This window comes from Pseudophryne corroboree, chromosome 1, assembly GCF_028390025.1.
Source record: "Pseudophryne corroboree isolate aPseCor3 chromosome 1, aPseCor3.hap2, whole genome shotgun sequence".
Taxonomy (NCBI): Eukaryota; Metazoa; Chordata; class Amphibia; order Anura; family Myobatrachidae; genus Pseudophryne; species Pseudophryne corroboree.
Genome location: NC_086444.1, coordinates 265,031,054 through 265,103,142, shown reverse-complemented (window position 1 = coordinate 265,103,142; position 72,089 = coordinate 265,031,054). Strand labels below are relative to the sequence as shown.

At 45.1% G+C, this 72,089-nt stretch overlaps 1 long non-coding RNA gene across 1 annotated transcript; it reads right to left on the bottom strand.

The window, feature by feature from the left end:
* Nucleotides 1-21,501: 21,501 nt before the first annotated feature.
* LOC135056500 (uncharacterized) lies at nucleotides 21,502-47,969 on the bottom strand. Its single transcript, XR_010244000.1, has 3 exons — nucleotides 47,870-47,969; nucleotides 39,799-39,816; nucleotides 21,502-21,607 (listed from the first exon to the last, which is right to left on the bottom strand). It is a non-coding gene; the product is annotated as an uncharacterized LOC135056500 (long non-coding RNA).
* Nucleotides 47,970-72,089: the final 24,120 nt, after the last annotated feature.

The following is a 72,089-nucleotide window of genomic DNA, read 5'->3' as shown; positions in this document are numbered from 1 at the left end:
GCATGTGGGACTTGTGGATGGAGCCCTTAATTCGCTTAACAAGGATTCACGGGTGGTCAATCTGTTGAAATCAGAGCACTACATTTTGGCCACCGTGCTCGATCCTAGATTTAAAACCTACCTTGGATCTCTCTTTCCGGCAGACACAAGTCTGCTGGGGTTCAAAGACCTGCTGGTGACAAAATTGTCAAGTCAAGCGGAACGCGACCTGTCAACATCTCCTCCTTCACATTCTCCCGCAACTGGGGGTGCGAGGAAAAGGCTCAGAATTCCGAGCCCACCCGCTGGCGGTGATGCAGGGCAGTCTGGAGCGACTGCTGATGCTGACATCTGGTCCGGACTGAAGGACCTGACAACGATTACGGACATGTCGTCTACTGTCACTGCATATGATTCTCTCACCATTGAAAGAATGGTGGAGGATTATATGAGTGACCGCATCCAAGTAGGCACGTCAGACAGTCCGTACTTATACTGGCAGGAAAAAGAGGCAATTTGGAGGCCCTTGCACAAACTGGCTTTATTCTACCTAAGTTGCCCTCCCACAAGTGTGTACTCCGAAAGAGTGTTTAGTGCCGCTGCTCACCTTGTCAGCAATCTGCGTACGAGGTTACTTCCAGAAAATGTGGAGAAGATGATGTTCATTAAAATGAATTATAATCAATTCCTCCGTGGAGACATTGACCAGCAGCAATTGCCTCCACAAAGTACACAGGGAGCTGAGATGGTGGATTCCAGTGGGGACGAATTGATAATCTGTGAGTAGCGGGATGTACACGGTGATATATCGGAGGATGATGATGAGGTGGACATCTTGCCTCTGTAGAGCCAGTTTGTGCAAGGAGAGATTAATTGCTTCTTTTTCGGTGGGGGTCCAAACCAACCCGTCATTTCAGTCACAGTCGTGTGGCAGACCCTGTCACTGAAATGATTTTGGATAAAGGACAGAAGTGGTGGAGATCTGGGAACCAGTGACCAGGAAGCTGACACGCCTGCTGCGGTGGTGCTGGGCATTTCAGCCTAGGACCATAGCTATCTCTTCAAAAAGCTAGCCCACCGCGGCTATGCAATATGGTGAGAGATTTCTTCTATAATTAAGAAGGACTTTAAGCACGGAAAGCACTTTATGAAAGCACTGGGTTCCTTCCCATCTACCACATTTGTGTGTATATGTTCAATATTTGTTTGGTTTTGTTCATTCCCAGCTGGGGATTGTATTTTAATAAATATCGTCAGTGTTGTGTTATAACCAACATACTCATTCCATTATTCGACAATAGAAATAGCATCTAGTAATATAGTGCGCCAGGGGTTCAACACTACTCTTTTTCTTGAGTCACAGTCGTGTGGCAGACCCTGTCACTGAAATGATGGGTTGGTTAAAGTGTGCATGTCCTGTTTATACAACATAAGGGTGGGTGGGAGGGCCCAAGGACAATTCCATCTTGCACCTCTTTTTTCTTTCATTTTTATTTGCGTCATGTGCTGTTTGGGGAGTGTTTTTTGGAAGGGCCATCCTGCGTGACACTGCAGTGCCACTCCTAGATGGGCCAGGTGTTTGTGTCAGCCACTAGGGTCGCTTAGCTTACTCACACAGCTACCTCATTGCGCCTCTTTTTTTCTTCTTTGCGTCATGTGCTGTTTGGGGAGTGTTTTTTGGAAGGGCCATCCTGCGTGACACTGCAGTGCCACTCCTAGATGGGCCAGGTGTTTGTGTCGGCCACTAGGGTCGCTTAGCTTAGTCATCCAGCGACCTCGGTGCAAATTTTAGGACTAAAAATAATATTGTGAGGTGTGAGGTATTCAGAATAGACTGAAAATGAGTGGAAATTATGGTTTTTGAGGTTAATAATACTTTGGGATCAAAATGACCCCCAAATTCTATGATTTAAGCTGTTTTTTAGGGTTTTTTGAAAAAAACACCCGAATCCAAAACACACCCGAATCCGACAAAAAAAATTCGGTGAGGTTTTGCCAAAACGCGGTCGAACCCAAAACACGGCCGCGGAACCGAACCCAAAACCAAAACACAAAACCCGAAAAATTTCAAGTGCACATCCCTACTATTTACAAGGTACAGTGGTCTATTTACCACAAAGATGACTGAACAGGGCTTATACCCCTTTTCCACTCGCTCTTTTAAACACGGGTAAATGCGCGGGGGCGCGCATTTACCCGTGTTTTTCCCTAGTGGAAACGGGTCCCCCGGCAAATTCCCGGATCAAGTGATCCGGTAATCCTACCCTGGTAGCTAGCCGTGTTGAACACATGTTCAACCCGGCTAGCTGTCTAGTGTGTACGGGAGCCGTGTTGAGGCGACACGGCTCCCATTCACAGTGCATAGGGAGGGCGCCCCTGCCGCGTCACCAACCCGGCAATTGCCGGGTTGGTGAGCGCTGTCTGCAGGGGGCTGTAGCACGGGTCGCAGCCGTGTTAGACGACACGGCTGCGACCCGTGCTACGCTAGTGGAAAAGGGGTATTAGTGACCCTTTATAAATTTTTTATGTAGCACCGTGGCAATATAGCCTTGAAAAGAGACAACAACAGATAATGGTCATTGTACTTGTATCCTTCAAATGCAGATGATCCTTCCCTCTACAATCAGCCACAAGGTCAGAAACTGTAAATCCAGCTAACAACAAACAGATACAGAAAACACAAAAATAGTATTTTAAAAACTATACTACTGTATATGTAAAATACTTCTATCTTTTTTCTGGTCACATATGAAAAAAAGCCACACTTCAAGTGAGAATGAACTCTAAAAACCTATTTCCTAACTAATTACTATCCCTTATCACTAAAGCACACCTACTGTCTTGAAGCAGTCAACCAGATAATCTGTAACAGCGTGAGACATACTTGCAGTAGATCTGAGAACATGGTCAAGTTTTTTACTTTTATGTTTAAGCAATTTGCAATATAATATAAGCAACTCACGACGAAAAAGCAATAAAGAGGTTATTACAGTACAATCGCCCCAACATCCAGTAGCATAATCGATACCCATTAGCAGAGATAACAGTTAAGTAAACAGATATAAAGCCAACAAGAGTATTGCAGTGTCATGAATAAGTGCCAGCAGAACAGCACCCAAACAGAACCATATACAAGCAAAGATCAAGTTTGTAGGTATAATTAGGTAGCTGCATATTTTATGCAAAATGCAGAGTGGAGTGACATGACATGAAACAAAGCAATAACCTTTGGCCAACTGATAGCTTAATAAGCTAAAAATAAGTTCAACTGACTGGTCAAACTAGAATTTTGAAGAGTGCAAGGTGCAAATTGATAATCCTAGTATACAAGTAGTGTTAAATTAAGAAATAAGTGTACCAGACTTTGTCTCTTTTCATGATAAGCAAGTAGGCCCACTATCATTTCAAATACTAGGATACTGAAGTTTTCTCACGCCATAAAATCGCTCTTGTTCCCTTTTAGGTGCTAAGTAAGGAAAACTGTTATAGAACCTGACAGGGTTTAAACATGGGATTAAATAAAAAAACATGAATTTATGTATTTCACTATGTGCAATGAGTTAAAGTATCTATACAAGCATATCACCAGCCCATTTTCCCTGTACAGTGTGCACACTGCTTTGTCCCCTCATAAAATTTTTTAATACTTATTTATATTCCTATAAGAAATGTATACTGTACATCAAAGAAGGATTGTATATAATTTGGAATGACATAGATCTCTACAGATATTATCAGTGGCATTAGGCCCATGACAAACCTAAATACCTAGGGAGACTATAGAAATCAGGAAACTTCCTAAATTATTAGCCTAATATACTCTTTTTCATATGTACATGTTCGGGAAGTTACGACTGACCATAAAAGTATTTTTCTATGATGTACTGGTATAAAAAAAAAAAAAAAAAAATATATATATATATATATATATATATATATATATATATTGGATAAAGCAAATAAGATCAGAGCGACCATAGGTGGTAAAATACTTTAAGAGACTAAAAATTTTTTAAAAAAACAATGAGGGGTTTATTTACAACGAACGTTTGAGACAATTGAACATATGAAGTATAAAAACATAGAAAGAGAGGGCAACATGCATAAAATGCTGTTTTTAAAAAAACGGTTGCAAAAAATGTAAAAAAAAAAACTTTCCATAGGACATATAAAAGACAGTAATAAAAAATAATGCTAAAAATACATGTATTTAAAAATTAGAGATACAAATAGATAAAAAGTTCCGTATAAAGAAAAAGCAGCTTAACTGAGGATTTCAATAGTAGCAGGAATCACCAAACGCGTTTCGTCTGGTCTGACTTCATCAAGGGGTTCAATTGTCTCAAACGTTCGTTGTAAATAAACCCCTCATTCTTTTATAAAAAAATTTTTAGTCTCAAAGTATTTTACCACCTATGGTCGCTCTGATCTTATTTGCTTTTTCCAATTTTTACCCATCCTGCACACGTACAAGTGCAGGTTTTTCTTAAGATCTAGCAGACGCCCCATAAAGAAAGGGGAGTGGCATATAGGGACTAGGTATTCCACTGGGGTATATTATACGTACTGTGAAAAATTACTGTCTACTGCATTTTTGGCGCTGTTAGCTGTTAGCTCACCCTATACACATATATATATATATATATATATATAATCCTGTACATAAATACTTGCACACCCTTTTCTTTGTATATAAGGTGCTCCTTAAGTTCTGTACCATTACAGTCCAGATAAATATAAAGGTTTGTAGAGAAGGGCACTCAATCCAGATTTGAAAAAAATTGTCTTTTAATATCACCCAACCAGGGCACTTAAAAAGGTGAACTACAGATACCACTTGTATCCCTATGATTATGATACGCTTGCTATGGATATGATTACTTAGGCATGGATACGCCAATGTTTTGTGGATAAATATCTCAAATTATCTCATGCTGAGCCACCGCAATCTGTAGTTCACCTTTTTAAGTGCCCTGGTTGGGTGATATTAAAAGACAATTTTTTTCAAATCTGGATTGAGTGCCCTTCTCTACAAACCTTTATATATATATATATATATTATACAGACAGACTACATGGACCAACTGATTCTTATCTGCATCAAGTTCTATGTTTTTATTTCACTAAGAAATGGTTTGGCCATAAAAGAGTCATAAGCATTCAGGCAGATCTTCTTTCAGTGACCTAAGAGGGAGGAGGAAAAGTAGTGTGAGTAAAATAAAATGCTTAAAATTTAATTATTTAGGAAAAGTATCAATCTTTTTGGGGTGCAATTTGACTTAGAAGCAGGCTATACCTTTGATTTCCCTGGTCCAACAGATTACCTGAATATACATGTATTAGTTTCTTTTGTTATTCCTTTTTATTTTAAGAATTTTTTTTTTATAATGATAATTTGCTATGTGTCATTGTATTATATAGTTTACACCCTAGGTATTGTGACATTTTCATCACAATAATCTCCATTCAATCATGTTCTGTCTTTGTGTTCTTAACAAATGCACATGCTTGTTAATATTGGATATTAAAGATATAACAAATTTAATACAGTTATGGCTTCATTTGTATTTTATTGTAGTTGGATACAATTATACCGAAATCAAAGAACCTAATTAAGGTGTTAGCTTCTAAATCAAATCCTCGTGGTAACAGTATTTAACAATTAATAGCAAGTATGAGGTGTATAGAGAGGGATTTTAATAATTTTTAGAAAGACCAGGTGGTTTTGTTGTGATTAACCCTTTGTCACAAACATGCCAGGCAAGCTCTGTGAGTGTATGTGGCAATTTAAATAATTTCCAGGGGGTATATTTACTAAGATGGGATGTTGCCAATAGCAACCAATCAGATTCCAGGTATTATCTTCTAGAAGGTGCTAGATAAATGAGAAGTAGAATCTGATTGATTGCTATGGGAAACATCCTATCTTAAATAGAACTCTTATCTTAGTCAATTTACCCTAGGTGTTCTGTTAATTTGAGTTCATTAAATGCCTATATACTGGGTAATACACATTGGGGGTCAGTCTGAGTTAATCATAGCTGTGCTAAATTTAGCACAGCTACGATCATCTTCCCTGACATGCAGGGGGATGCCCAGCACAAGGCTAGTCCGCCCCACATGCGCAGTTCCGACCTGATCGCTGCGCTGCGACAAACTGCAGCGATCGGGTCGGAATTACCCCCATTGTTAGTTAAATGCATATAAATAATCAAATATTTTGTATATGTCAATAATTGTGATTGGGAAGCAACCATTGCTCACTTATGCAGAATATTTTCTGCCTATATTGTGTGCTTTATGTTGTTCCAACCCGTTTCATCATAAATAAATTTTTTACAGTATTTCAAATCCCAAACACAGCGGAGACATATCACTTACTGATACAGGAGAAACCATGGGATAACTTACTAATGTTCCATTTTTTTTTTGCGTGTGTGTATTTGTATATGCATTCGATTTTAATGCAGCTTAGGAGGACACATGCACACAACGGGTCCCACCATCAGAGATGTACGCAAAACAGAATTAGAGGAACTACAGCAGCTTCATGTATGTGATATCCATGTTTTATCCAATAGGAATCCATATGGAAGTTTTTGATTTTATTCTATTTTGTATTTGATTTTATAGGTGATTGCTTGATTTTGAAATGGACACCCAAAACGGAACAAGAAACCACTAGTCAAACACATCGAATTTCAGTTTGAAATCTATTCTAAATCAAGTGTTAGTAAGTTAATATTTTGGACAGTGAAAAAAATATGTCGATTTAAACTGAGCTTAAAATTTAATACAAAATCGAACATTAGCAAATATAACCCCAAATGTAATTTTAAGAAAAAATCTGAAATGTATAGCAATCCTATGAAAACCTTCCTGGAAATTTAGGGCTCAGCTATGATGAGTCGCATTCAACTCCTTATGCAGGCACATTCGGAATATTAAAACTATTTGCACATCTTCAATTCTTCATGCATATGCACCAGACCTCTCCACTGTTTTCCTTTTGCAGATGTCATCACTGGTATTGGGACTTACACACCTACCCTGTGGTGGGTGCAAGTGATCCATCTGAAGTAGGGCCTTATTCAGAATTGGGTGCAAATGATGCACATTCAGATTTCTTGCCATGCAATTAACAGAAGCAGATACACCAGGAATATGGCATAAGGTGTGGCTAGACTGTTCGTACAAAAATGCTAAAAAAAAGCTGTATATAATGCATTGGCATGGCAGGAAATAACCAGAGAGTAAAGATAATAAGGGGTATATTACTAAAGTGCAGGTTTATAGAAGTGGAGATGTTGCCCATATCAACTAATCAGATTCTAGCTATTATATTCTAGAATGTGCTGGATAAATGATAAGTAGAATTTGATTTGTTGCGTTGGTCAATTTTCCCCTGAGTGTCCACGTCGGTTGGAGCATGTGAAATACTGATCAAATGAGATGCAAGTATATATATATATATATATATATATATATATATATAGTCTTTTGAAAAAAGAGGGCACTCACCAAGATTTCATAAAAGAAGGTCAGAAGGTCATTTATTCATACATCCACAAGTCGACGTTTCGATCACTTCCAAGTGATCTTTGTCAAGACAGCAAAACAGTGTTGTTTGGTGACAGAGCACCAGAAGTAGTATGTCCAACATGTTCACATACACAAGTATTTATACCATCATCAATCTGAGTCAGCCAGCCCCACCCACATGTGTCACTTCCTGTCAAATTATAAGCTGTAATGGGACATTAAATAGCCAGTAAATATATATTTTGTAGTCACAAGAGGAGTATGTATTGATCCTGAGTGTTGCACCCCAAACCGAAAACACCATACACTTTAGATTGTGTTATTGTAGCTCATAGAGCCGGGCACATCGAGACAGGAAGTGTATGTGCGTTCCAACGGCTCATGGAACGCACGCGCGTACCGGAAGTGACTTGCGTATACCGGAAGTGACGCTTAAACCACAAAAACATAGCTCATAGAGCCAGACCCATTTCAAACTTGGCAGGAAACTTAGACTTAGGGAATTCTTTTCTAACCAGCCATGTGATACTCTTCAGGATCGCAATTTTTCAAAACCCAGTAGTTTTGACCCTATTTCCCACAATCCTAGCATCAAATCTTTTCTCAGACTTACTGAACATGAAATGAAACATCATAGAGGCGATCATATATACGATAACCTCAATAAACAACAGAGGTTAGCACTACAATCACTTAAGAAAAATGACCAAATTGTGATCCGCCCAGCAGATAAAGGCGGGGCGATAGTGGTGCAGGATTGGTCTAAGTATGATAGAGAAATACGTCAACAACTGTCAGACACCCAGGCCTACTGCAAGATCACCTCTAACCCCATGCCAGGGATAAAAAAAACTTGTGGACTCTACCATTTTAATGGGTCTCCAGAGTGATTGGATTGACACCCAGATTGCCATGTATCTTACTGTTGACCATCCGGTGTGTCCAATCCTCTATACACTGCCGAAAATTCATAAATCCCTTGATACCCCCCCCGGACGCCCCATCATTTCGGCCAATGACTCTCTTTTACAACCGATTGCGCGATTCGTTGATAGCTTTCTACAACCCCTTGTGAGGAATATGTGGAGTTACATCAGGGACACTGGTGACTTTTTGGATAAAATCTGTAAAATTGGTGACATTCCGGATTATGTGTTATTGGCATCTATGGATGTCAATTCACTGTACACAGTGATCCCTCATCTTGCTGGCCTTGAATCACTTAGGATGGCGCTGAGTGGTGGTGCCCATGACGGTCCCCCTGTTGAATTTTTGATAACACTGGCTGAACTTGTCCTCAGCAAAAATCATTTTTGCTATGGCACTGATTTCTATCTTCAGTGCACGGGGACCGCCATGGGTTCCAACCTGGCGCCATCGTACGCTAACTTATATATGCATCAATACGAGAATACATATATTGTCCCAAAATTTGGAGATAAGTTAGTATATTTTGTTCGTTACATTGACGATATTTTTATCTTGTGGAGGGGCACGGAATCTGAGTTTCATGGAATGGTACAGTATTTGAATTCTATTGATAGTCCCATTCGGTTCACTTATGAAATACACCATGACTATATGAATTTTCTTGATGTAACGATTTTCCGAGAAGGCACTCACCTAGGATCCACCCTGTTCCGGAAACAGACGGATAGGAACACATTACTGTTTGCCACGAGCCATCATCCAGAAAGCCTGAAAGAAAGTATGCCTATCTCCCAATTTTTACGTGTGTTGCGTAACAACTCCTCAATGTCTACTGCAGATCAACAGCTCTCCGAAATGTCTGAGAGATTTCTTGCAAGAGGGTACTCACCGAAGGTCGTCTCCAAATGCCTTGAGAAGGCTAAGGTCAAATATAAAAATAAAAACAAGGGTCAGAAACCTGCACCAAGTTTTGATCCTGGTCGACTCATCTTTACATCTACGTTTGACACAAAGGCCAAGACTGCCGAGAAAGCAATCAGGAAGCACTGGCCCATAGTTGCAACAGATGCCAAATTGGAGGGTCTGAGCCAAAGACCTCCTATGCATTCCTATCGTAGAGGGCCTAATTTACGACAGTTGCTGATGCGTCCAACCATGCAACCACAAATCGTAACTCAAACATGGCTGACGAGGAAGAAAACAGGTTGTTTCCGGTGCCCTGATTGCACAACATGCAGATCTATGACGAGTGGTTCTTCGTTTGCCCACCCACATAGTGGAAAACGGATCCCAATCAAATATAAGCTCTCGTGTACGTCTGAGTTTGTGATCTACATTATTATCTGTCCCTGTGGGCTTTACTATGTTGGACTTACCACACGGTGTTTTCGTGAACGTATGGCGAACCACCGCTATTCAATCAGACAGGCTCTGGAGACCAATAAAACGGACAAACCAGTAGCCAAACACTGGTTACAACATAAACATTCAGTTTCAAGTCTCAAATGTATGTTAATTGACCATATTCCACCTTCAATTCGAGGCGGTGATAGGGAACTAAAATTGAAACAGCGTGAATCACGGTGGATCTTTGAGTTAGAGACACTTACTCCGCAAGGTTTAAATGAAGCTAACCCATATGGGATCTTTTTATAATGATCTATAGTCATGGTGTATTTCTATGGTTTTTTGCTTTATAAACATGTATTTATATATGTGTGGCCACACGTTTTGAGTACATGGTGGCTTTTTTGACGCCGGCCATGGCTATGGCGGCCTCACTAAAGCCCTATGTCTCCGGGGCCTGAGATATATAATTTTATTTTGTGTTATATTTTAATGGTATTATTAAAAGTTATGTTTTAATATGGGAGGATATTGTGCACCATCACCAATTTGATATTCCAGCTGACCCAATGTTATGTGTTCTCCCCATGACAACGACGAAGCAATTATGCTTTTTTGATGTTTTTCTGTGTTGTCATGACTACGCGTGTCATTTCCGGTGTACGCGAGCCACTTCCGTCACCTTATGCTTTGAACTTATAACATCCCCATGACAACTGTTTACTAGTTTTGTCTCCGCAATTACACGTTTATATCTGTCTGGTTCGCATGGTTAAAGCATCACTTCCGGTATACGCGAGTCACTTCCGGTATGTGTGTGCGTTCCATCGCCGTTGGAACGCACAGACATCTCCTGTTCCTATGTGTCTGGCTCTATGAGCTATGTTTTTGTGGTTTAAGCGTCACTTCCGGCATACGCAAGTCACTTCCGGTACGCGCGTGCGTTCCATGAGCCGTTGGAACGCACATACACTTCCTGTCTCGATGTGCCCGGCTCTATGAGCTACAATAACACATTCTAAAGTGTATGGTGTTTTCGGTTTGGGGTGCAACACTCAGGATCAATACATACTCCTCTTGTGACTACAAAATATATATTTACTGGCTATTTAATGTCCCATTACAGCTTATAATTTGACAGGAAGTGACACATGTGGGTGGGGCTGGCTGACTCAGATTGATGATGGTATAAATACTTGTGTATGTGAACATGTTGGACATACTACTTCTGGTGCTCTGTCACCAAACAACACTGTTTTGCTGTCTTGACAAAGATCACTTGGAAGTGATCGAAACGTCGACTTGTGGATGTATGAATAAATGACCTCCTGACCTTCTTTTATGAAATCTTGGTGAGTGCCCTCTTTTTTCAAAAAACTATTATCAGGAACCCGAAATTCCTTGGAGTTGAGCACCACTGTGTTGTCTCCTACTGATACAGCTTTGTGCGGATGTCCACATACTCTATATATATATATATATATATATATATATATATATATATATATAGTGTAAGATTGTTCCTGACGACGGGCGAGAGCCCGAAACGTGACGTAGGAATAAAGGACACATTTTTTTATTTATAAGTCTGTAGAGTGCTGCCCTTGTATCCTTGTGCTATATATATTTATATATACACTGCTCAAAAAAATAAAGGGAACACTAAAATAACACATCTTAGATCTGAATGAATGAAATATTCTTATTAAATACTTTGTTCTTTACATAGTTGAATGTGCTGACAACAAAATCACACAAAAATTATTAATGGAAATCAAATTTATTAACCCATGGAGGTCTGGATTTGGAGTCACACTCAAAATTAAAGTGGAAAAACACACTACAGGCTGATCCAACTTCGATGTAATGTCCTTAAAACAAGTCAAAATGAGGCTCAGTAGTGTGTGTGCCTGTATGACCTCCCTACAACGCCTGGGCATGCTCCTGATAAGGTGGCGGATGGTCTCCTGAGGGATCTGGACTAAAGCATCCGCCAACTCCTGGACAGTCTGTGGTGCAACGTGGCGTTGGTGGATGGAGCGAGACATGATGTCCCAGATGTGCTCAATTTGATTCAGGTCTGGGGAACGGGGGGGCCAGTCCATAGCATCAATGCCTTCGTCTTGCAGGAACTGCTGACACACTCCAGCCACATGAGGTCTAGCATTGTCTTGCATTAGGAGGAACCCAGGGCCAACCGCACCAGCATATGGTCTCACAAGGGGTCTGAGGATCTCATATCGGTACCTAGTGGCAGTCAGGCTACCTCTGGCGAGCCCATGGAGGGCTGTGTGGCCCCCCAAAGAAATGCCACCCCACACCATTACTGACCCACTGCCAAACCATTCATGCTGGAGGATGTTGCAGGCAGCAGAACGTTCTCCTTGGCGTCTCCAGACTCTGTCACGTCTGTCACATGTGCTCAGTGAGAACCTGCTTTCATCTGTGAAGAGCACAGGGCGCCAGTGGCGAATTTGCTAATCTTGGTGTTCTCTGGCAAATGCCAAACGTCCTGCACAGTGTTGGGCTGTAAGCACAACCCCCACCTGTGGACGTCAGGCCCTCATACCATCCTCATGGAGTCTGTTTCTGATCGTTTGAGTAGACACATGCACATTTGTGGCTTGCTGGTGGTCATTTTGCAGGGCTCTGGCAGTGCTCCTCCTGTTCCTCCTTGCACAAAGGCGGAGGTAGTGGTCCTGCTGCTGGGTTGTTGCCCTCCTGCGGCCTCCTCCATGTCTCCTGATGTACTGGCCTGTCTCCTGGTAGCGCCTCCATGCTCTGGACACTACACTGACAGACACAGCAAACCTTCTTGCCACAGCTCGCATTGATGTGCCATCCTGGATGAGCTGCACTACCTGAGCCACTTGTGTGGGTTGTAGACTCCGTCTCATGCTACCACTAGAGTGAAAGCACCGCCAGCTTTCAAAAGTGACCAAAACATCAGCCAGAAAGCATAGGAGCTGAGAAGTGGTCTGTGGTCACCATCTGCAGAACAACTCCTTTATTGGGGGTGTCTTGCTAATTGCCTATAATTCCCACCTGTTGTCTATTCCATTTGCACAACAGCATGTGAAATTGATTGTCAATCAGTGTTGCTTCCTAAGTGGACAGTTTGATTTCACAGAAGTGTGATTGACTTGGAGTTACATTGCGTTGTTTAAGTGTTCCCTTTTATTTTTTGAGCAGTGTATATATATATATATATATATATATATCTATCTATCTGCTTTAACAGGAGTGACTTATGCTGGGTACACACTGAACGACAGATCGTACAATCAGTTGAACTGATGATAGATCGTTTAATGATTGGTGGGTGTGTACAAACGATATGTCTGTGAACGACGTTGCTCACAAGCATATTGTGTCGGCTCTGCAGCACATCTAATGGCTGTTTGTGCTGTTTGTATGGCCGATACACCAAATGCAGGAGGTTCACTGCAAAGATTGGGAGGCCCAGGGGGTAGATTCACTGCTTCAAGACTCTACCCCTCGGTCAGAGGATGCCGCTATCAGTGAGTTTTGGGGGTGAAGGGCAGTTAGGTGCCGGGGCTGTGACCTGTGTTGTAGGCAGACGGGTGTGGGAGCTGCAATTTGTAGGGTAGATAGGCGGTTGCGTTAGCTATGACCTGTGGAGGTGGGTGATGTGACCAGGAGCCCGACCAGCGATGGCAGTGGTGGCTGTTCAGTGTGTATGAAGAACCACCATCTGTAGATATATCTGAGAATCGGCCGATCTGCAGATATATCTTTCAAGTGTGTTCTCATGTAATGAATCAAACATCTCCTTAGTCCATCATCATCATCATCATCATCACCTCATCAGTTATCAATTTGCATCAGGATGGGAATCATGTCCCTCCCAAACAGGGAGTAATAATATGTGTCAACACATCACAGCTAGAGATGAGCGGGTTCGGTTTCTCTGAATCCGAACCCGCACGAACTTCATGTTTTTTTCACGGGTCCGAGCAGACTCGGATCCTCCCGCCTTGCTCGGTTAACCCGAGCGCGCCCGAACGTCATCATGACGCTGTCGGATTCTCGCGAGACTCGGATTCTATATAAGGAGCCGCGCGTCGCCGCCATTTTCACACGTGCATTGAGATTGATAGGGAGAGGACGTGGCTGGCGTCCTCTCCATTTAGATTAGGGTTGAGAGAGAGAGAGAGAGATTGACCTGAGGCTGTGATACTGTAGAAGAGAGTGCAGAGTTTAGTGACTGACGACCACAGTGACCACCAGACAGTGCAGTTGTTTGTTTTATTTAATATATCCGTTCTCTGCCTGAAAAAAACGATACACACAGTGACTCAGTCACATACCATATCTGTGTGCACTGCTCAGCCCAGTGTGCTGCATCAATGTATATATATATCTGACTGTGCTCAGCTCACACAGCTTATAATTGTGGGGGAGACTGGGGAGCACTGCAGTGCCAGTTATAGGTTATAGCAGGAGCCAGGAGTACATAATATTATATTAAAATTAAACAGTGCACACTTTTGCTGCAGGAGTGCCACTGCCAGTGTGACTAGTGACCAGTGACCTGACCACCAGTATATATAATATTAGTAGTATACTATCTCTTTATCAACCAGTCTATATTAGCAGCAGACACAGTACAGTGCGGTAGTTCACGGCTGTGGCTACCTCTGTGTCGGCACTCGGCAGCCCGTCCATAATTGTATATACCACCTAACCGTGTTTTTTTTTCTTTCTTTATAGTCATACTAGTTACGAGTATACTATCTCTTTATCAACCAGTCTATATTAGCAGCAGACACAGTACAGTGCGGTAGTTCACGGCTGTGGCTACCTCTGTGTCGGCACTCGGCAGCCCGTCCATAATTGTATATACCACCTAACCGTGGTTTTTTTTTCTTTCTTTATACATACATACTAGTTACGAGTATACTATCTCTTTATCAACCAGTCTATATTAGCAGCAGACACAGTACAGTGCGGTAGTTCACGGCTGTGGCTACCTCTGTGTCGGCACTCGGCAGCCCGTCCATAATTGTATATACCAACTAACCGTGGTTTTTTTTTCTTTCTTTATACATACATACTAGTTACGAGTATACTATCTCTTTATCAACCAGTCTATATATTAGCAGCAGACACAGTACAGTGCGGTAGTTCACGGCTGTGGCTACCTCTGTGTCGGCACTCGGCAGCCCGTCCATAATTGTATATACCACCTAACCGTGGTTTTTTTTTCTTTCTTTATACATACATACTAGTTACGAGTATACTATCTCTTTATCAACCAGTCTATATATTAGCAGCAGACACAGTACAGTGCGGTAGTTCACGGCTGTGGCTACCTCTGTGTCGGCACTCGGCAGCCCGTCCATAATTGTATATACCACCTAACCGTGGTTTTTTTTTCTTTCTTTATACATACATACTAGTTACGAGTATACTATCTCTTTATCAACCAGTCTATATTAGCAGCAGACACAGTACAGTGCGGTAGTTCACGGCTGTGGCTACCTCTGTGTCGGCACTCGGCAGCCCGTCCATAATTGTATATACCACCTAACAGTGGTTTTTTTTTCTTTCTTTATACATACATACTAGTTACGAGTATACTATCTCTTTATCAACCAGTCTATATATTAGCAGCAGACACAGTACAGTGCGGTAGTTCACGGCTGTGGCTACCTCTGTGTCGGCACTCGGCAGCCCGTCCATAATTGTATATACCACCTAACCGTGGTTTTTTTTTCTTTCTTTATACATACATACTAGTTACGAGTATACTATCTCTTTATCAACCAGTCTATATATTAGCAGCAGACACAGTACAGTGCGGTAGTTCACGGCTGTGGCTACCTCTGTGTCGGCACTCGGCAGCCCGTCCATAATTGTATATACCACCTAACCGTGGTTTTTTTTTCTTTCTTTATACATACATACTAGTTACGAGTATACTATCTCTTTATCAACCAGTCTATATTAGCAGCAGACACAGTACAGTGCGGTAGTTCACGGCTGTGGCTACCTCTGTGTCGGCACTCGGCAGCCCGTCCATAATTGTATATACCACCTAACCGTGGTTTTTTTTTCTTTCTTTATACATACATACTAGTTACGAGTATACTATCTCTTTATCAACCAGTCTATATATTAGCAGCAGACACAGTACAGTGCGGTAGTTCACGGCTGTGGCTACCTCTGTGTCGGCACTCGGCAGCCCGTCCATAATTGTATATACCACCTAACCGTGGTTTTTTTTTCTTTCTTTATACATACATACTAGTTACGAGTATACTATCTCTTTATCAACCAGTCTATATATTAGCAGCAGACACAGTACAGTGCGGTAGTTCACGGCTGTGGCTACCTCTGTGTCGGCACTCGGCAGCCTGTCCATAATTGTATATACCACCTAACCGTGGTTTTTTTTTCTTCTTTATACATACATACTACTACGACATCTCTTTATCAACCAGTCTATATTAGCAGCAGACACAGTACAGTACGGTAGTTCACGGCTGTGGCTACCTCTGTGTCTGCACTCGGCAGGCAGTCCGTCCATAATTGTATACCACCTAACCGTGGTTTTTTTTTCTTTCTTCTTTATACATACATAGTTACATAGACATCTCTTTATCAACCAGTCTATATTAGCAGCAGACACAGTACAGTACGGTAGTTCACGGCTGTGGCTACCTCTGTGTCTGCACTCGGCAGGCAGTCCGTCCATAATTGTATACCACCTAACCGTGATTTTTTTTTCTTTCTTCTTTATACATACATAGTTACATAGACATATCTTTATCAACCAGTCTATATTAGCAGCAGACACAGTACAGTACGGTAGTTCACGGCTGTGGCTACCTCTGTGTCTGCACTCGGCAGGCAGTCCGTCCATAATTGTATACCACCTAACCGTGGTTTTTTTTTCTTTCTTCTTTATACATACATAGTTACATAGACATATCTTTATCAACCAGTCTATATTAGCAGCAGACACAGTACAGTACGGTAGTTCACGGCTGTGGCTACCTCTGTGTCTGCACTCGGCAGGCAGTCCATAATTGTATACTAGTATCCATCTCCATTGTTTACCTGAGGTGCCTTTTAGTTGTGCCTATTAAAATATGGAGAACAAAAATGTTGAGGTTCCAAAATTAGGGAAAGATCAAGATCCACTTCCACCTCGTGCTGAAGCTGCTGCCACTAGTCATGGCCGAGACGATGAAATGCCAGCAACGTCGTCTGCCAAGGCCGATGCCCAATGTCATAGTACAGAGCATGTCAAATCCAAAACACCAAATATCAGGAAAAAAAGGACTCCAAAACCTAAAATAAAATTGTCGGAGGAGAAGCGTAAACTTGCCAATATGCCATTTACGACACGGAGTGGCAAGGAACGGCTGAGGCCCTGGCCTATGTTCATGGCTAGTGGTTCAGCTTCACATGAGGATGGAAGCACTCAGCCTCTTGCTAGAAAAATGAAAAGACTCAAGCTGGCAAAAGCAGCACAGCAAAGAACTGTGCATTCTTCGAAATCCCAAATCCACAAGGAGAGTCCAATTGTGTCGGTTGCGATGCCTGACCTTCCCAACACTGGACGTGAAGAGCATGCGCCTTCCACCATTTGCACGCCCCCTGCAAGTGCTGGAAGGAGCACCCGCAGTCCAGTTCCTGATAGTCAGATTGAAGATGTCAGTGTTGAAGTACACCAGGATGAGGAGGATATGGGTGTTGCTGGCGCTGGGGAGGAAATTGACCAGGAGGATTCTGATGGTGAGGTGGTTTGTTTAAGTCAGGCACCCGGGGAGACACCTGTTGTCCGTGGGAGGAATATGGCCGTTGACATGCCAGGTGAAAATACCAAAAAAATCAGCTCTTCGGTGTGGAGGTATTTCACCAGAAATGCGGACAACAGGTGTCAAGCCGTGTGTTCCCTTTGTCAAGCTGTAATAAGTAGGGGTAAGGACGTTAACCACCTCGGAACATCCTCCCTTATACGTCACCTGCAGCGCATTCATAATAAGTCAGTGACAAGTTCAAAAACTTTGGGTGACAGCGGAAGCAGTCCACTGACCAGTAAATCCCTTCCTCTTGTAACCAAGCTCACGCAAACCACCCCACCAACTCCCTCAGTGTCAATTTCCTCCTTCCCCAGGAATGCCAATAGTCCTGCAGGCCATGTCACTGGCAATTCTGACGATTCCTCTCCTGCCTGGGATTCCTCCGATGCATCCTTGCGTGTAACGCCTACTGCTGCTGGCGCTGCTGTTGTTGCTGCTGGGAGTCGATGGTCATCCCAGAGGGGAAGTCGTAAGCCCACTTGTACTACTTCCAGTAAGCAATTGACTGTTCAACAGTCCTTTGCGAGGAAGATGAAATATCACAGCAGTCATCCTGCTGCAAAGCGGATAACTGAGGCCTTGACAACTATGTTGGTGTTAGACGTGCGTCCGGTATCCGCCGTTAGTTCACAGGGAACTAGACAATTTATTGAGGCAGTGTGCCCCCGTTACCAAATACCATCTAGGTTCCACTTCTCTAGGCAGGCGATACCGAGAATGTACACGGACGTCAGAAAAAGACTCACCAGTGTCCTAAAAAATGCAGTTGTACCCAATGTCCACTTAACCACGGACATGTGGACAAGTGGAGCAGGGCAGGGTCAGGACTATATGACTGTGACAGCCCACTGGGTAGATGTATGGACTCCCGCCGCAAGAACAGCAGCGGCGGCACCAGTAGCAGCATCTCGCAAACGCCAACTCTTTCCTAGGCAGGCTACGCTTTGTATCACCGCTTTCCAGAATACGCACACAGCTGAAAACCTCTTACGGCAACTGAGGAAGATCATCGCGGAATGGCTTACCCCAATTGGACTCTCCTGTGGATTTGTGGCATCGGACAACGCCAGCAATATTGTGTGTGCATTAAATATGGGCAAATTCCAGCACGTCCCATGTTTTGCACATACCTTGAATTTGGTGGTGCAGAATTTTTTTAAAAAACGACAGGGGCGTGCAAGAGATGCTGTCGGTGGCCAGAAGAATTGCGGGACACTTTCGGCGTACAGGCACCACGTACAGAAGACTGGAGCACCACCAAAAACTACTGAACCTGCCCTGCCATCATCTGAAGCAAGAAGTGGTAACGAGGTGGAATTCAACCCTCTATATGCTTCAGAGGTTGGAGGAGCAGCAAAAGGCCATTCAAGCCTATACAATTGAGCACGATATAGTAGGTGGAATGCACCTGTCTCAGGCGCAGTGGAGAATGATTTCAACGTTGTGCAAGGTTCTGATGCCCTTTGAACTTGCCACACGTGAAGTCAGTTCAGACACTGCCAGCCTGAGTCAGGTCATTCCCCTCATTAGGCTTTTGCAGAAGAAGCTGGAGACATTGAAGGAGGAGCTAACACGGAGCGATTCCGCTAGGCATGTGGGACTTGTGGATGGAGCCCTTAATTCGCTTAACAAGGATTCACGGGTGGTCAATCTGTTGAAATCAGAGCACTACATTTTGGCCACCGTGCTCGATCCTAGATTTAAAGCCTACCTTGGATCTCTCTTTCCGGCAGACACAAGTCTGCTGGGGTTGAAAGACCTGCTGGTGACAAAATTGTCAAGTCAAGCGGAACGCGACCTGTCAACATCTCCTCCTTCACATTCTCCCGCAACTGGGGGTGCGAGGAAAAGGCTCAGAATTCCGAGCCCACCCGCTGGCGGTGATGCAGGGCAGTCTGGAGCGACTGCTGATGCTGACATCTGGTCCGGACTGAAGGACCTGACAACGATTACGGACATGTCGTCTACTGTCACTGCATATGATTCTCTCAACATTGATAGAATGGTGGAGGATTATATGAGTGACCGCATCCAAGTAGGCACGTCACACAGTCCGTACTTATACTGGCAGGAAAAAGAGGCAATTTGGAGGCCCTTGCACAAACTGGCTTTATTCTACCTAAGTTGCCCTCCCACAAGTGTGTACTCCGAAAGAGTGTTTAGTGCCGCCGCTCACCTTGTCAGCAATCGGCGTACGAGGTTACATCCAGAAAATGTGGAGAAGATGATGTTCATTAAAATGAATTATAATCAATTCCTCCGCGGAGACATTGACCAGCAGCAATTGCCTCCACAAAGTACACAGGGAGCTGAGATGGTGGATTCCAGTGGGGACGAATTGATAATCTGTGAGGAGGGGGATGTACACGGTGATATATCGGAGGGTGATGATGAGGTGGACATCTTGCCTCTGTAGAGCCAGTTTGTGCAAGGAGAGATTAATTGCTTCTTTTTTGGGGGGGGTCCAAACCAACCCGTCATATCAGTCACAGTCGTGTGGCAGACCCTGTCACTGAAATGATGGGTTGGTTAAAGTGTGCATGTCCTGTTTTGTTTATACAACATAAGGGTGGGTGGGAGGGCCCAAGGACAATTCCATCTTGCACCTCTTTTTTCTTTTCTTTTTCTTTGCATCATGTGCTGATTGGGGAGGGTTTTTTGGAAGGGACATCCTGCGTGACACTGCAGTGCCACTCCTAAATGGGCCCGGTGTTTGTGTCGGCCACTAGGGTCGCTAATCTTACTCACACAGTCAGCTACCTCATTGCGCCTCTTTTTTTCTTTGCGTCATGTGCTGTTTGGGGAGGGTTTTTTGGAAGGGACATCCTGCGTGACACTGCAGTGCCACTCCTAGATGGGCCCGGTGTTTGTGTCGGCCACTAGGGTCGCTAATCTTACTCACACAGCTACCTCATTGCGCCTCTTTTTTTCTTTGCGTCATGTGCTGTTTGGGGAGGGTTTTTTGGAAGGGACATCCTGCGTGACACTGCAGTGCCACTCCTAGATGGGCCCGGTGTTTGTGTCGGCCACTAGGGTCGCTAATCTTACTCACACAGCTACCTCATTGCGCCTCTTTTTTTCTTTGCGTCATGTGCTGTTTGGGGAGGGTTTTTTGGAAGGGCCATCCTGCGTGACACTGCAGTGCCACTCCTAGATGGGCCCGGTGTTTGTGTCGGCCACTAGGGTCGCTAATCTTACTCACACAGCTACCTCATTGCGCCTCTTTTTTTCTTTGCGTCATGTGCTGTTTGGGGAGGGTTTTTTGGAAGGGACATCCTGCGTGACACTGCAGTGCCACTCCTAGATGGGCCCGGTGTTTGTGTCGGCCACTAGGGTCGCTTATCTTACTCACACAGCGACCTCGGTGCAAATTTTAGGACTAAAAATAATATTGTGAGGTGTGAGGTATTCAGAATAGACTGAAAATGAGTGTAAATTATGGTTTTTGAGGTTAATAATACTTTGGGATCAAAATGACCCCCAAATTCTATGATTTAAGCTGTTTTTTAGTGTTTTTTGAAAAAAACACCCGAATCCAAAACACACCCGAATCCGACAAAAAAAATTCGGTGAGGTTTTGCCAAAACGCGTTCGAACCCAAAACACGGCCGCGGAACCGAACCCAAAACCAAAACACAAAACCCGAAAAATTTCAGGCGCTCATCTCTAATCACAGCACATTGTTACTATACTTTATCCATGTCTACAAATTCCCTCTAACCTCCGACCGTGCCCCCTTGTCCAACTTGCCTGGAAAATATGCACTAAAAAAACAAACAAAAAAACAAAATGCATTTATATTGAATAATAATCCATAATCATTATTCTGCACCAAAAATAAATGTTACACGTTAGCAAGCTTACCTATATTGTACAGCCACACAGCTATTTCCATATCTCAGAGGGACATTTATGATTATGATGCCAATTAGTGAGTTATTGTTGCTGGAACATAATTACGAAGCATTCATGGCCTGGAAGAGAAAATGGTTTGTGAACACAGGACTGCACCCTATAGAGCCATTGCAGTTGCTGAAGTGTGCATCAAACAACCAATCACAGATGGGACTTCTTCTTACTCATAAACAGAGATGCTTATGTTTACTATAGTTGCTTTAGCAATGCCATATTGATGATTGTCTATACAATTAAAAGTAGTTTTCAAATCATAAAATAATTTTATATACAGATTAATACAGGTTGAGTATCCCATATCCAAATATTCAGAAATACGGAATATTCCGAAATACAGACTTTTTTGAGTGAGAGTGAGATAGTGAAAACTTTGTTTTCTGATGGCTCAATGTACACAAACTTTGTTTAATACACAAAGCTATTAAAAATATTGTATTAAATGACCTTCAGGCTGTGTGTATAAGGTGTATATGAAACATAAATGAATTGTGTGAATGTACACACACTTTGTTTAATACACAAAGTTATTAAAAATATTGGCTAAAATGACCTTCAGGCTGTGTGTATAAGGTGTATATGTAACATAAATGCATTCTGTGCTTAGATTTAGGTCCAATCACCATGATATCTCATTATGGTATGCAATTATTCCAAAATACGGAAAAATCCCATATCCAAAATACCTCTGGTCCCAAGCATTTTGGATAAGGGAGACTCAACCTGTAGCATAATATTAATGTTATTTTACGTGGAAGTTGCTTGTGTCTACACTCTGTTATTCAATTTCAAAGACAGATAGCAGCAAGTAATAGTTAATGGACTACTTCAGATTTCATTAAACACATGGAACATCATTAAAGTACTGTAGGAATAACTTACAATTGTCATTAAAAGAGCAATTTGATAGGTCTACTATTGTCTGTTGTACACCATGTGTTATACAGACTGAACCACTGAAATGATCAACGCTTTCCTCTTCAGTGAAGTTCTGTAATATTATAAAGATTCTAAAATCAAATTCTGTTATGCCGGAATCAGGGTAGGCAGGAGGTGCAGGGCCTCCCTGTTATACACCCTGTCAAAATCCTGAGATTTTATATAAAAATGATTAGTATAACACAAAGCAGAGATTTATAACATAAACATCTTATTTGTTTATTGTAATCCTTTTTATAGCTAACATGCACCAGCTTTGTGGAGATCCCTGGAGCTGCAAGGAGACGAGAGATGAGGCAGCAACAGCTCTGCCTCATTTCTACAGTCAGACACTGCTTTGCAGAGCTGGGGGCGGGGAGACACCACGGGCAGTAACGCTGCACAGAAAGGGAGCTAATAGAGGCATGCCTCTGAGTGTGGAGGTGGACCTTGTGCACTGATGTACACTTGGATGTGTCATGTGACCAGGAAGTGCACTGTAGTCAGAGCTCAGTCAGCAGCAGCAAGAGAAAACACAGTGATGCAGGTAGGACACTCAATGGACACTGCAGTTTAATGTAATGAGAGTTAAAGTGAGTAGGGAGTGAGACAGGCTCCCAGCATCCAGACCCACCCCCATGTGTGCCTCCCCAGTCATTCACCTGAACGCATGTCACTGACCAGAATGTCTTACACAAATCTTTAACTTGTACTTTGCAGTGTATATTGCCTTTTTAGGAAGTATTGCTGTATAATATGTACCGCTGCAATCCTCTTATCGCTATCACTATTTCAGGATAGCAATAGCAGGGACGGGACATGAAAGTGGAACTAGAATTGCAAACTAGGCATTCAGTCCACTGTGCACATGGATCTATACTGACCAGAGAAGTGTACTGCCACTATCCACACTGCACAGGAAAAAGGTTCTTGATTATTTCCAATGGTGTAAGCAGGGGAGTCTTAGGAGAGGAGGGAGCCCGTGTGCAGACTCTGGGTGGGCCCCCTCCTCTCCACGCTGCCATAGGATCTGGCACTGTGCCAAACTCTACTGCGCATTCGCAGGTCTCCGGAAACATGGCACCTGCCATGGTCCGAAGACTAATTACCTACTGTACATGCACAGCGCCCATTTTATGAGTGATTTTTTTTGTGGCAGCTGCAGCCCTGGTGCGGGACTCCATAAAGGTAAGTATTAAAACAATATGGGTGCAGTGTGTGTGCTGTGAGTTCCCCTGGAACCAGGGGCTCGTGTGCACTGCACACATTGCACCCATGATAGAAACGTCTATGGGCGTAAGATCATACCAAGCACCCATAGGCAAAATAGACTGTGGTATCCCCCCTCCTCCCCAGTGGCTCCTGCTTGCACATATACTGACATTGGTTAGTACATGTGCAGTAGCACAGCTGAGGGGGGCAAAGGAGGAAGTAGTGTGCTTGCAATGCTTTACTTTTCAGTGGTCGCCAGGAAGGGCTTCTATTAGAGCCCATGTTGGCGACTCACCAATGACACATATGGGAGAATAAAGATTCCTTGTCGCTGCTGCTGCATGTATGTAACCCATCATTGTGCTGTACACTCTTTGTAAATGCCAGAATACATACAAAATGCCATTGGTTGGGGTGCCGGGTGTCACATGACCGACAGAGGCATCCCGACACTGAAGATCTCGACAGTAGATTGGGGTAAGTATTTTTATCCTTCAATGTCCCCTACTCTAACCCTCAGGGGATGGCGGCTATGACTAACCCTCCGGGGGTAGTGGCTACGGCTAACCAACAGGGGTGGCAGCTATTGCTAACCACTCCCCCTAGTGCCTAACCCTACCACCCTCCCCCACCCAGGGCCCTAACCTTGAGCCAGTCTTCTGAGTGGTAATGGGATTCTAGCTTCAGTCACTTGACTGTCGACATCCTGACCGCCGAGATGCTTAAGGCATTCTATAAATGCCATATTTATTTTATAGATAATTTGCTTTCAAATACTTTGTACAGTATGTTATTACTAGTCTGCATATGTACACACATGGGGAATTATACTGTATTTGGCTACAGTTGTAGTCTCTTCAGAGATACATTAGATGATAGACATTAAGAATTACTGTAAATGCTAAAGAAAGGTTAGAGAATCATGTCAATGACATACGTGTGCTGTCTTGTCTTACATAGTTTAAACTAATAAGGTTGTAATCTAATTTGCCTGGCAGTGAGAGGAGCACATCTTAATCTATGATTCACCGAAGAAATTCAGTGGATTCACATCTGATTAGTATTACTTGTACTGTCACTTTTCCATACTACTTTATTAGACATTCAGTGATAATCTGGAAACCACATCACAATTGCCATAACAGCAATGCAACTAAAAGAATTGGAACAATTGTGTCCTAAACCAAAAATGTATTATATTTTACAAAGATTATTATTATTATTATTATTATTATTATTATTATTATTATTATCTTGCAGTACTAACATGTGAATTGTTTCATGGGATTAAACAGAATTCTCCATGTGAGTGTCATTTTATTACCATGTTCTGAACTTTGAACTCAATAATTCCAATGAAACGGATGACAAATCTGTAGAACTTGCCTTCCTGATCCATACAGGTTCAACAATTGGAGAAACACAGACTGGATACAAAGTGGTTTATGGAGAAATGACAACATTGGTAAGGAAAAGGGGGCATGTCTGAGGCACTTTGCTGATATAAGGAATCTCATCCTTACCACACATACAAGTGCCTCAAGGATGTTCTTGCCTGGAACAAATCTGGGGATCTATTTACTAAGCCTTGGATGGAGATAAAGTACCAGCCAATCTGCTCCTAACTGCCATTTTTCAAATATAACCTGTAACATGGTAGTTAGGAGCTGATTGGCTGGTACTTTATCTCCATCCACTTTATCTCTATCCAAGGTTTAGGAAATTGACTCCCAGGGAACTAGAAGAATCTGACACAGGTTATACTCCTGCATGCTTACTCTGATCACTAGAGGTGTAGGAACAACCAAAGAGGAGCATAATATGGAACAAGGATACTCTGATTGTACTACCAAACAAGTGCATTGACTATAATAACAAACAATGTACTCAGCTGTACCGCAAAACTACCGGTCATCCTTAATGGTCATCACAATATAATAACTATTACCACTAGAAGGTGGGAACATACACATATGGCAGATGCTCCGTACACAAGCAGTGGGTCTTTCAAGGAGATAAATCACAGTGAAATGTGCAACAAACAGTTAAGCAATTGCATACGGCAGGCAATGATTCATGATTGGAAAATATTACAATAAACACAATGGGAGACATTGAGGAAAACTGCTTTGCAGGAAACTGTAAAAGGTGGATTCCCCAAACTTATTGTATAGAATAGTTTCTTTCAAGAACTTATTATTTAGAATGTATGGATGCTTTTGGGCTTCCTTTGTGATTTGTGTGTTTAGACCATAGTCACCTTATCATGATGCAACACGTGTATATTCATTGGCATTAAGAGTTGTGTGCATATTTGTGATGCGCACACCCCTATCTGTACTCTTACTTTCTACTTAGCATTGGCAGTGCTAACATGCAAATGATACACAGTCCCTGAACTCTGCCTATGTGAGAATGCCCTATTATAGTCCCGATGCACTTCTTCAGCCACAAGTGTAGATGGGCTTGAAATATATTCAACTCTGTATCGCCCATATTTTTATATAGTATGCTTTGTTTCAGAGCTTACACAGTGAAAAAAACATATACTATTCTAGAGATGTGCGGCGGGCACTTTTCGTGTTTTAGTTTTGGATCTGGATCCTCGCTCGTGTTTTGGATCTGGATTCATTTTGCCAAAACCACCCTTTCGGGTTTTGGTTTTGGATCTGGACAATTTTTGAAAAAAAACACAAAAACAGCTAAAATCACAGAATTTCAGGGTAATTTTGATCCTACGGTATTATTAACCTCAATAACATTAATGTCCACTCATTTCCAGTCTATTCTGAACACCTCACACCTCACAATATTGTTTTTAGGCCAAAAGGTTGCACCGAGATAGCTGTATGACTAAGCTAAGCGACACAAGTGTGTGGCACAAACACCTGGCCCATCTAGAAGTGGCACTGCAGTGGCAGACAGGATGGCAGATTTAAAATATAGGCCCAAAACAGCACATCATGCAAAGAAAAAACAGCGGTGCAATGAGGTAGCTGTATGGTTAAGCTAAGCGACACAAGTGTGCGGCACAAACACCTGGCCTATCTAGGAGTGGCACTGCAGTGGCAGACAGGATGGCACTTTTCAAAAACTATGCCCCAAACAACACATCATGCATAGAAGAAAAAGAGGTGCAATAAGGTAACTGTATGACTAAGCTAAGCGACACAAGTGTGTGGCACAAACACCTGTCCCATCTAGGAGTGGCACTGCAGTATCAGACAGGATGGCACTTAAAAAACTAGTCCCCAAACAGCACATCATGCAAAGAAAAAAAGAGGTCACCAAGGTCGCTGGATGGCTAAGCTAAGCGACACAGTGTGCGGCACAAACACCTGGCCCATCTAGGAGTGGCGCACGCAGTGGCTGAATGTCGAAAGTGGCCCGCAATTTTGCGGGCCACCCCCAGCACCTTCTGCACGCCCCTGTCATTTCTCAAAAATTCTGCACCACCAAATTAATTGTATGTGCAAAACATGGGATGCGCTGGAATTTGCCTAGATGTTATACATGCACAATATTGGTGGCACAGGAGAGTGTACCCCTATACCACACATACGGCAAAGCCTGTAAAAATAATTTGGATAATAATAACCCTTTTAGAGTTATATAACAATATGCGGCACAGAAGAGCAGACCCCTAAACCACACAGGGCAAACCCTGTAAAAATGATTTCGATTAAATATTAATAACCCCTTTATTTGGAGCAAATAACAGCACAGGACAGAACCACTTATACGGCAGTACCCCTGAACTTATACGGCTGCACCACTGGACGGGACTTATACGGCAGTACCACTGGACTTATACGGCAGTATCACTGGATTTATACGGCAGTAATACCACTGGACTTGTACGGCAGTATCACTGGACTTATACGGCAGTACCACTGGACTTATACGGCAGTATCACTGGACTTATACGCCATTACCACTGGACTTAAATGGCAGTATCACTGGACTTATACGGCAGTACCACTGGACTTATACGGCAGTATCACTGGACTTATATGGCAGTATTTCTGGACTTATGGCAGCACAGGGTCACCACCACTGGACTGATGCAGGACAACACAGCACCACTACACTGGACTGGACTTATACAGTAGCACTGGACATATGGCAGCAGAGGACACCACCACTGTGACTGGACTGATGCAGTACAAGACACCACCACTGGACTGATGCAGCACAACACAGCACCACTACACTGGACTGGACTTATACAGTAGCACTGGACATATGGCAGCAGAGGACACCACCACTGTGACTGGACTGATGCAGCACAAGACACCACCACTGGACTGATGCAGCACAAGACAGCACTGGAATGACACATAAGACAGAGAAGGTCACCACACCACTTTCCCGCACAGACAGACACTGAGGGGAGAGACACGTCCTTTCGCTACACTCCCCAGGACTGGAGTAAAAATGGCGGCAATGTGCGGCTCCTTATATGGAATCCAAAACCCGCAAGAATCTGACAGCGGGATGACATTTTGCCTTGTTCTGGTTTCTGAGTCTGACGGGAAGTCCCGAGCCAGGCTCGGATCTGGGCTCGGAATGTGATGTTCGGGGGGGGGGGGGGGGGGGGGGTTCGGTTCTCAGGGAACCGAACCCGTTTATCTCTATAGTATACGCTCCGCGAGCAGGATTACATTGAACTCTGCACCACAGCCTTGATGTTCTGCATGTTGTGATTCAGAGATGGACGTGACGTCGGAATTGTGCGCTGTAGATCGATTCCTTGCCACTGATCATGTGTACAAGTTGCACTGCGCTTATACCGCCATGGTCTTGCAGCACAGGCAGCAGTAAGGACTTTTTTGCAAAGTGAGTGACTTGCAGGGGGCGCTTGTCAGAGCAGGGGAGTGGGGACTCAAATGTAGGCATGTTGCAACCATGTCAGTGGCGTGTCACAGCTTGCAATTGTTCACAGTTATAATGGCTCTGGCGCCTTACTCCTGACCACCAGGATGCACAACCATAGGGTCTCTCAGAAAGTCTATTATGGCCGATGTGCAGCCGATATCTGTGATTTCGTACACATGCGGCAGATCTGAGACGCCTCCAGTGGGCATCTCCATACAAATCCCAGCGGCTGCTTTACTTGCATAGTTTGGCACAGCCGCTACGTACAAGATTGCAGCGGCTGCAGCATTTGCATACAACTCTGTATCTGGCCCTCTGTGGCTCTATTTATCCTTACAGTACTTTAGTTTCTGGTATCATCGTCATTTGTAACTTTAACTTAGTACAGGCAAACACTTTCTTTTAGAAAACAAAAAAGGTATTAAATCATGGAAGGTAAAAAATAAGAATTTACTTACCGATAATTCTATTTCTCGTAGTCCGTAGTGGATGCTGGGGACTCCGTCAGGACCATGGGGAATAGCGGGCTCCGCAGGAGACAGGGCACATCTAAAAAGCTTTTTAGGTCACATGGTGTGTACTGGCTCCTCCCCCTATGACCCTCCTCCAAGCCTCAGTTAGGTACTGTGCCCGGACGAGCGTACACAATAAGGAAGGATCTTGAATCCCGGGTAAGACTCATACCAGCCACACCAATCACACCGTACAACTTGTGATCTGAACCCAGTTAACAGTATGATAACAAAACGAAGTAGCCTCTGAAAGATGGCTCACAACAATAGTAATAACCCGATTTTTGTAACAATAACTATGTACAAGCATTGCAGACAATCCGCACTTGGGATGGGCGCCCAGCATCCACTACGGACTACGAGAAATAGAATTATCGGTAAGTAAATTCTTATTTTCTCTAACGTCCTAGTGGATGCTGGGGACTCCGTCAGGACCATGGGGATTATACCAAAGCTCCCAAACGGGCGGGAGAGTGCGGATGACTCTGCAGCACCGAATGAGAGAACTCCAGGTCCTCCTTAGCCAGAGTATCAAATTTGTAAACTTTTACAAACGTGTTCTCCCCTGACCACGTAGTTGCTCGGCAAAGTTGTAATGCCGAGACCCCTCGGGCAGCCGCCCAAGATGCGCCCACTTTCCTAGTGGAGTGGGCCTTTACAGATTTAGGCTGTGGCAGGCCTGCCACAGAATGTGCAAGTTGGATTGTGCTACAGATCCAACGTGCAATCGTCTGTTTAGACGCAGGAGCACCCATCTTGTTGGATGCATACAATATAAACAGCAAGTCAGACTTTCTGACTCCAGCCGTCCTAAACTATATAAATATAAATATATTTTTAGGGTCCTGACAACGTCTAGTAACTTGGAGTCCTCCAAGTCCCTAGTAGCCGCAGGCACCATAATAGGTTGTTTCAGGTGAAAACCTGACACCCCCTTAGGAAGAAAACTGGAGACGAGTCCCAGTTCTGCCCTGTCCGAATGGAAAATTAAATATGGCTTTTATAAGACAAAGCCGCCCATTCTGACAATCGCCTGGCCGAGGCCAGGACCAACAGCATGGTCACTGTCCATGTGAGATATTGGTCAACAGCATGTTCACTTTCCATGTGAGATATTTCAAATCCACAGATTTGAGCGGTTCAAACCAATATGATTTTAAGGAATCCCAACACTATGTTGAGATCACACGGTGCCACTAAAGGCACAAAAAAGGGGTGTATATGCAATACTCCCTTGACAATCTGGACTTCAGGAACTGAAGTCAATTCTTTCCGGAAGAAATTCTACAGGGCCGAAACTTACAACCTTAAAGAACCCCAATTTTAGGCTCAAAACACTCCTGTTTTCAGGAAGTGTAGAAATCGACCTAGTTGAATTTTCTTCGTGGGGCCTTCCTGGCCTCACCCACGCAACATATTTTCACCACATGTGGTGATGACGTTGTGCGGTCACCTCCTTCCTGGCTTTGACCAGGGTAGGTATGACCTCTTATGGAATGCCTTTTTCCTTCAGGATCCGGCATTCAACCGCCATGCCGTCAAACGCAGCCGCGGTAAGTCTTGGAATAGACATGGTACCTGCTGAAGCAAGTCCCTTCTTAGCTCCCCAGGCCCTTAGTCCTCTGTGAGCATCTCTTGAAGTTCCGGGTACCAAGTCCCTCTTGGCCAATCCGGAGTCACGAGTATAGTTCATACTCCTCTATGTCTTATAATTCTCAATACCTTGGTTATGAGAAGCAGAGGAGGGAACACATACACCGACTGTTACACCCACGGTGTTACCAGGACATCCACAGCTATCGCCTGAAGGTCTCATGACCTGGCGCAATACCTGTCCCGTTTTTTGTTCGGGCGGGACGCCATCATTTCCACCTTTGGTCTTTGCCAATGGTTCACAATCATGCGGAAAAACTTCCCTATGAAGTTCCCACTCTCCCGGGTGGAGGTCATGCCTGCTGAGGAAGTCTGCTTCCCAGTCGTCCACTCCCGGAGAGAACACTGCTGACAGTGCTATCACATGATTTTCCGCCTAGCGAAAAATCCTTGCAGTCTTTTCACTGCCCTCCAGCTTCTTGTGCCGCCCTTTCTGTTTACGTGGGCGACTGCCGTGATGTTATCCCACTGGATCAATACCGGCTGACCTTGAAGCAGAGGTCTTGCTAAGTTTAGAGCATTATAATTTTGCTCTTAACTCCATCTATGTGGAGAGAATTCTCCAGACTTGATCACACTTTCCTGGAAATTTTTTCCCTGTGTGACTGCTCCCCAGCCTCTCAGGCTGGCCTCCGTGGTCACCAGCATCCAATCCTGAATGCTGAATCTGTGGCCCTCTAGAAGATGAGCACTCTGTAATCACCACAGGAGAGACACCCTTGTCCTTAGATATAGGGTTATCCGCTGATGCATCTGAAGATGCGATCCGGACCATTTGTCCAGCAGATCCCACTGAAGAGTTCTTGCGTGAAATCTGCCGAATGGAATTGCTTCGTAATAAGCCACCATTTTTACCAGGACTCTTGTGCACTGATGCACTGACACTTTTCCTGGTTTTAGGAGGATCCCGATTAGCTCGGATAACTCCCTGGCTTTCTCCTCTGGGAGAAACACCTTTTTCTGGACTGTGTCCAGAATCATCCCTAGGAACAGTAGACGTGTCCTCGGAAAAGCTGCGATTTTGGAATATTTAGAATCCACTCGTGCTGTCGTAGAACTATTAAAGATAGTGCTACTCCGACCTCCAACTGTTCTCTGGACCTTGCCCTTATCAGGGAAGCGTACCAGTTTCTTTTAAGAAGAATCATCATTTCGGCCAATACCTTGGTAAAGACCCGTGGCGCCGTGGACAATCCAAACGGCAGCGTCTGAACTGATAGTGACAGTTCTGTACCACGAACCTGAGGTACCCTTGGTGAGAAGGGCAATTTTGGACATGTAGGTAAGTGTCCCTGATATCCAGTGACACCATATCGTCCCCTTCCTGGTTCGCTATCACTGCTCTGAGTGACTCCATCTTGATTTGAACGCTTGTATGGAAGTGTTCAAATATTTCAGATCTCACCGAGCCGTTTGGCTTCAGTACCACAATATAGTGTGGAATAATACCCCCTCCCTTGTTGTAGGAGGGGTACTTTGATTATCCCCTGCTGGGAATACAGCCTGTGAATTGTTTCCAATACTACCTCCCTGTCGGAGGTAGACGTTGGTAAAACAGACTTCCGGAACTTGTGAGGAGGAGACATCTCGAATTTCCAATGTACACCTGGGATACTACATGTAGGATCCAGGAGTCCCCTTGCAAGTGAGCCCACTGCGTGCTGAAACTCTTGAGATGACCCCCTACCGCACCTGAGTCCGCTTGTACTGCCCCAGCGTCATGCTGCGGACTTGGCAGAAGCTGTGAAGGGCTTCTGTTCCTGGGAATGGGCTGCTTGCTGCAGTCTTCTTCCCTTTCCTCTACCCCTGAGCAGATATGACTGGCCTTTGCCCGCCTGCCCGTATGGAGACGAAAGGACTGAGACTGAAAAGACTGTGTCCTTTTCTGTTGAGATGTGACTCGGGGTAACAAAAGGTGGATTTTTCAGCTGTTGCCATGGCCACCAGGTCCGATGGACCGCCCCTTTATACGGCAATACTTCCATGTGCCGTCTGGAATCTGCCTCACCTGACCACTGTCGTGTCTTCGTCTGGCAGATATGGACATCACATTTACTCTTGATGCCAGAATGCAAATATCCCTCTGCGCATCACGCATATATAGAAATGCATCCTTAAAATGCTCTATAGACAATAAAATCTTGTCCCTGTCAAGGGTATCAAAATTTTCAGTCAGGAAATCCGACCAAGCCCCCTCAGCGCTGCACATCCAGTCTGAGGCGATTGCTGGTCGTAGTATAACACCAGTATGTGTGTATATACTTCTTAGGCTATTTTTCAGCTTCTTATCAGCTGGCTCCTTGAGGGCGGCCGTATCTGGAGACGGTAACGCCACTTGTTTTTATAAGCGTGTGAGCGCCTTATCCACCCTAAGGTGTGTTTCCCAACTCGCCCTTACTTCTGGCGGGAAAGGGTATACCGCCCATAACTTTCTATCGGAGGAACCCCACGTATCACCACACACTTCATTTAATTTATCTGATTCAGGCAAAACTACAAGTAGTTTATTCACACCCTACAAAATACCCTTATTTGTGGTACTTGTAGTATCAGAAATATGTAACACCTCCTTCATGCCCTTAACATGTAACGTGTGGCCCTAAAGGAAAATACGTTTGTTTCTTCACCGTCGACACTGGAGTCAGTGTCCGTGAGGTAAATGGGCGTTTTTACAAGCCCCTGACGGTGTCTGAGACGCCTGGACAGGTACTAATTTGTTTGCCGGTCGTCTCATGTCGTCAACCGGCTTGCAGCGTGTTGACATGATCACGTACTTCCACAAGTAAGCCATCCATTCTGGTGTCGACTCCCTAGAGAGTGACATCACCATTACAGGCAATTTGCTCCGCCTCCTCACCAACATTTTCCTCATACATGTCGACACACACGTACCGACTTACAGCACACACACAGGGAATGCTCTGATAGAGGACAGGACCCACTAGCCCTTTGGGGAGACAGAGGGAGAGTTTGCCAGCACACACCAAAATGCTATAATTATACAGGGACAACCTTTATATAAGTGTTCCTCCCTTATAGCATTTAATATATATTTATATCGCCAAATCAGTGCCCCCCCTCTCTGTTTTAACCCTGTTTCTGCAGTGCAGTGCAGGGGAGAGCATGGGAGCCTTCCCCTCAGCCTTTCTGTGAGGGAAAATGGCGCTGTGTGCTGAGGAGAATAAGCTCCGCCCCTTTATCGGCGGGCTTTTCCTCCCGGTTTTTTAAGAACTGGCCTGGGTTAAAATACATACATATAGCCTTAATGGCTATATGTGATGTATTTATTTTGCCAAATAGGTATTTATATTGCTGCCCAGGGCGCCCCCAGCAGCGCCCTGCACCCTCCGTGACCATGTCAGTGAGCCGTGTGACAACAATGGCGCACAGCTGCAGTGCTGTGCGCTACCTCTCTGAAGACTGTGAAGTCTTCTGCCGCCTGTTTCCGGACCTCCGTCTCTGCCGTCTTCAGCGTCTGTAAGGGGGATCGGCGGCGCGGCTCCGGGACGAACCCCAGGCTGACCTGTGTTCCGACTCCCTCTGGAGCTCAGTGTCCAGTAGCCTAAGATCCCAATCCATCCTGCACGCAGGTGAGTTGGAGATCTCACCCCTAAGTCCCTCGTTGCAGTGATCCTGTTGCCAGCAGGAATCACTGAGTGAAAACCTAAAAAAAACTTTTCCAAACAGCTCTTTAAGAGAGCCATCCAGATTGCACCCTTCTCGGACGGGCACAAAAACCTAACTGAGGCTTGGAGGAGGGTCATAGGGGGAGGAGCCAGTACACACCATGTGACCTAAAAAGCTTTTTAGATGTGCCCTGTCTCCTGCGGAGCCCGCTATTCCCCATGGTCCTGACGGAGTCCCCAGCATCCACTAGGACGTTAGAGAAACAAAGAGTACACTAACATACTGGGCAGTGATGTCAGGTTGTTCTGAGTAAACAGAACAGAGCACCTACTATATGCAAACTTCCCAAAGGCTCACACTTTCTCTGGCATCCAGACTGCTCCTCTGTTTAGATTACTCTCGCTGTGAAGCTTAGAATTCAGTAATTATAAGCAAGTTTTAACACAAGATCTTAACCCTTTGCACACCTCTCTTTCTTGGAACCCAATATATTACGCTTTTTTCCCCGTAAAAACAGGACTGTCCCGTGAAAAATCGGGACAGTTGGGAGGTATTCTGGGGACTGTCCCGCTGTCCCACCCACGGGCCGCAGTGTGTGTGTGTGTGTGTGTGGGGGGGGGGGGGGGGGGCAGTTGGGAGGCTCTGTCACTCACTGCCCTGCTTAGCAGAGCAGCGGTCAATAGATCTAGTCAGTGCAGACAGAGGGAGAGAGGGCATGCCAGCAGCTCACAGAGCGCTGGGCATGCCCCCTCAGTGATGAAAACTGGGGGGCGTGGCTCGTGATCGCAGAACTCCCGTGAAGCCAGGCCCCTTTTTCAGAGGCCACGCCCCTTTCCTGGCAGGGTCCCTCTTTCCTCTGCTAAACCATGCAAAAAACTACCCTTTCCACCTAATTTTCCTGACTTTTAGTATCGGCTCTATTTATGAAGGCTTTATTTCAGACATTTCAGATATCTCCTGTGTTATGTAAGTATTGGCATTCCCATGTCCTCTTTTTTTATCTTTTTTGGTAGCTTTGAAGTCTATAGCTAACACCATCTTCATACGTTCCTGTGCAGCTCTATATTATGCAGTGACAGGAGTTGAGGTAACTGGCTGGGGAGGCACTGGCTGGTACCAGAGCCAGATTTACAGACAATGGGGGTCATTCCGAGTTGATCGCTCTCTAGCAGTTTATAGCAGCTGTGCAAACGCATAGTCGCCGTCCGCGGGGGAGTGTATTTTCGCTTTGCAGGAGTGCGAACGCCTGTGCAGCAGAGCGCCTGCAAACGCATTTTGTGCAAAACAAGACCAGACCTGTAGTTACTTATCCTGTGTGATGATTGCTGCGACGAGTGACACGGTAATGACGTCAGATACCCGCCCAGCAAACGACCGGCAACGCCTGCGTTTTTCCAAACACTCCCAGAAAACGGTCAGTTGACAACCAAAAACTCCCACTTCCTGTCAATCTCCTTGCGTTCGGCTGTGCGATTGGACTCGTCGCTAGAGCCAGTGCAAAACCACAAAGGACTTCGTACCCGTACGACGCGTGTGCGCATTGCAGTGCGTACGAATGCGCAGATTAGCCATTTTTTTACTGATCGCTACGCAGCAAACAACGCAGCTAACGATCAACTCGGCTTGACCCCCAATATATGAGCCCAAGGGTGCATGTGGGCATTATACACAGGCGCACATGAGTATTGATCAGAGATGTGCTGAAAAGGTAGGCAAAGATTTCAGGTGCCATTTCACACAGGAGAGTGTTGTCAAAATTGACTGGAAATAACTAGAAATTAATTTTATTGATGTTACTAATACTGTAGGAACAAAAATAGGTCCATATTACATGATTTTAGCTGTTTTTATCAATTTTCAAGAAACACAAAACTAAATCCGAATCCGAACCAAAATACCTAAGGGTGGCTTTGGAAAAAACAAAACACAAGTGTCCGTGCACAGCTCTATCCATTATATTACTAGCCCAGTCATTTGTTCAGGTGCAGGCACAGAGGACTGTGGTAAGCCAGCTGCACAAGATATACTGACTAGGCATGTATTCGCTGGGTCTTGATCAATCCATCCAGCACATAAACATTTTGCCTGATGGCTCGCCACGCCATCCTGCCCCAGCCATCTCATTCTCACTACCTTCCTCCTTCCCCAGCCATCGCTATCTACCTCCCTGCTCTTAAGTCCCCATTGACTTGCTCATGCCTCATGTCTTGTGTCTGTCGCCCCTCCCCTGAGATTGTAAGCTCCAAGGGTCAGGGTCCTCCTCCCTCCTGTTCTCTCTGCCCTCTTCTCTTGCACTTCAATTACAGCCTTCACCAACACACTGACCGTTTTCCAGAATTCCGCCCACTTGCAGCTGCTCATCGCTGCCTCTTAAATTACTAGTGTCGCCATTGCTATTGATGATAGCTAAGGGCAGTGCACATGCGCAGACCCGATGTACGCAGCCTCTACATGCGAATCCAGAAGCTGCATGCAACCCTGAATAAGGCCACTAATTAACTAAGGATTACAATTACAAAGCTGTTTGTAGCAGCTTTGCAATTGCAATCCTTAGCAATGCAAACGCTGGAGAAGGTGCATACCACCTCCTCCCTTCATTTCCAATGCGATTGATCTGAGATGACCATTGTGACCATCAGTGTAATAATAATAATAATAATAATTCTGCTGAGAAACTCTAGTGATCTGCATAAATAAGAATTATTAGTTATGAGAGTAAATCAGCTCTTTGCACCATCAACCTACACATGACATTATGGGCCTGATCCTGAGTTGGGAGCAAATAAAAATAAGGATAAAAAAAAAGTACCAATTTGCTAGTACTGTAACTCTGAATCAGCTGTGAATGCGGTCAGTGCCATAATATAATACCGTAATCTGCATTCAATAGGGGTGTGCTATTCAACGCATCAGTATTCATGTAGCATGCAACAGTTTCTGAACAAAATGATAATTGTAGTAAAAGAACTGATCTGCGCTGTAAACTGATCTGTGCTTGCCTTTCCACCTGAGCGCTCCTAACACGGGGGTCAGCGCTCACAGCAGCGCCACAGACACCTTGCGGGCTCACCAGCCCTGAAGTACGCCCAGCAGCCGTGATCGTCTATTGCCTCCGCTGGCACACAGGAGGTACATCACTGGGGCACCCACTGTCAGTCATATCGAGAGACCGCCGTACCAGCACTGTACATCCCGGTCCCGTTGGCTGTGAGACACGGGTCACCAGACACCGGGCGCTACACCATTGGTCAGCTCCTATTGCCAGGTGCTCTACACTCTGTGCTGCACCATCATTTGGGAACTAAAGATCCTACATACTTATGTGAGTGAATTTAATATTTGGTATGTACATTAAGGTTACCTAGTTCTATCATTATATATATTTTTATTGAAGTGCATATTGTATGTTACATGATTATTGACTCCCGGGAGTTTTGTGATATCATTGTATATTTTATACAAAAAATAAAATATAATTTTTTAAATATATATATCTTTTATGTATTATTAAGCGCCACTTGGAATATATATTTATTTGTGTTATCTGCACTGTAAGCTACCTTATATGCACCAACTATCTCTCAGTATCCTCAATTTATTTATTTTATTTCATCTGAATCTGGAGGCCAAGCAATTTCTATCAAAGCCACCTCAGCGTGAAACAGGATCTACACAGCTATCTGCCTATAAATCTCATTATGCGGCTGTATTTCAGCATACTGTATGTCAAATGACACAAAAAGGTAGAAGGCCAATTGAATTTAAAAGCATGATTGTTCAAGCATATGCCGCTGGATACCTTGGTAAAAGCATGATTCATGTACAGTAATTGCTAAACACTGAAACATAATTTGTCATTATTTCTGAAGGACAATTAAACCTGCAAATGAATCTCCTGTGAAACAATATATAATTTAAATAGTATTTACTTTGGCAACAAGATAGTCTGCTATTTTCAAATTCAACAGGTACATGGTTTTATTTGCACTAATCCCATCCTAATGCTGGTGTTTCACTGGTTCCTAATAAGTAATTGTATTAGACAGCTCCACTTTCTGGCATCTGTCTCTCACAAGTTAGGGAGCCGTTGGGAATCTGACTGATACACCTTTTCCACTAGCTCTAAAATCACGGCCAAAGGTGCGGGGGCGTGCATTTACCCGTGTTTTTTCCTAGTGGAAACGGCCCCCCCTGCAAATTCCCAGATCAAGCGTTTCACTGTGGAATCCGGGAATCCCACCCAGGAAGTTTGCCGGGTTGAACACGTGTTCAACCCGGTAAGCTTTGTAGTGTAAACGGAAGCCGTGTCGATGCGACATGGCTCCCGTTCACAGTGTATGGAAGGGCGGCGCTGGGAGACCATGTGATCTCCCAGCGCCGCCCCTGTCGCATCAGCAGCAGCGTCACCAACCCGGCAATATGCCGGGTTGAGTGAGCTAGTGTAGAAGGGGTCTCTAGCACGGGTCGCAGCAGTGTCAGGCTCCCGGATGCGACCCGTGCTACAAGTGGAAAAAGGGGTATGATAGGGTCCCCTGAAAGTACCTGAAACTCTCATAGAGTCCAGCAGCAGTGCAGAATATAAACAGGAACCACAGCTTGGCTTGGAGGAACGTTGGGCCATTCCTTCTAACAGAACTGCTCCAACTCATGGATGTTGATGGGCTTTTTGCATGGACACACTGCGTCAGCTGGCTATAGGCATAGGCAAACTAGGCAATTGCCTAGGGCATTTGATATGCCTAGGGGCATCAGCAGCTTCTGCTGATTAAAATGATATGCAGCATGCCTATATTCTGTATGTAGCATTTCATATGCAGATACAGCCACAGTCTCACACAGTATATAGGCATGCTGCATATCATTTTAATCAGCAGAAGCAGCTTGTGCATCCTAGCCACATATCAATGCAAATAAGATGCATTTTCATTAAAAAAAGGTGCCCGACGTTAGCATTGAGGCAAGATTTATGAGGACACATCTGTATCCAAGCAGAGGCACAGTGTTAGCGGCAGTGTGAGTGCTGTGCGCATGTGAGTGGGTTGGTTGTGCAGTAGTGTTCAGAATATGTGTAAGGAGCATTATGTGTGTCATGTAAAAATGCATTAATAACGTGCAACATATGTGTAAGGGGCACTGTGTGTGTCATTATGTGTATAGGGGCACTAAAAATGTGCAGCAAATGTGTAGTGGGCACAATGTGTGTCATTATGTGTATAAGGGCATTAATAATGTGCGGCATATGTGTAAGGGACAATATGTGTAAAAGGGCATTAATAAAGGTTGTCATAATGTGTAAGGTGCATTATGTTTATAAGGACATTAATAATGTGAACTAGATCAGAAGGAAGGAAGGATTGATTTGTAGGTCAATTTAATTAAATTATTTTCTCTGAAAATATTAATCAAGGAAAGAATTGGAGACGGTAATAATTTAAACAATCTTCTTTCATCACCTTTTCTCTTCTGAATTGCTGTAAAAGAAAGAAAGAAAGAAAGAAGGATTAGCTTAGAATTTTACAGCAGTTAAGAACCACTTGGCCCATCTAATGCACGTATTATAAACTTGTTTTTTTATTTGTTGTGAGCAGTCAACTTTCCAGTACATTTTTGGATTGCAGGATGAAATCAAACCGGAGCACCCAGAGGAAACTCACACATGCAGGTTGAGAATATACAAACTCCACATAGTTAGGGACATGGTGCGAATCAAACTCATAACCTCAGAGCTGTGAGGCAGTAATGCTAACCATTACACTATCCATACTGCCCTAGCTGCTGAGAAAGAAAGAAAGAAAGAAAGAAAGAAAGAAAGAAAGAAAGAAAGAAAGAAAGAAAGAAAGAAAGAAAGAAAGAAAGAAAGAAAGAAAGAAAGAAAGAAAGAAAGAAAGAAAGATTAGTTAGCATACCCATGTCAATCTGTTAGAAAAGTTCAGGGATGTCATACCAAGATGGCTTAACCCGCTAGTCTCTCCTCCGGATCTGTAATTTCCGATAATGCATTTTACATCATGAGAACATTACAACTTGGTGAATTGAACACATCCCATGTTTTGCCCACATAATAAACTTGGTGGTTCAGATTTTTTTTTTTTAAATGACAGGGTCGTGCAGGAGATGCTGTCTGTGGCCCGGAAAATTTCGGGACATTTTCACCATTCTGCAAGTGCATGTAGAAGATTGCAGCACTTGCAATAACTGATGAATTTTCCAATTTGCCATCAGATGAAGCAAGATGTAGTTACAAGGTAGAATTTACCCCTCTATATGCTTCAGCTGAAGGAGGAACAGTAAAAGGCCACCCAAGGTTACACAATGACCTATGACAAAGGAAAAGAAAGGTGAATGCATCTTAGTCAAATGCATGAAGAATACTTAGGATCTCAAACCTTTGAAGTTGCCACATGTGAAGTTCGTTCAGAGTCAGACACTGCTAGCTTAAGTCAGATAATCCCCCTGATTAGTCTCTTGGAAAAGCAGTTAGCTGGAGAAATTGAAGGAGGAGTTGAAACAAAGTGATTCTGCTAAGTATGTCGGACTTGTAGATCAAGCCCTTCATTTGCTTTGCCAGGATCCAAGGGTCATCAATCTCTTGAAATCAGATCACTATATTTTGGTGACCATGCTTGATCCCATGTTTAAGTCATATGTTGTGTCTTTCTTGCCAATAGACACAAATCTGCAGAGAGCTGTTGGTGAGAAAATTGTCAGCTCAGGCGGAAATGTGACACAGCAACATCTCTTCCTTCAGTTCTCCAGCAATGTGGCTGCCAGGAAAAACTACATTTTCCTAAGAGATCCAGTGGCAGATCAGTCAGTAAAAACTTTTGACATCTGGTTCAAACTTAAGGAACTGCCTACAATTACTGACATGTCTACTGTGACTGCAAATTATACGGTCACCATTCAAAAAATGGTTATTATTTTAGTGATCCAACTAGGCATGTCAAACAGTCTGTTCCAATACTGACAGGAAAAAAAAGCAATATGGAGACCGTTGCGCAAACTGGCTTTGCTTTACTTAAATTGCCCACCCTCCAGTGTGTACTCAGAAAGAGTTTTCAGCGCAGCCGGGAACCTTGTCAGTGATCGGCGTAGGAGGTCCTGCTCGCCTCTCAAATGTTTGTCCTCCATATCTATCAACAAACATGAAGTGGAGTACAGCACACACCCCAATTTGTACATAAAATGTACCACCTGCAGTGTCACACAAGTAGTCAGAAATAGTAATTGAACACTGTGGTTTAATTTCACAACAGTGTTTCATAATACGTGTATGAGATCATATACTGCGGGCTTACCGTCAGTGTCACATTTTTTTTAAATAATATATTTAGCTATAACCCTTATATTGGCAGGGGACCCCTTTATGTGCAACAATGCATAGATTACATACAGTGTCACAAAACGTGCATGACTGACTACACTGCGGTCAGACCGGAAGTGTCATAGAAAAATAATAATATAGTACACTGGGATTTAGCACCAAAAAAAAAAAAATAATATATATATATATATATATATATATATATATATATTATACTAATACATACATATATATATATATATATATATATTTATTTTTTTAAATGGTATATAGATTGGCAGGCAGAGGACCCCTTCATGTACAACAAAGCAGGGACAAACTGCAGTGTGTTGTAGTGCACAGCAGCCCCAGCCCCTTGATGAAACACAGCACCCCTGGAGGACACGGGTACCACTTTAGCAGCCCCAGCCCCTTGATGGACAAAACAGAGTACCCCTGGAAGGACACCGCAGCCTCCACAGCCTGAGTGAAATGGCGTGATCACTGGGGGCCTTGTATAGAATCCGATAGTGGGAGGATGATGTTTTGCATTGATTTGGGATCCAAGTCAGATCACGAAGTTCGAGTGGGTCCAGTTCCCGGAGAACCGGACCTGCTCGTTTCTACTAGGAAAAAGATAGAAACACGCAAAAATGTGTAAATTGGAATCTGGGTATGTGCTGTATGCTAAGACTCATCATTTGCATTCATGCACAGAGATCCATCTGAATCTCCCCCAATGTCATTACATGTCCACACGTGATAGAACTATGCCATCTTCTGAAAGTGTAAAGGGATTCTGAGGCTTACCCACACTGCAAGTTCAGTGAGTCTATCCTAGAATGTGATGTTTGCTTTGTGGCAACACCACAGAATTGTTATGCTGCTGTTGGGAGATTAACAGTGTGGGAGCACCAGTGCCGTAACTAGACATTTTAGCGCTGTGTGCAAGAAACAGCATCGGCGCCCCCCTTCCCATATACAAAACAGGGTTAGTGCGTGCCCTCAAAAATATGGGATTGTGGCTTTATGGGGTAGGGGCGTGGCCACAGAGATCTATTTAATATCCCTATATGTAAAATAGGGACAGTGCAAGCCATAGTCACATTACACCGCACAGTAGTGCCCGATAGTCACATTACACCGCACAGTAGTGCCCGATAGTCACACTACACAGCACAGTAGCGCCCGATAGTCATCACATTACACCACACAGTAGCACCCGATAGTCACATTACACAGCACAGTAGCGCCCGATAGTCACATTACACCGCACAGTAGCGCCCATAGTCACATTAAACCACACAGTAGCGCCCGATGGTCACATTACACTGCACAGTAGTGTCCGTTAGTCACATTACACCACACAGTAGTGCCCGAGTCACATTACACAGCACAGTAGCGCCCGATAGTCACATTACACAGCACAGTAGCGCCCGATAGTCATCACATTACACCACACAGTAGCACCAGATAGTCACATTACACAGCACAGTAGCGCCCGATAGTCACATTACACAGCACAGTAGCACCCGATAGTCACATTACACAGCACAGTAGCGCCCGATAGTCACATTACACCGCAGAGTAGCGCCCGATAGTCACATTACACCGCAGAGTAGCGCCCGATAGTCACATTACACTGCACGGTAGTGTCCGTTAGTCACATTACACCACACAGTAGTGCCCGAGTCACATTACACAGCACAGTAGCGCCCGATAGTCACATTACACAGCACAGTAGCGCCCGATAGTCACATTACACAGCACAGTAGCACCCGATAGTCACATTACACAGCACAGTAGCGCCCGATAGTCACATTACACCGCAGAGTAGCGCCCGATAGTCACATTACACTGCACGGTAGTGTCCGTTAGTCACATTACACCACACAGTAGTGCCCGAGTCACATTACACCGCACAGTAGCGCCCGATAGTCACATTACACAGCACAGTAGCGCCCGATAGTCATCACATTACACCACACAGTAGCACCCGATGGTCACATTACACTGCACAGTAGTGTCCGTTAGTCACATTACACCACACAGTAGTGCCCGAGTCACATTACACAGCACAGTAGTGCCCGAGTCACATTACACAGCACAGTAGCGCCCGATAGTCACATTACACAGCACAGTAGCGCCCGATAGTCACATTACACAGCACAGTAGCGCCCGATAGTCACATTACACAGCACAGTAGCGCCCGATAGTCATCACATTACACAGCACAGTAGCGCCCGATAGTCACATTACACAGCACAGTAGCGCCCGATAGTCACCACATTACACCACACAGTAGCGCCCGATAGTCACATTACACCGCACAGTAGCGCCCGATAGTCACATTACACAGCACAGTAGCGCCCGATAGTCACATTACACAGCACAGTAGCGCCCGATAGTCACATTACACAGCACAGTAGCGCCCGATAGTCATCACATTACACAGCACAGTAGCGCCCGATAGTCACATTACACAGCACAGTAGCGCCCGATAGTCACCACATTACACCACACAGTAGCGCCCGATAGTCACATTACACCGCACAGTAGCGCCCGATAGTCACATTACACAGCACAGTAGTGCCCGATAGTCACATTACACCGCACAGTAGCGCCCGATAGTCACATTACACTGCACGGTAGTGTCCGTTAGTCACATTACACCACACAGTAGTGCCTGAGTCACATTACACAGCACAGTAGCGCCCGATAGTCATCACATTACACCACACAGTAGCACCCGATAGTCACATTACACAGCACAGTAGCGCCCGATAGTCACATTACACCGCAGAGTAGCGCCCGATAGTCACATTACACTGCACGGTAGTGTCCGTTAGTCACATTACACAGCACAGTAGCGCCCGATAGTCACATTACACAGCACAGTAGCGCCCGATAGTCACATTACACAGCACAGGAGCGCCCGATAGTCACATTACACCGCACAGTAGCACCCGATAGTCACATTACACAGCACAGTAACACCCGATAGTCACATTACACAGCACAGTAGCGCCCATAGTCACATTAAACCACACAGTAGCGCCCGATGGTCACATTACACTGCACAGTAGTGTCCGTTAGTCACATTACACCACACAGTAGTGCCCGAGTCACATTACACAGCACAGTAGTGCCCGAGTCACATTACACAGCACAGTAGCGCCCGATAGTCACATTACACAGCACAGTAGCGCCCGATAGTCATCACATTACACAGCACAGTAGCGCCCGATAGTCACATTACACAGCACAGTAGCGCCCGATAGTCATCACATTACACAGCACAGTAGCGCCCGATAGTCACATTACACAGCACAGTAGCGCCCGATAGTCACCACATTACACCACACAGTAGCGCCCGATAGTCACATTACACAGCACAGTAGTGCCCGATAGTCACATTACACAGCACAGTAGTGCCCGATAGTCACATTACACCGCACAGTAGCGCCCGATAGTCATCACATTACACAGCACAGTAGCGCCCGATAGTCACATTACACAGCACAGTAGCGCCCGATAGTCACATTACACCGCAGAGTAGCGCCCGATAGTCACATTACACCGCAGAGTAGCGCCCGATAGTCACATTACACTGCACGGTAGCGCCCGATAGTCATCACATTACACAGCACAGTAGCGCCCGATAGTCACATTACACAGCACAGTAGCGCCCGATAGTCACCACATTACACCACACAGTAGCGCCCGATAGTCACATTACACCGCACAGTAGCGCCCGATAGTCACATTACACAGCACAGTAGTGCCCGATAGTCACATTACACCGCACAGTAGTGCCTGAGTCACATTACAGAGCACAGTAGCGCCCGATAGTCACATTACACAGCACAGTAGCGCCCGATAGTCACATTACACAGCACAGTAGCGCCCGATAGTCATCACATTACACCACACAGTAGCACCCGATAGTCACATTACACAGCACAGTAGCACCCGATAGTCACATTACACAGCACAGTAGCGCCCATAGTCACATTAAACCACACAGTAGCGCCCGATGGTCACATTACACTGCACAGTAGTGTCCGTTAGTCACATTACACCACACAGTAGTGCCCAAGTCACATTACACAGCACAGTAGCGCCTGATAGTCACATTACACCACACAGTAGTGCCCGAGTCACATTACAGAGCACAGTAGCGCCCGATAGTCACATTACACAGCACAGTAGCGCCCGATAGTCATCACATTACACAGCACAGTAGCGCCCGATAGTCACATTACACAGCACAGTAGCGCCCGATAGTCATCACATTACACAGCACAGTAGCACCCGATAGTCACATTACACAGCACAGTAGCGCCCATAGTCACATTAAACCACACAGTAGCGCCCGATGGTCACATTACACTGCACAGTAGTGTCCGTTAGTCACATTACACCACACAGTAGTGCCCAAGTCACATTATACAGCACAGTAGCGCCTGAAAGTCACATTACACAGCACAGTAGCGCCCGATAGTCATCACATTACACAGCACAGTAGCGCCCGATAGTCACATTACACAGCACAGTAGCGCCCGATAGTCATCACATTACACAGCACAGTAGCGCCCGATAGTCACATTACACAGCACAGTAGCGCCCGATAGTCATCACATTACACCACACAGTAGCGCCCGATAGTCACATTACACCGCACAGTAGCGCCCGATAGTCACATTACACAGCACAGTAGTGCCCGATAGTCACATTACACTGCACAGTAGCGCCCGATAGTCACATTACACCGCACAGTAGCGCCCGATAGTCACATTACACCGCACAGTAGCGCCCATAGTCACATTACACTGCACAGTAGCGCCCGATAGTCACATTACACTGCACAGTGGTAATATACATACATATATATATATATATATATATATATATATACATGGAGATGGACAGCACACCTGTGTAAGTAAAGGGTCAAATGTCCTGGTGCCAGCGGTAGGTGAACAGGCAGAACACCAATATATCCATAGAAATTGTCCACGCCACTCAGTAAATATATATAGAGGAGGCAGAAGTATAGCAACGTTTCAAAGGTTAATTCCTTCATCATCAGGCCTGACAATGAAGAAATAAACCTTCGAAACGTTGCTATACTTCTGCCTCATCTATATATATATATATATATATATATATATATATATACACACCCACAAGTAGAATATTTACAACAAAGGGGGTAATTCTGAGTTGATCGCAGCAGAAAGTTTGTTAGCAATTGGGCAAAACCATGTGCACTGCAGGGGGGGGCAGATATAACATTTGCAGAGGAGAGTTAGATTTGGGTGGGTTATTTTGTTTCTGTGCAGGGTAAATACTGGCTGCTTTATTTTTACACTGCAATTTAGATTTCAGTTTGAACACACCCCACCCAAATCTAACTCTCTGCACATGTTATATCTGTCCCCCCTGCAGTGCACATGGGGGGTCATTCCGAGTTGTTCGCTCGCAAGCTGCTTTTAGCAGCATTGCACACGCTAAGCCGCCGCCTACTGGGAGTGAATCTTAGCTTCTTAAAATTGCGAACGAAAGATTTGCATTATTGCGAAAATACATCTCTGTGCAGTTTCTGAGTAGCTCGAGACTTACTCGGCATCTGCGATCAGTTCAGTGCTTGTCGTTCCTGATTTGACGTCACAAACACACCCAGCGTTCGCCCAGACACTCCTCCGTTTCTCCAGCCACTCCCGCGTTTTTCCCAGAAACGGTAGCGTTTTTACCCACACACCCATAAAACGGCCTGTTTCCGCCCAGAAACACCCACTTCCTGTCAATCACATTACGATCACCAGAACGAAGAAAAAAACGTGAGTAAAATTCCTAACTGCATAGCAAATTTACTTGGCGCAGTTGCAGTGCGGACATTGCGCATGCGCACTAAGCGGAAAATCGCTGCGATGCGAAAAAATTTACAGAGCGAACAACTCGGAATGACCACCATGTTTTGCCCAACTGCTAACAAAATTGCTGCTGCGATCAACTCAGAATTAGGCCCAATAAGTATTACGTTTTCAGTCTCAGTGGATATTGGGTTAAGGTACAGATTGTGCAGGTTGTTGTTGTTTTTTTTTTTTTTTACCAAAATCTCTACACACAGTAAGTTATCTAAAATGTTACTGAGAGAGACAGTTTAAAATGACCAACCACAAGGCTAGTCAAATTATTCACAGCCTGGTACTACATACCCACATAAGCAGCCATTTCATGTTAGTCTGGACGAGGGAGGGGAGGGAGAGACTTCACTCGTGCTGAGAGCAGCAGCCATCTCCTCTCCAGGACCCGGAAGGTACAGTGCAGGGAGAGGAGGGGGGCGGAGAAGAGCACAGGGGGAAGAGAGAGAGACTTGTCTCACAGTCACAGACTGTCCAGCCGCAGCGCTGCCTGCTGTGCATGTAATGTATATTAGGAGCGCTGCCTCTGGGAGGGAAGGAACTTAGGCGGCCAATCAGTGTGGATGCGGATGGTACGCCCACAGAGACAATGCGCTGTGTGCAATGCCCCATCCGCCCACACCTAGTTACGGCTCTGGGGAGCACTCCTGTAGAGAATGGTGCTGTACTGGAAAAAATTAGGGACATGAGCAGTAGCACTGATTTCAACAAACTTACTTCTAGCTGAATTTTATATAGAGATGGGAGATCTGTCAGCTTACCCACAGCATATAAATCGCGATTTTGACTAATAGCGCCCATACAATCCTATGGATCATGGATGCATACGCAGTGCACTCACACGGCTGCGGGCATACTAATTGCAAAAACAAACCACAATTGCCGCGAATAGCAGGTAAGAAGAGCAAGTACTCACCTGTATATTAAATATACATACTTACATATAATTGTGTGTGTGTATATATGTGTATATACAGTACAATCAAAGGGTTGTAAAGTTTTGAAAAAAATTGTTCCAATGAAGTTTAAAAAAATTAAATAAAAATGAACAATGACAAGCAAACTAGATTACATCTATGAGCACAATTGCAGAGCCTCTGTTCAGTAAATGATGCAATTTAATAAACAACAGATCTTCTGTTACACCTTGTGCATCGCATGATGTTCACAGATTTCTATCAGTAGCTTACTCAGTGCCCCTGACTGGTGAACATCAGGATTTGGTTGTTTTACATACGTCACAACTTTTGCTGTGTTGATAACATCACAGATGGAAATTCTTATTAATATTTGATGAAACATAATTTTCTAAAGAGACATTTCATTATTCTTGAGTCTTGACCTTGCAAGGATATACGAAATGAGGAAACATTCCAGACATACCGTATAAGTCACAAATCTGTGCTTGGTTAAGTATTCAATAAATGAGCGCAGGCCATGATTCACACTATCAAGCCTTCAGGGTTTCATACTGTAACTAGTAGTCAATAATTATTTAATGGTGAACAACAGAAGACATATCCCATGGTTCCCCTCAAATTTGATCTGAATTAACACATAAGGTGGGCCATATGTAGCAGGCCCCCTCCTCTGAGCGAGACTCCCTCCCCAATCTACCCAGTGCCAGCTTTGCTTTCACTGCGCGATACTATTTTTACGAAGATGTCACTGTGTCATTAATGGTCTGGCTGTGACTGGTGATTCCAAACTCGGTTGCGGTTGGGAGGCGGACTCCCTGGAATGGAAGTGGCCTGAAGGATTAAAATTCCCTGCCCCTGAGGTGACAACTGTAACTGAGACCTCTGAACTGAGTTCCAATTGGGAGGCGGTCTCTCCGGGATGGAAGCGGGCTGGTTGAATAAAGTTCCTTCGCATAAAGTGCTTGAAACTTGAAGACGGGGATAATGAAGAAAATAAAAATGACACGGTTACTGATGATTCGAAGACAAGATCCCTGATCTGGAGCCCGATCACCCCCTCGCAGGCTGGAGCAGTGACGGAGATGACTGTAGCAGAGGCTAAGTCGGCAGTTGGACTTACACGGTGCCGGTACAGGTCAGTGAGTGCGAGAGTTTAAACAGATGGAGACTATGAAAACAAAGCTGTAATTTAACAACAGGAACCAGGAGCGAAAGCACACTCTGGAAACTGGGAGCACAGAGCACTAGCATGCAGACTAGGCTACGTTAGACATTGCACTGGCATCAGACTGCCCCAGAATGCTCCCAGAAACACCCTGTGCCTTCCTGGGATTGGTGCAGCCGAAATGACCTGAATCAGGCCTCTGATTGGTCCCCGCATCATGTGTCGGAACCAAGATGGTGGCACCCTGCACCCGGCGCCGTCGGGACTCCAGCTGCATAGAGCTCACTTTTGCTGACTGCTCGCTCACTGCTGCTGCCCGGACCTTCAGCCGCACCGCAGCCGCCCACTCTCGCCGGCAGTATGATATAGACCACGGGTGGGGAACCTTTGGCCCCCCAGCTGTTGTTGAACTACACATACCAGCATGCCTTTCTACAATTTTGCTATTTGGCAATGCTAAAACTGTTGCAGGGTATGCTTGGATGTGTAGTTCAACAACAGCTGGAGTGCCGCAGGTTCCCCACCCCTGATATAGACACACAACAATGTTGACCAGAGGTGAGGAGGATGTCAAATTGAAAAAAAAGAAAATACTGTATGTATGTATGCACTGTGCAGTGGAGCTATAATTGGATAGGAAAGTTTATGAAGGTTATTTGGGTCGGTCCGGAATTTGATAAACTTGCCTGAAGTAATAAGCTATCCTAAAAAGGTGAGTTTTCTGGAAATGCTTGAAGGTTTGGAGACTAGAGAGGCTTATTGTGAATGGGAGGGCAATCCACAGAGTGGGTGCAGTTCAAAGAAAGTCCTGCAATCATGAATAGGAGAGAGTATGTTGATGAGAGACGCAGATCTTGCGCAGAGTGCAGAGGTTGATTTGGGATATATTTTAAGATAAAAGAGATGCATGTTGGTTTAGTTTGGTTAATCAATGTTGGGATGATGAGTGCATGGATTATAGTTTTTGCAGTGTCTTGTGTAACATAAGGACATGTTTTTAGATTTGATTTTTAGCTGTGGAAAGCAAAGGACAGTTCAGAGTCAAGAATGACACCTAGGCAGTGAGCTTGTGGGGTACAGTTGATTGTCAGGTTATCAACCGTTATGATATCAGTCAGTCAGGCTTTCGTGCCCAACACTCCACAGAGACGGCACTGACCAAAGTAGTGAATGATCTAGTCACTGCTAGATCAAAAGGCCATTACACACTACTTATTCTTCTAGATCTCTCTGCTGCTTTTGACACTGTTGACCACTCTCTTCTCATACAAACACTACAATCCCTAGGTCTTCAGGACACTGCCCTTTCTTGGTTCTCATCCTACCTATCTAATCGCTCTTTCAGTGTTCACTTCTCTGATTCTACCTCCTCTTCTCTACCTCTATCAGTTGGAGTACCGCAAGGCTCAGTCTTAGGTCCTCTGCTTTTCTCAATCTATACCTCCTCTCTTGGTAAACTAATCAGCTCCTTTGGATTTCAGTATCATTTGTATGCTGATGATACTCAAATCTACCTATCCTCCCCAGATTTGTCACCACCAGTATTGGCTCGTGTCACTGGATGCCTGTCTGCCATTTCATCTTGGATGTCATCTCGCCACCTCAAACTCAACATTTCCAAAACCGAATTAATTATTTTCCCACCAGCTAAGAGTAGTTACCAACCTGATATCTCTATAACTGTTGACAATGCAACTATCCACCCCACCCCACAAGCTCGTTGCCTAGGTGTCACCCTTGACTCTGAACTGTCCTTTGTTCCACACATTCAATCTGTCTCTAAATCATGTTACATGCACCTTAAAAACATATCCAAAATACGCCCTTATCTTACACAAGACACTGCAAAAACTCTAATCCATGCACTCATCATCTCCCGCATTGATTATTGTAATAGTCTCCTTACTGGTCTTCCCAAACATAGGCTATCACCACTTCAATCCATTTTAAATGCAGCTGCGAGGCTAATCTTCCTCGCCAGACGTTCTTCATCTGCTGATCCGCTCTGTCAGTCCCTCCATTGGTTACCGGTATTCTACCGTGTCAAATATAAAATACTTTTACTTACATACAAGGCTATTAACCAAACTGCACCATCATACATCTCCTCACTCATCTCAAAATATCTCCCTACCAGACCTCTCCGCTCTGCACAAGATCTGCGTCTCTCATCCACATGCATTACCTGTTCCCTCTCAAAATTACAGGACTTTACCCGGGCTTCACCCACTCTGTGGAATGCACTCCCACGCACAATAAGACTCTCCTCTAGTCTCCAAACCTTTAAACGTTCTCTGAAAACTCATCTCTTCAGACAAGCCTACCAAATTTCAGACCCACACACATAACCTTCACAGCTTCCCTATCAAGTTACATCCCCTCTGTACAGTCCACATAAACTCACATTTTGTCTTCCAACATTGCTGGGTGATCATATCATATAAGAACCTAGCAACCTGGGGAACCATTATGTGACAGGTAGCATCTATCCTTGTGTATCAATGCCTATTTCCCTATAGATTGTAAGCTTGCGAGCAGGGCCTTCCTACCTCTGTCTGTCTGTCTGTCTGTCTTTGCCCAGTTTTGTTCTATAATTGTTGTTCTAATTGTAAAGCGCAACGGAATATGCTGCGCTATATAAGAAACTGCTAATAAATAAATAAATAAAATAATATCAGGTTGGTAAATACTTTTGGCTGGTGGAAATATAATTTGTTTTGGAAATGTTGAGTTTGAGGGTTCATATGCTTTTAATGGGACCCTTTTCCACTGATCCGCAACCCTGGTTAACCTGGCAATAACCTAGGTAAAAAAGAGGTATAAGTGGCTACTTATAGGGGTTTTGCACACTTCATGACTAGATACATTTTTATATGCATTTGAATCTAGTCACAGTGCTGGGAACAACTTTCCCTGGCATCCTGATTCCAGCAGCAACAGATAGTGCAAAGCACAGTGTTCTGGACTTCTGCTAAACGCTGTCTTGCTAGAAAGTCAATAGGTCGACACCATATGGTCGACAGGCATTAGGCTGACAGGGTCAAAAGGTCAACAGGCAAAAGATAGACAGATTAAAAGGTTGATGTGTTCAAAAAATTGACAGGTTCAAAAGGTCGACATACATATGGTCAATTCAAGTTTTTTTTTTTTTTTTAATTAACTTTTGCTTGGTTTACCACATGGTCTACGATTGAGAATAGTAACCTGGGTCTTCGTTACCACTAATTGGGGGCATAGGTGATAAAACATACAAAGTGACATCATAAAAAAACTTGTGTCAACTTTTTTTGTGTTGACCACTTCCATGTCAACATGTTGACCTAATGCATGTCGACCATATGGTGACGACGCATTGACTGTCTGATATCTGTAGATATTTTATACCATACCCAAAGCACAAACTGTCACCTCTACCCAGCTGATGCTCAAACTCTATTTTTCAACTGGGTCCCTAATATAATTTCCAGACATGCGACCTGGGAATTTCCCTACTCAGACCCAGGTTTTTGCTGGTTGCCCCCCTTAATACCACTTTCAGATTACAAAAGCCAGGTCGCACCCAGGATTTTATACACACGTCCAACCCGGGTACGACCCAGCAGAGACGTCTTTCAGACTTGCAGTAGGTGATGAGATCATCTCCAAGCGCAGACTCTTCATACATCGCATCGACCCAGATTACCCGTTCACTATACACCACAACCCAGGTCTGAAGTACCTATAGCCAATGCGGTTCCCTGTCTCTGTCACTGGCCAGCGGAGGGAGTGAGCTACAGAAGGCTGCCTGAACACACACACACACACATACATACATATATACGTACATACATACTTAACATTCTGCATACATACTGTATATATCATACAAAACAAACGGGATCCGGTCTGAAGATCGACAGTGTCTAGGTCGACCACTATAGGTCGACAGTCACTAGAGATGAGCGCCGGAAATTTTTCGGGTTTTGTGTTTTGGTTTTGGGTTCGGTTCCGCGGCCGTGTTTTGGGTTCGACCGCGTTTTGGCAAAACCTCACCGAATTTTTTTTGTCGGATTCGGGTGTGTTTTGGATTCGGGTGTTTTTTTCAAAAAACCCTAAAAAACAGCTTAAATCATAGAATTTGGGGGTCATTTTGATCCCAAAGTATTATTAACCTCAAAAACCATAATTTCCACTCATTTTCAGTCTATTCTGAATACCTCACACCTCACAATATTATTTTTAGTCCTAAAATTTGCACCGAGGTCGCTGTGTGAGTAAGATAAGCGACCCTAGTGGCCGACACAAACAGCGGGCCCATCTAGGAGTGGCACTGCAGTGTCACGCAGGATGTCCCTTCCAAAAAACCCTCCCCAAACAGCACATGACGCAAAGAAAAAAAGAGGCGCAATGAGGTAGCTGACTGTGTGAGTAAGATAAGCGACCCTAGTGGCCGACACAAACACCGGGCCCATCTAGGAGTGGCACTGCAGTGTCACGCAGGATGTCCCTTCCAAAAAACCCTCCCCAAACAGCACATGACACAAAGAAAAAAAGAGGCGCAATGAGGTAGCTGACTGTGTGAGTAAGATAAGCGACCCTAGTGGCCGACACAAACACCGGGCCCATCTAGGAGTGGCACTGCAGTGTCACGCAGTATGTCCCTTCCAGAAAACCCTCCCCAAACAGCACATGACGCAAAGAAAAAAAGAGGCGCAATGAGGTAGCTGACTGTGTGAGTAAGATAAGCGACCCTAGTGGCCGACACAAACACCGGGCCCATCTAGGAGTGGCACTGCAGTGTCACGCAGGATGTCCCTTCCAAAAAACCCTCCCCAAACAGCACATGACGCAAAGAAAAAAAGAGGCGCAATGAGGTAGCTGACTGTGTGAGTAAGATAAGCGACCCTAGTGGCCGACACAAACACCGGGCCCATCTAGGAGTGGCACTGCAGTGTCACGCAGGATGTCCCTTCCAAAAAACCCTCCCCAAACAGCACATGACGCAAAGAAAAATAAAAGAAAAAAGAGGTGCAAGATGGAATTGTCCTTGGGCCCTCCCACCCACCCTTATGTTGTATAAACAAAACAGGACATGCACACTTTAACCAACCCATCATTTCAGTGACAGGGTCTGCCACACGACTGTGACTGATATGACGGGTTGGTTTGGACCCCCCCCAAAAAAGAAGCAATTAATCTCTCCTTGCACAAACTGGCTCTACAGAGGCAAGATGTCCACCTCATCATCATCCTCCGATATATCACCGTGTACATCCCCCTCCTCACAGATTATCAATTCGTCCCCACTGGAATCCACCATCTCAGCTCCCTGTGTACTTTGTGGAGGCAATTGCTGCTGGTCAATGTCTCCGCGGAGGAATTGATTATAATTCATTTTAATGAACATCATCTTCTCCACATTTTCTGGATGTAACCTCGTACGCCGATTGCTGACAAGGTGAGCGGCGGCACTAAACACTCTTTCGGAGTACACACTTGTGGGAGGGCAACTTAGGTAGAATGAAGCCAGTTTGTGCAAGGGCCTCCAAATTGCCTCTTTTTCCTGCCAGTATAAGTACGGACTGTGTGACGTGCCTACTTGGATGCGGTCACTCATATAATCCTCCACCATTCTTTCAATGTTGAGAGAATCATATGCAGTGACAGTAGACGACATGTCCGTAATCGTTGTCAGGTCCTTCAGTCCGGACCAGATGTCAGCATCAGCAGTCGCTCCAGACTGCCCTGCATCACCGCCAGCGGGTGGGCTTGGAATTCTGAGCCTTTTCCTCGCACCCCAGTTGCGGGAGAATGTGAAGGAGGAGATGTTGACAGGTCGCGTTCCGCTTGACTTGACAATTTTCTCACCAGCAGGTCTTTCAACCCCAGCAGACTTGTGTCTGCCGGAAAGAGAGATCCAAGGTAGGTTTTAAATCTAGGATCGAGCACGGTGGCCAAAATGTAGTGCTCTGATTTCAACAGATTGACCACCCGTGAATCCTTGTTAAGCGAATTAAGGGCTCCATCCACAAGTCCCACATGCCTAGCGGAATCGCTCCGTGTTAGCTCCTCCTTCAATGTCTCCAGCTTCTTCTGCAAAAGCCTGATGAGGGGAATGACCTGACTCAGGCTGGCAGTGTCTGAACTGACTTCACGTGTGGCAAGTTCAAAGGGCATCAGAACCTTGCACAACGTTGAAATCATTCTCCACTGCACTTGAGACAGGTGCATTCCACCTCCTATATCGTGCTCAATTGTATAGGCTTGAATGGCCTTTTGCTGCTCCTCCAACCTCTGAAGCATATAGAGGGTTGAATTCCACCTCGTTACCACTTCTTGCTTCAGATGATGGCAGGGCAGGTTCAGTAGTTTTTGGTGGTGCTCCAGTCTTCTGTACGTGGTGCCTGTACGCCGAAAGTGTCCCGCAATTCTTCTGGCCACCGACAGCATCTCTTGCACGCCCCTGTCGTTTTTTAAAAAATTCTGCACCACCAAATTCAAGGTATGTGCAAAACATGGGACGTGCTGGAATTTGCCCATATTTAATGCACACACAATATTGCTGGCGTTGTCCGATGCCACAAATCCACAGGAGAGTCCAATTGGGGTAAGCCATTCCGCGATGATCTTCCTCAGTTGCCGTAAGAGGTTTTCAGCTGTGTGCGTATTCTGGAAAGCGGTGTTACAAAGCGTAGCCTGCCTAGGAAAGAGTTGGCGTTTGCGAGATGCTGCTACTGGTGCTGCCGCTGCTGTTCTTGCGGCGGGAGTCCATACATCTACCCAGTGGGCTGTCACAGTCATATAGTCCTGACCCTGCCCTGCTCCACTTGTCCACATGTCCGTGGTTAAGTGGACATTGGGTACAACTGCATTTTTTAGGACACTGGTGAGTCTTTTTCTGACGTCCGTGTACATTCTCGGTATCGCCTGCCTAGAGAAGTGGAACCTAGATGGTATTTGGTAACGGGGGCACACTGCCTCAATAAATTGTCTAGTTCCCTGTGAACTAACGGCGGATACCGGACGCACGTCTAACACCAACATAGTTGTCAAGGCCTCAGTTATCCGCTTTGCAGCAGGATGACTGCTGTGATATTTCATCTTCCTCGCAAAGGACTGTTGGACAGTCAATTGCTTACTGGAAGTAGTACAAGTGGGCTTACGACTTCCCCTCTGGGATGACCATCGACCCCCAGCAGCAACAACAGCAGCGCCAGCAGCAGTAGGCGTTACACGCAAGGATGCATCGGAGGAATCCCAGGCAGGAGAGGACTCGTCAGAATTGCCAGTGACATGGCCTGCAGGACTATTGGCATTCCTGGGGAAGGAGGAAATTGACACTGAGGGAGTTGGTGGGGTGGTTTGCGTGAGCTTGGTTACAAGAGGAAGGGATTTACTGGTCAGTGGACTGCTTCCGCTGTCGGCCAAAGTTTTTGAACTTGTCACTGACTTATTATGAATGCGCTGCAGGTGACGTATAAGGGAGGATGTTCCGAGGTGGTTAACGTCCTTACCCCTACTTATTACAGCTTGACAAAGGGAACACACGGCTTGACAAATGTTGTCCGCATTTCTGGTGAAATACTTCCACACCGAAGAGCTGATTTTTTTGGTATTTTCACCAGGCATGTCAACGGCCATATTCCTCCCACGGACAACAGGTGTCTCCCCGGGTGCCTGACTTAAACAAACCACCTCACCATCAGAATCCTCCTTGTCAATTTCCTCCCCAGCGCCAGCAACACCCATATCCTCCTCATCCTGGTGTACTTCAACACTGACATCTTCAATCTGACTATCAGGAACTGGACTGCGGGTGCTCCTTCCAGCACTTGCAGGGGGCGTGCAAATGGTGGAAGGCGCATGCTCTTCACGTCCAGTGTTGGGAAGGTCAGGCATCGCAACCGACACAATTGGACTCTCCTTGTGGATTTGGGATTTCGAAGAACGCACAGTTCTTTGCGGTGCTTTTGCCAGCTTGAGTCTTTTCAGTTTTCTAGCGAGAGGCTGAGTGCTTCCATCCTCATGTGAAGCTGAACCACTAGCCATGAACATAGGCCAGGGCCTCAGCCGTTCCTTGCCACTCCGTGTGGTAAATGGCATATTGGCAAGTTTACGCTTCTCCTCCGACAATTTTATTTTAGGTTTTGGAGTCCTTTTTTTACTGATATTTGGTGTTTTGGATTTGACATGCTCTGTACTATGACATTGGGCATCGGCCTTGGCAGACGACGTTGCTGGCATTTCATCGTCTCGGTCATGACTAGTGGCAGCAGCTTCAGCACGAGGTGGAAGTGGATCTTGATCTTTCCCTAATTTTGGAACCTCAACATTTTGGTTCTCCATATTTTAATAGGCACAACTAAAAGGCACCTCAGGTAAACAATGGAGATAGATGGATACTAGTATACAATTATGGATGGACTGCCGAGTGCCGACACAGAGGTAGCTACAGCCGTGGACTACCGTACTGTACTGTGTCTGCTGCTAATATAGACTGGTTGATAATGAGATGTAGTATGTATAAAGAAGAAAGAAAAAAAAGCCACGGGTAGGTGGTATACAATTATGGATGGACTGCCGAGTGCCGACACAGAGGTAGCTACAGCCGTGGACTACCGTACTGTACTGTGTCTGCTGCTAATATAGACTGGTTGATAATGAGATGTAGTATGTATAAAGAAGAAAGAAAAAAAAACCACGGGTAGGTGGTATACAATTATGGATGGACTGCCGAGTGCTGACACAGAGGTAGCTACAGCCGTGGACTACCGTACTGTACTGTGTCTGCTGCTAATATAGACTGGATGATAATGAGATGTAGTATGTATAAAGAAGAAAGAAAAAAAAACCACGGGTAGGTGGTATACAATTATGGACGGACTGCAGAGTGCCGACACAGAGGTAGCTACAGCCGTGGACTACCGTACTGTACTGTGTCTGCTGCTAATATAGACTGGTTGATAATGAGATGTAGTATGTATAAAGAAGAAAGAAAAAAAAACCACGGGTAGGTGGTATACAATTATGGATGGACTGCCGAGTGCCGACACAGAGGTAGCTACAGCCGTGGACTACCGTACTGTACTGTGTCTGCTGCTAATATAGACTGGTTGATAATGAGATGTAGTATGTATAAAGAAGAAAGAAAAAAAAACCACGGGTAGGTGGTATACAATTATGGATGGACTGCCGAGTGCCGACACAGAGGTAGCTACAGCCGTGGACTACCGTACTGTACTGTGTCTGCTGCTAATATAGACTGGATGATAATGAGATGTAGTATGTATAAAGAAGAAAGAAAAAAAAACCACGGGTAGGTGGTATACAATTATGGACGGACTGCCGAGTGCCGACACAGAGGTAGCTACAGCCGTGGACTACCGTACTGTACTGTGTCTGCTGCTAATATAGACTGGTTGATAATGAGATGTAGTATGTATAAAGAAGAAAGAAAAAAAAACCACGGGTAGGTGGTATACAATTATGGATGGACTGCCGAGTGCCGACACAGAGGTAGCTACAGCCGTGGACTACCGTACTGTACTGTGTCTGCTGCTAATATAGACTGGTTGATAATGAGATGTAGTATGTATAAAGAAGAAAGAAAAAAAAACCACGGGTAGGTGGTATACAATTATGGATGGACTGCCGAGTGCCGACACAGAGGTAGCTACAGCCGTGGACTACCGTACTGTACTGTGTCTGCTGCTAATATAGACTGGATGATAATGAGATGTAGTATGTATAAAGAAGAAAGAAAAAAAAACCACGGGTAGGTGGTATACAATTATGGACGGACTGCCGAGTGCCGACACAGAGGTAGCTACAGCCGTGGACTACCGTACTGTACTGTGTCTGCTGCTAATATAGACTGGTTGATAATGAGATGTAGTATGTATAAAGAAGAAAGAAAAAAAAACCACGGGTAGGTGGTATACAATTATGGATGGACTGCCGAGTGCCGACACAGAGGTAGCTACAGCCGTGGACTACCATACTGTACTGTGTCTGCTGCTAATATAGACTGGATGATAATGAGATGTAGTATGTATAAAGAAGAAAAAAAAACCATGGGTAGGTGGTATACAATTATGGATGGACTGCCGAGTGCCGACACAGAGGTAGCTACAGCCGTGGACTACCGTACTGTACTGTGTCTGCTGCTAATATAGACTGGATGATAATGAGATGTAGTATGTATAAAGAAGAAAGAAAAAAAAAACCACGGGTAGGTGGTATACAATTATGGATGGACTGCCGAGTGCCGACACAGAGGTAGCTACAGCCGTGAACTACCGTACTGTGTCTGCTGCGACTGGATGATAAATAATGATATAAAAAATATATATATATCACTACTGCAGCCGGACAGGTATATATTATATAATGACGGACCTGCTGGACACTGTCTGTCAGCAGAATGAGTTTTTTATAGAATAAAAAAACACCACACAAGTCACACGACGAGTGTTTAACTTTTTCAGGCAATCACAATATAGTATACTATACTGGTGGTCAGTGTGGTCAGGTCACTGGTCAGTCACACTGGCAGTGGCACTCCTGCCTGCAGCAAAAGTGTGCACTGTTTAATTTTAATAATATGTATGTACTCCTGGCTCCTGCTATAACCTATAACTGCTCCCCAGTCTCCCCCACAATTAAGCTGTGTGAGCACAGTCAGATATTATACATAGATGATGCAGCACACTGGGCTGAGCACAGATATGGTATGTGACTGAGTCACTGTGTATCGTTTTTTTCAGGCAGAGAACGGATTATATTAAATAAAACTGCACTGGTGGTCACTGGTCAGTGGTCAGTCACTAGTTAACTCTGCACTCTCTAGTACTCCTAAGCTCCAGTAAATCAAGTGTCTCTGTCTCAATCTCACTCTCTCTCTTCTAATCTAAATGGAGAGGACGCCAGCCACGTCCTCTCCCTATCAATCTCAATGCACGTGTGAAAATGGCGGCGACGCGCGGCTCCTTATATAGAATCCGAGTCTCGCGATAGAATCCGAGCCTCGCGAGAATCCGACAGCGTCATGATGACGTTCGGGCGCGCTCGGGTTAACCGAGCAAGGTGGGAAGATCCGAGTCGCTCGGATCCGTGTAAAAAAAGCTGAAGTTCGGGCGGGTTCGGATTCCGAGGAACCGAACCCGCTCATCTCTAACAGTCACTAGGTCGACATGGATGGAAGGTCGACAGGGTTTCTAGGTCGACATGTGCTAGGTCGACAGGTCTAAAGGTCGACATGAGTTTTTCACATTTTTTTATTTTTATTTTTTCATACTTAACGATCCACGTGGACTACGATTGGAACGGTAAAGTGTGCCAAGCGAAGCGGTAGCGGAGCGAAGGCACCATGCCCGAAGCATGGCGAGTGAAGCGAGCCATGCGAGGGGACGCGGTGCACTAATTTGGGATCCCGGTCACTTTACGAAGAAAACGACACAAAAAATAAATAAAAATCATCATGTCGACCTTTAGACCTGTCGACCTAGCACATGTCGACCTAGAAACCCTGTCGACCTTCCATCCATGTCGACCTAGTGACTGTCGATCTATAGTGGTCGACCTAAACATTGTCGACCTAGATACTGTCGATAAAACGAACCACACCCAAACAAACATGCACACACAAACACAACAGACATACCCAGGGCTGTAAAGAGCTCAGCAGATCAGGACTCCCTGCGGTAGCAGTAGCAATCGCGATCGTTGTTTGTATTGAGACGGAGACACAGCTGTCTCCGTTTGTGGGGGTGAGGGGGAATGGCCCATCGGGGGGGGGGGGGGGGGTTCTGGGTAACCAGTAGGTGCATGCACTACTGAACAGTCTGTTTGCCATTGTACTATGACTCCATAGTGGCATTTCTCAATAGATTGATCTGCCTATGCGACAGTTAGAAGAACCCAAAAACTAATTGTTGCACCCCAATTGAAACATTGACCCACTAGCATTGTACTTGTTTAGCTAACCTTCTTGAAACTGTGGCCTAGACTTCACTGAAATTCAGCCAGTCAGATTTTAGCAGTTGCTACAAAAAGACCAGCACTTGCAAATAAAAATAATGTATATATAGTCGAAGAACATGTGAGAGATTGTTGTAGTTCATTGCAGTGTAGAAGTATTACTTTGGAAAGTGCTTGCTGGACATGATTAATTATAGCAAGTTAGCAGAACTCACGTCATCCCTGGTTACAACGCACCCACTAGAGATGAGCGCCTGAAATTTTTCGGGTTTTGTGTTTTGGTTTTGTGTTCGGTTCCGCGGCCGTGTTTTGGGTTCGACCGCGTTTTGGCAAAACCTCACCGAATTTTTTTTGTCGGATTCGGGTGTGTTTTGGATTCGGGTGTTTTTTTTCAAAAAACCCTAAAAAACAGCTTAAATCATAGAATTTGGGGGTCATTTTGATCCCAAAGTATTATTAACCTCAAAAACCATAATTTACACTCATTTTCAGTCTATTCTGAATACCTCACACCTCACAATATTATTTTTAGTCCTAAAATTTGCACCGAGGTCGCTGTGTGAGTAAGATAAGCGACCCTAGTGGCCGACACAAACACCGGGCCCATCTAGGAGTGGCACTGCAGTGTCACGCAGGATGTCCCTTCCAAAATACCCTCCCCAAACAGCACATGACGCAAAGAAAAAAAGAGGCGCAATGAGGTAGCTGACTGTGTGAGTAAGATAAGCGACCCTAGTGGCCGACACAAACACCGGGCCCATCTAGGAGTGGCACTGCAGTGTCACGCAGGATGTCCCTTCCAAAAAACCCTCCCCAAACAGCACATGACGCAAAGAAAAAAAGAGGCGCAATGAGGTAGCTGACTGTGTGAGTAAGATAAGCGACCCTAGTGGCCGACACAAACACCGGGCCCATCTAGGAGTGGCACTGCAGTGTCACGCAGGATGTCCCTTCCAAAAAACCCTCCCCAAACAGCACATGACGCAAAGAAAAAAAGAGGCGCAATGAGGTAGCTGACTGTGTGAGTAAGATAAGCGACCCTAGTGGCCGACACAAACACCGGGCCCATCTAGGAGTGTCACTGCAGTGTCACGCAGGATGGCCCTTCCAAAAAACCCTCCCCAAACAGCACATGACGCAAAGAAAAAGAAAAGAAAAAAGAGGTGCAAGATGGAATTGTCCTTGGGCCCTCCCACCCACCCTTATGTTGTATAAACAGGACATGCACACTTTAACCAACCCATCATTTCAGTGACAGGGTCTGCCACACGACTGTGACTGATATGACGGGTTGGTTTGGACCCCCCCCAAAAAAGAAGCAATTAATCTCTCCTTGCACAAACTGGCTCTACAGAGGCAAGATGTCCACCTCATCATCATCCTCCGATATATCACCGTGTACATCCCCCTCCTCACAGATTATCAATTCGTCCCCACTGGAATCCACCATCTCAGCACCCTGTGTACTTTGTGGAGGCAATTGCTGCTGGTGAATGTCTCCACGGAGGAATTGATTATAATTCATTTTAATGAACATCATCTTCTCCACATTTTCTGGATGTAACCTCGTACGCCGATTGCTGACAAGGTGAGCGGCGGCACTAAACACTCTTTCGGAGTACACACTTGTGGGAGGGCAACTTAGGTAGAATAAAGCCAGTTTGTGCAAGGGCCTCCAAATTGCCTCTTATTCCTGCCAGTATAAGTACGGACTGTGTGACGTGCCTACTTGGATGCGGTCACTCATATAATCCTCCACCATTCTTTCAATGGTGAGAGAATCATATGCAGTGACAGTAGACGACATGTCCGTAATCGTTGTCAGGTCCTTCAGTCCGGACCAGATGTCAGCATCAGCAGTCGCTCCAGACTGCCCTGCATCACCGCCAGCGGGTGGGCTCGGAATTCTGAGCCTTTTCCTCGCACCCCCAGTTGCGGGAGAATGTGAAGGAGGAGATGTTGTTGACAGGTCGCGTTCCGCTTGACTTGACAATTTTCTCACCAGCAGGTCTTTCAACCCCAGCAGACTTGTGTCTGCCGGAAAGAGAGATCCAAGGTAGGCTTTAAATCTAGGATCGAGCACGGTGGCCAAAATGTAGTGCTCTGATTTCAACAGATTGACCACCCGTGAATCCTTGTTAAGCGAATTAAGGGCTCCATCCACAAGTCCCACATGCCTAGCGGAATCGCTCCGTGTTAGCTCCTCCTTCAATGTCTCCAGCTTCTTCTGCAAAAGCCTGATGAGGGGAATGACCTGACTCAGGCTGGCAGTGTCTGAACTGACTTCACGTGTGGCAAGTTCAAAGGGCATCAGAACCTTGCACAACGTTGAAATCATTCTCCACTGCGCTTGAGACAGGTGCATTCCACCTCCTATATCGTGCTCAATTGTATAGGCTTGAATGGCCTTTTGCTGCTCCTCCAACCTCTGAAGCATATAGAGGTTTGAATTCCACCTCGTTACCACTTCTTGCTTCAGATGATGGCAGGGCAGGTTCAGTAGTTTTTGGTGGTGCTCCAGTTTTCTGTACGTGGTGCCTGTACGCCGAAAGTGTCCCGCAATTCTTCTGGCCACCGACAGCATCTCTTGCACGCCCCTGTCGTTTTTTAAAAAATTCTGCACCACCAAATTCAAGGTGTGTGCAAAACATGGGACGTGCTGGAATTTGCCCAGATTTAATGCACACACAATATTGCTGGCGTTGTCCGATGCCACAAATCCACAGGAGAGTCCAATTGGGGTAAGCCATTCCGCGATGATCTTCCTCAGTTGCCGTAAGAGGTTTTCAGCTGTGTGCGTATTCTGGAAACCGGTGATACAAAGCGTAGCCTGCCTAGGAAAGAGTTGGCGTTTGCGAGATGCTGCTACTGGTGCCGCCGCTGCTGTTGTTGCGGCGGGAGTCCATACATCTACCCAGTGGGCTGTCACAGTCATATAGTCCTGACCCTGCCCTGCTCCACTTGTCCACATGTCCGTGGTTAAGTGGACATTGGGTACAGCTGCATTTTTTAGGACACTGGTGACTCTTTTTCTGAGGTCTGTGTACATTTTCGGTATCGCCTGCCTAGAGAAATGGAACCTAGATGGTATTTGGTACCGGGGACACAGTACCTCCAACAAGTCTCTAGTTGGCTCTGCAGTAATGATGGATACCGGAACCACGTTTCTCACCACCCAGGATGTCAAGGCCTCAGTTATCCGCTTTGCAGTAGGATGACTGCTGTGATATTTCATCTTCCTCGCAAAGGACTGTTGGACAGTCAATTGCTTGGTGGAAGTAGTACAAGTGGTCTTACGACTTCCCCTCTGGGATGACCATCGACTCCCAGCAGCAACAACAGCAGCGCCAGCAGCAGTAGGCGTTACACGCAAGGATGCATCGGAGGAATCCCAGGCAGGAGAGGAATCATCAGAATTGCCAGTGACATGGCCTGCAGGACTATTGGCATTCCTGGGGAAGGAGGAAATTGACACTGAGGGAGTTGGTGGGGTGGTTTGCGTGAGCTTGGTTACAAGAGGAAGGGATTTACTGGTCAGTGGACTGCTTCCGCTGTCGGCCCAAGTTTTTGAACTTGTCACTGACTTATTATGAATGCGCTGCAGGTGACGTATAAGGGAGGATGTTCCGAGGTGGTTAACGTCCTTACCCCTACTTATTACAGCTTGACAAAGGGAACACACGGCTTGACACCTGTTGTCCGCATTTCTGGTGAAATACTTCCACACCGAAGAGCTGATTTTTTTGGTATTTTCACCAGGCATGTCAACGGCCATATTCCTCCCACGGACAACAGGTGTCTCCCCGGGTGCCTGACTTAAACAAACCACCTCACCATCAGAATCCTCCTGGTCAATTTCCTCCCCAGCGCCAGCAACACCCATATCCTCCTCATCCTGGTGTACTTCAACACTGACATCTTCAATCTGACTATCAGGAACTGGACTGCGGGTGCTCCTTCCATCACTTGCAGGGGGCGTGCAAATGGTGGAAGGCGCATGCTCTTCACGTCCAGTGTTGGGAAGGTCAGGCATCGCAACCGACACAATTGGAGTCGGACTCTCCTTGTGGATTTGGGATTTCGAAGAACGCACAGTTCTTTGCGGTGCTACTGCTTTTGCCAGCTTGAGTCTTTTCATTTTTCTAGCGAGAGGCTGAGTGCTTCCATCCTCATGTGAAGCTGAACCACTAGCCATGAACATAGGCCAGGGCCTCAGCCGTTCCTTGCCACTCCGTGTGGTAAATGGCATATTGGCAAGTTTACGCTTCTCCTCCGACAATTTTATTTTAGGTTTTGGAGTCCTTTTTTTACTGATATTTGGTGTTTTGGATTTGACATGCTCTGTACTATGACATTGGGCATCGGCCTTGGCAGACGACGTTGCTGGCATTTCATCGTCTCGGCCATGACTAGTGGCAGCAGCTTCAGCACGAGGTGGAAGTGGATCTTGATCTTTCCCTAATTTTGGAACCTCAACATTTTTGTTCTCCATATTTTAATAGGCACAACTAAAAGGCACCTCAGGTAAACAATGGAGATGGATGGATACTAGTATACAATTATGGATGGACTGCCGAGTGCCGACACAGAGGTAGCTACAGCCGTGGACTACTGTACTGTGTCTGCTGCTAATATAGACTGGTTAATAAAGAGATGTAGTATGTATGTATAAAGAAGAAAGAAAAAAAAACCACGGTTAGGTGGTATACAATTATGGACGGACTGCCGAGTGCCGACACAGAGGTAGCTACAGCCGTGGACTACCGTACTGTACTGTGTCTGCTGCTAATATAGACTGGTTGATAAAGAGATGTAGTATGTATGTATAAAGAAGAAAGAAAAAAAAACCACGGGTAGGTGGTATACAATTATGGACGGACTGCCGAGTGCCGACACAGAGGTAGCTACAGCCGTGGACTACCGTACTGTACTGTGTCTGCTGCTAATATAGACTGGTTGATAAAGAGATGTAGTATGTATGTATAAAGAAGAAAAAAAAAAACCACGGGTAGGTGGTATACAATTATGGATGGACTGCCGAGTGCCGACACAGAGGTAGCTACAGCCGTGGACTACTGTACTGTGTCTGCTGCTAATATAGACTGGTTGATAAAGAGATGTAGTATGTATGTATAAAGAAGAAAGAAAAAAAAACCACGGGTAGGTGGTATACAATTATGGATGGACTGCCGAGTGCCGACACAGAGGTAGCTACAACCGTGGACTACTGTACTGTGTCTGCTGCTCATATAGACTGGTTGATAAAGAGATGTAGTATGTATGTATAAAGAAGAAAGAAAAAAAAACCACGGGTAGGTGGTATACAATTATGGACGGACTGCCGAGTGCCGACACAGAGGTAGCTACAGCCGTGGACTACCGTACTGTACTGTGTCTGCTGCTAATATAGACTGGTTGATAATGAGATGTAGTATGTATGTATAAAGAAGAAAGAAAAAAAAACCACGGGTAGGTGGTATACAATTATGGATGGACTGCCGAGTGCCGACACAGAGGTAGCTACAGCCGTGGACTACTGTACTGTGTCTGCTGCTAATATAGACTGGTTGATAATGAGATGTAGTATGTATGTATAAAGAAGAAAGAAAAAAAAACCACGGGTAGGTGGTATACAATTATGGATGGACTGCCGAGTGCCGACACAGAGGTAGCTACAGCCGTGAACTACCGTACTGTGTCTGCTGCGACTGGATGATAAATAATGATATAAAAAATATATATATATCACTACTGCAGCCGGACAGGTATATATTATATAATGACGGACCTGCTGGACACTGTCTGTCAGCAGAATGAGTTTTTTATAGAATAAAAAAAAAACACCACACAAGTCACACGACGAGTGTTTAACTTTTTCAGGCAATCACAATATAGTATACTACTAACTATACTGGTGGTCAGTGTGGTCAGGTCACTGGTCAGTCACACTGGCAGTGGCACTCCTGCAGCAAAAGTGTGCACTGTTTAATTTTAATAATATGTACTCCTGGCTCCTGCTATAACCTATAACTGGCACTGCTCCCCAGTCTCCCCCACAATTATAAGCTGTGTGAGCACAGTCAGATATATACATAGATGATGCAGCACACTGGGCTGAGCAGTGCACACAGATATGGTATGTGACTGAGTCACTGTGTATCGTTTTTTTCAGGCAGAGAACGGATTATATTAAATAAAACTGCACTGTCTGGTGGTCACTGTGGTCAGTCACTACTAAACTCTGCACTCTCTACAGTACTCCTAAGCTCCAGTAAATCAAGTGTCTCTGTCTCAAATCAATCTCACTCTCTCTCTTCTAATCTAAATGGAGAGGACGCCAGCCACGTCCTCTCCCTATCAATCTCAATGCACGTGTGAAAATGGCGGCGACGCGCGGCTCCTTATATAGAATCCGAGTCTCGCGATAGAATCCGAGCCTCGCGAGAATCCGACAGCGTCATGATGACGTTCGGGCGCGCTCGGGTTAACCGAGCAAGGCGGGAAGATCCGAGTCGCTCGGACCCGTGAAAAAAAACATGAAGTTCGGGCGGGTTCGGATTCCGAGGAACCGAACCCGCTCATCTCTAATGAAAAGACCTCTCATTTCTTTTTAAACCCCCGCCTATTGTATAGTATTATTTCTTTAAATTTATGTGATGCAATTCCAGTTTATCCATGAAATGTCAATTCACATATGAATAATGATATCAACTCTTTTGTTTCATAAAAAAAAATGTATAGACTATTAAAATATTTGCTTGATCTTCAAAAACTAAATTTAACTTCCCTGCATCTTAAATGGTCCATAAACAAACTAATGAATGTCACCTATGACTAATGAAGTCACCTTTGCTTAAGCATGGATATCCTATAAAACTGGACTGTTAGGGTGCTTAGAGGATCAACTTTGGGAACCACTGGTGCAGTGTCGGACTGGGGCATGAAGGGCCTACCGGGGAATTGCAATCATAGAGGCCCAGTAAGGGTTTTGGCCAGTTGCTAGAAGGGGTGTGGCCATCCAACAGAGAAGAGTAGCCAGAGCACAATAATATAGTAAATAAAAGGGGCGTTTTAAGAAAGGAGGGGGCCCATGTGCAGACTCCGGGTGGGCCCTCTTCTCTCCACGGCGTTGTAGGCTCTGAAATAGTGCCAAAGTCTACTGCGTATGCGCAGGTCTCCTGAAACTTGGAGCCCGCCTTGGTCCGGAGACAGATTTCGTACTGTGCATGTGCGGCGGCCATTATTGTTGTTATTTTTGCAGCGGCTGCAGCACCTGTCATGTGACTCTGGGAACGTAAGAATTAAAACAACATGGATTCAGTGTATGTGGGGGGCCTCCCTCCTGGACCCAATGGCCCATGTGCACCACACACATTGCACCCATGATAGAAATGCCAATGATCAGCACTGTTCAGGAGACCTCTTCTGCCCTACGTCTTTATAACCCCTCTGACGTTTTCACCACTAGGGGCGGGATGTACTAAAAAAAAATGCGGTAAAACCCCCGTTATCGAGGGTTTTACCACATTTTCAAATGTGCTATCACCCGACCGCCGCGTTTTCGCCGATGAGGGTATCGCCATCTCTGGATGTTAATACCCTATAGAATCCTATGGGCTTGTTTTCGCCGGCCGCCGCAACCCACCGCAGATGCCGACCCCCGCCGCAGACGCCAACCCCTCTCCCCCCCCCAGCATACCTTCCTCCAGGAAGCCTGGAGCCGGAAGGTAATCTCTTCCTCCCCCTAGCAACGCAGCCGGAGGCGCCAGGGACAGCCTGCTGCCTGCTTCTTGGCAGGGAAGCAGGTGAAGATCCCGGGGAGGTGACAGAGACCCCCGCACACCACCTCACAGGTATCGCGGGGGGCCTCCGTCACTGCATTGCGATATTGATTGCATATGTTAGTACATATGCGATCAACATCGCTGCGATGCGCGGCGAGGGGCGACGATGTATCTTAATACATCCCGCCCTAGATCTCTGTGGATCTTTAACTATCAGCTGCCAGTCTACTAAAACAGGTTGTGACGTAATGGGACGCCTGCATATAAATGCAACATCCAGGATCATATAAGTCGCCCGTGACTTTATTGTGACATATTTGAACATATATATATATATATATACTTAAAATAGCTTAGCACTAAGAAATAACGACACAGACACCAACTGCTAGATTTAAAAGGTCAACAGGTATTTATTGTTTGATGACCTAATTTAAGCTATGTATTGGAGGATGGCAAAGAAAGGCGCTACCAACTCACCAGCACCAGTCAACTATAATAAAACCAAACAACCTAGGAGGGGACTTACCACTGCCTCCAAAAGCATAACCCGCATTGTGTAGGACTCCACCACCCTTTACTCTAGCAGAGCAATGGCCGAAACCGCACGGGAACGTCCGTTGTCCACCCGCAGGGGGAGAACACACGCTCCGTCTTACCAAAAGGGGGTGCCCCACAATGACCACTTATGCAAGCTTTTGACCGCTGGCTGGTAGCGACCTTCCGCCACAACAAGGTTTACCTAAACCGCAGCCGCCATCCAACAAAAAGAAACCAAAACCCTAAACCAACCATTCAAAAGTTAAAAGCGCCCACCAAAAACACACTAATGCCCGCTAGGGAAAGGGGAACACCATCCTCACTATAAAACTAGCAGATACGAAGGACCAGTAGAGGATGCAGAACCGCAAACCACCCTACGATGAGGTTGATGCCCCTAACTCGACCCATATCATTTCCGCTAAGGTGACTGACAATCTAGACGAGCCGCCCTCACCTTCGCCCGTGACGGAAAAGGAGCCTCAGAAAAACGACCCAACGCAAACCTATCACACCTAACCAACGGACTACCCTGTCACCTAAAAAGTCTGCCGTTTGTCCTGTCTCAGGATGCTTCTCCACCCAAAAATGCACGAATGGCCGACTAGACAAATCTGTTCCAAAGTAACCAATGAAGCTGAAAAAGATAAACTACAAACCTACTACACCTATCCAACGGACTATCCTGTCACCGAAAAAGTCAGCCGTTTGTCCTGCCATAGGATGCCTCTCCGCCCAAAAAATTTATGAATGGCCAACCAGCCCATCTGTGTCAAAGTATCCAATGAAGCCGAAAAAGAAAAACCCTAACTGCAGCAACAATTCAAACTTAGACATTACAACAACCATAGACACGAACCCAAGTGAAGGAGAAAACTCAAAAAACCTCCCGTGGACCATAAGGATGCCAATTGTAAATCGCCCCCCTCGGAGGAAAAAATTCACTTCACACCCTCAATTCCTGAATGCTAGCCATTCAAAAACTGACGGGTAAATTATGTTTTTGGGTTAGCGCAACAGGCACCACAAACTTAATCAACGTATAGAAAACATCCCAGCTGAATATTTCCAGCAGCCAGGCCCCTGCATAGCCGCCGCTGGAATACCCCATATGCAGCCAGAGCAGCTGCCCCATCCACAAGGAATAGGCCCCACTCTCTGCTGCACTGAAACTAAAAAAATAAAATGACCCCAAACTGTGAGGCCCAGCTAAATAGACAGCCAGAGCCCTCAGCTGTACCCCGGCAATCCAGGCCGGACCGAGCCGCCTTAGGTCGCACACTCCAGAGCATCCTGCATTAATGAAACGAACCCGATGATCAGCCAGATTAAAGCGGGGACGGTGGAAACGATTGAACAAAACATGGAACAAAAACGCCCAAAATGTTGTAAAGTCAAAACGTGAAAGGGAGACCGCTATACAAAAAAGGAAAACCATCCCATGGGGATGATCCTCATGCCCAGTTAAAGGGAACCAGCGACGATTGGACCTGTGTAATCCTAACCTCATTTGCAATCAAACACTCCCAAATAAGACCAAGTAACTTCTGAATCATTGTAGCCGGCAGGTAGTGCGGGGACCAAAAATTCCCTGCAGACCGAACCCTCACTTGGGCCTACAAAGAGAAAAAACATCCCAGAATGTAGCAACTCCGGTGTGACCGGAGGCTGCATGGATGCACCAATGCAAAAAAGAGTGGAATTTCTAGAGTAGGCACCAGAAACAGAACACACTCCCCCCCCCGGGAAACATGTACACATGTAGAAACACAGACTAAACGAAACCCAAGAAAACATGGGAACTAGGGGGACTTGGAAGGAGGATGAAAGGCGGGCTTGATGTCCAGCTGGGCCGAGGGATCCGGCCCGCTTCCCCAACCAAACGCAGTGTCTCGTGAAAAGGTAGGTACCGGGCATACCACCTCCCACGGAACAGCGGTGGTGACTGAGCCTTTCTGGGTGCCACCCTTAAAGGGGGGACACACCATACGGCCAAAGGCGGGGGAGTGGAAAGGCCGCGTATGTGACCCAACCGTATACCATACTCAACCATTCGCACAACCACATGGGGAAGTCAGGGCCGCCCTACAATTCCCCTGCACAACAATGCAAACTGGAAACAGATGGTAAACGAAAACTAAAACAGA